Below are 66,179 nucleotides of genomic sequence, written 5' to 3'. Positions count from 1 at the left end.
GACCAAACCAAATTAATTCCTATGGAAGAGGCCTTAATTATGGTCCCAGGAAAGATTCACATGTTAGACAGAGGACTGAGTCTTTCTAAGCCTGGTTTCTAGCATCAGAAACACTATGTTAAGCTGGGGTTCTTTTTTTTAATTTAAAGACTTATTTATTTGAGAGGGTGGGGAAAGGGCAGAGGGAGAGGGAGAGACAGAGGATCTCAAGCAGTTTCCCTACTGAGCGTGGAGCCCAGTGCAGGATTCGATCTCATGACCCTGAGATCATGACCTGAGCCAAAATCAAGAGTTGGACCCAACTGACTGAGCCATCCTGGAGCTCCTGAAACTGGGATTCTGGGTGAGGGGTTTCCCTAAGCACCCCAGGAACTGCCCAAGCCTCAGAAATAAAGTGACGCCTGAGCTGTGCTTAGAACAGTGTCTAACACATAGTAGGTGCTCAGTTAGGTTGTATTGTGGTTGCTGTGGGGTCAGTGCCATCGCGCCCAGCGGGCCACTCTCGTGTTTGCTATATAACATCTGAAGCTCTTTGCAAAGGAGAGGCCCATCTCGGAAGTCTCTGCAGCGGCTATGTCATGCTGCTAGTAGGGGGATCACTAGGAGACTTGCTGCAGAGCAAACACAGAACTCAAGGCATCCTAGGGCATGTGTGTTTCAGGCTCAAGGAAAGATGCGGGGAAGGAGGGCAGGACCGAGGGCTGTGTGTCAGTGACTGGTTGGGCAGCAGGGGACCAAATCACCTCCACACCACTCCTGGGGATGTCGGCCTGGTTGCAGACAGAGCTGCCTTCCCAAGTGTTTATGGCCCAAGATGGCCTGGGAAGTCACTTTCCAGCCACCCTCCAGATCAGGAGGCAAGCGTGGCAGAGAGCCGGGGCCTTTCGCAGTGTCGTTTGTCAGATGAGCACTATTTTTAGCGGTGCCATTTACTCTGAATTGCACCAAGCACTTCATGTTCTTGAAAAATCAGCCACCACCTCAAGAACTCAGGGATTGCTGTAGCTGGAGGCATCTCAGAGCTCACGTGACGTCCTCCGCGTCCTCGTCTCGCAAAGGAGGAGACTGAGGACATGATGGGAATAGCGAATTAGCAGTAGATATGACAGCTGGCTGGGAGGCTGACTTGCCGGCCGGCTCACTTACTGATAACATTAATTACCGCGTGAAATATTGCAAACAATTTGTGTGCCTCAGGAGGGGATTAGTTAAATAAATAATGGTCCGTCCACCCCCAAGATGTGTGGGTGGAAATATTATAATGCCGGCCATTAAAAAATAAATGAGGTCGATTGACTTTTATTGATATGGAAGGATGTCCATTACATATTAATGAATGAAAGGAACAATTTGCAAAATAGCATTTGTGTGTGTGTGTGTGTGTGTGTCTAATATCTATTATTGTACAACCAAATGTTAGAGGTGAGTCTCTTCAGGTGGCAGGATTTTAGATTGTTAAATTTTCTTCTATATGTTTTAAGCAACATTTAGCCTTTTCTCTTTCAATGAGTTTGATTTTGTTATAACAAAAGTGTATTAATTTTGAAAACCATTAATGGCTCATTTAAAACAGGTTTTAAGGGGCTCCTGGGTGGCTCTGTGGGTTAAGCCTCTGTCTTCGGCTCAGGTCATGATTTCATGGTCCTGGGATCGAGCCCCGCATTGGGCTCTCTGCTCAGAGGGGAGCCTTCTTCCTCCTCTCTCTCTGCCTGCCTCTCTGCCTACTTGTGATCTTTCTCTGTCAACTAAATAAATAAAATCTTAAATAAATAAATAAACAAAACAGGTTTTAAAAACCATCAAAAATCATATTCATAGTGGAAAACTATTTTTTTTTAAAGATTATTTATTTGACAGAGAGAGAGAGATCACAAGTAGGCAGAGAGGCAGGCAGAGAGAGGCGGGAAGCAGGCTCTCCCCCCCGAGCAGAGAGCCCAATGTGGGGCTCGATCCCAAGACCCTGAGATCACGACCTGAGCCGAAGGCAGAGGCTTAACCCACTGAGCCACCCAGGTGCCCCGGAAAACTATTTTTTTTAATAGAAAGAAAAAAGAATCCCATCCAGCCACACCACCATTGTTCGTTTACTGGAATTTATAGAAGCGGTCACTTCTGAAAACCCCCTAAAATTCAACCTGATCCACATTCCAGAATTGACTGAATCATTTTCCTAGATGCCAGGCACCTATTTCTAGTTTTCCTTTGCTCCAGATGCTGAAGGACATGCTTGTGCGTACATGTTCATTCACTTTATATTCTTAGCAGTTCCTAAACTCGGGCGTCCTGATCAGAGGTGCAGGCATTGCTAGCCTCAGCAAATATTCCCCAATTGCTTTAAAAAGCAGTCTATCAATTTATGTTCCAATGTGGCAACTGTCTTTTCAAAATATTTGCTAAATGAACCCATCATCTTGAAGTTGTTGGAGGTATGTCAGGCAGAAAATTGGGAGGCTGGTGCAGAGTTCCGGGGTGCCTTGGATGTCACCTACTGTTGGCTTCATGACATCTTATATCCCATCTGGTTCAAGCCAACAGACATCCAAAGGGTGTGAAGGGAGGGTTGGTACAAAGGCATCCTGGCATATTGGATGGAAAAACCAAATATCATACCTTAGAGGTTAAAGACAATTCTCCCCAAACCCATATGGTATTGATGTGTGTGTGGTGGGCGGGAGGGTGGATTTAAGTAATTTTCATGTTCACCCAAAGGATAGACTAATGAGAAATACCAGGACATTTTCGAAGAAAATGGGAATGGTAAAAGAAAGCTTGCCTTTCCAGCTATTAAAATTCTGGCATTTTATGAAAAGAGAAGTAGAGGCTAATACAGGCTTATGTTTTTCTGATGGAAGGATGAAGAAAAGACTTTTTCTTTTTTGTTAGCATTGCACACCACTTTCTTTCATTTCATGTTTTCATTGCACTCCATTTCTTTCAATAATGGGAAAAAAACACACAAAAAGAAAGCGGAAGTAGATTTTAAAGTTCCATAAGTAAATAAGCATTGCGAGCAAAAATGTCAGCTATTCCATACCTAATCTCATACCTGCATCATAGAATGGGAATGCGAACTGGTGCAGCCATGGTAGAGAACACTAAGGAGTCCCTCAGAGAATTAACAATGGAAGTACCCCATGAGCCAGCAATCCCACTTTCGGGCATATATCCAGAGAAAATGAAAATGTTATACACTGTAGGACACGTGCACCCCTGTGTTCACTGCAGGATTATTTGCAATAGCTAAGATGTGGAAACAATCCGTGTCATCAGTGGGTAAGCAGATAAAGAAATCACACACACACACACACACACACACACACACACACACACACAGGGCCATATTTTTTTGCCATAGAAGAGAATGAAATCTGGCCATTTGCGACAACATGGATGGACCTCCTACATGGAGGGTAGCGGTGGGGTGGAACGGGAGAAGGGAATCAAAAAAGAAAAATGGTAGGTGGAGACATTCTTTTTTTTTTAATTTTTATTTTTTTATTAACATATAATGCATTATTAGCCCCAGGGGTACAGGTCTGTGAATCACCAGGATTACACACTTCATATGTCCATAACCCAACCACCCTCTCCCTACCCCCCTCCCCGCCGGCAACCCTCAGTTTGTTTTGTGAGATTAAGAGTCTCTTATGGTTTGTCTCCCTCCCGATCCCATCTTGTTTCATTTATTCCCTTTCTACCTCCCAACCTCCCCACGTTGCCTCTCAACTTCCTCATATTGGGGAGATCATATGATAATTGTCTTTCTCTGACTGACTTATTTCACTCAGCATAACACCCTCTAGGTCTGTCCACATCATTGCAAATGGCAAGATTTCATTTCTTTTGATGGCTGCATAGTATTCCATTGTATATATGTACCACCTCCTCTTTATCCATTCATCTGTTGATGGACATCTAGGTTCTTTCCATAGTTTGGCTATTGTGGACATTGTTGCTATAAACATTCGGGTGCACATGCCCCTTCGGATCACTATATTTGTATCTTTAGGATAAATACCCAGTAGTGCGATTGCTGGGTCGTAAGGTAACTCTATTTTCAACTTTTTGAGGAACCTCCATGCTGTTTTCCAGAGTGGTTGCCCCAGCTTGCAAGGTGGAGACATTCTGTACAAGTCTTATACTTTCATAGATGATGAAATTTCGATTAAAATAAGATTGCTCCCTATAGTCTCAACTTATCCATATTTTAAAATATTGCTATAGAGCTAATTATGTGTCAGATATTGTATTAGAAAGTGGTGTGCAATGCTAACAAAAAATTGTTTCTTCAGTACACTGTATTAGAGTTAATCATAGGGCACCTGGGTGGCTCAGTTGCTTAAGTGTCAGACTCTCGGTTTTGGCTTGGGTCCTGATCTCAGGGCCTGGGGATTGAGCCTGGGTCAGGCTCCACACTCAGTGGGGAATCTGCCTGAGATTCTCTGCTTCTCCCTCTGCCCCCCTCCCTGCTATCTCCCTCTCAAAATAAGTAAATAAATCTTTTTTAAAATTAAAAAAAAATTTTTTAACTTTTTAAAGATTTTATTTATTTATTTGACAGACAGAGATCACAAGTAGGCAGAGAGGAAGGCAGAGAGAGAGGGGGAAGCAGGGTCCCTGCTGAGCAGAGAGCCCGATGCAGGTCTCAGGATCATGACCTGAGCTGAAAGCAGAGGCTTTGACCCACTGAGCCACCCAGGCGCCCCAATAAATCTTTTTAAAAAGTAACATCGCACCCATGTTTTCCTACTGTTTACACTGTATACTGGTGATCCAAGAGGCTATTCATGGGGAAAGCCTTATGAAGGGCCCATAGGAACTCAATTCTGGCAGTTAACTGTCAATCTATTTCTTTTTTTTTTTTTTTTTTGTCAATCTATTTCTAAATAAAAAAGGTAATGTAAACAAAGTATACAAAAAGCATCATGAACAAAAATTTAAGCCATTAAAAAAAAACCACTTCTCTAGTAATCATGAACATGCAAGTTAAGTCAACAATGAGGGGATGGACAGGTGGCTCAGTCGTTAAGCATCTGCCTTCATCTCAGGTCATGATCCCAGGGTCTTGGGATTGAGCCCTGTGTGGGGCTCCCTGATCAGCTGAGGGCCTGGTTCTCCCTCTCCCTTTGCCTGTCCCCCCAGCCTGTGCTCTCTCTCTTGTTCACTCTCTCAAATAAATGATAAAAAAAATCTTCATCAAAAAAAAAAAAAAAAAGAAAGGAAGAAATGAAGGAAGGAAGAAAGGGTCTTGTCCAAAGTGCTCAACATTTGCATAGTAGTTTAATAAATTAAGATGCATTTGTACATGAACTACTAAGTAGACATTACAAACCTTATTTTCTAAGGAATTTTAATGACATATTACTAAATGAAAAAAAGGATGTAAAATCCTATGAATTTTTAAATTCTATGTGTTTAAAAGTACACTGTTCCTATATGTGTGAGGATGGAAAGAGCTGAACAGAAAAGGCAAATTCTGATAAAATGCACAGCAGCTTGTTGACTTTGAGGAAGACCTCTTACTTCTATTTTAAAACCAGTGTTTTGGGGTGCCTGGGTGGCTCAGTGGGTTGAGCCTCTACCTTCGGCTCAGGTCATGATCTCAGGGTCCTGGGATTGAGTCCTGCATTGGGCTCTCTGCTCGGTGGGGAGCCTGCTTCCTCCTCTTTCTCTCTGACTACCTCTCTGCCTACTTGTGATCTTTCTCTGTCAAATAAATAAATAAAATCTTCTAAAAAATGCAAAAAAAACCACAAAATTTTATTTCTGAATTTCTGCTAGAAGGAAGTAATGCTTTTGTAAATGAGGAACTATGTTAGGAAGTTAACAAAGTACAATTAGCATCATGAAACCCACACAGCAAAACATACAAGAAGGAATTCTAGCATGTTGATGATTAGGATTTTGAACCATCCTTTTATTCTCTGATATGTTTTCTGAATTTTCTACAAAATAAGTGCAGCTTTCATGGCCAGGAAGTAAACCACAGCCTAAAATGTCCAGGTGAGCCCCCAAGTTATTTTTGCATGCTCGGGGTGTTGGAAATCTCCGGATACAGTCTAAGCTTATTTTAGACCAATGTTAGTTACATTTCCAGTCTATTTTCTTCAGCCCTCTAGATGCTTTTTCACGTGAAAGGTCCCTACATCTGAAGTAACGTGTCCAATTGCTAATCTGGAAAAAAAAATTAAACCAAACGCTATTTCACGTGCATTTCTAGACTTTCTGGACACTGTTGCCCTGGAGGATAAAGAAAAACATCGAGCACGGCATTTGTAAATTTAACGTGCTGTTTAAAAATGAGTTTAGCGGGCGGAAATATAAACGTGGTACAGCCACTTTGGAAAACAGTTTGGCTGTGTCTGGTACAGTTAAATATGCATCTACCATAAAACATGATAATTCCACTTCTAAGTATTTACCTGAGAGAAACGAAAGTGTATGTCCAGACGCAGCTTATACACAAATTTTTTGCAGCAGCAATGCTCATAATAGCTCCAAACTGGAAACTTCCTAGACGCCCATCCATAAGTAGAGGGACAAACTGTGACATATTCATGTATCATCACAAAACAATAAAAAAGAACAAACAGTGATAACACAACAGCACAGTGAACCTCAGAACAGGGCACCGTGGGAAGAAGGCAGAAGCAGGAGTGTGTACTGCACATTCTATTCTTGGAGAAGTCTGGAAAAGACAAGGTCAGCTATAGTGCCAGAAAGCTGGTCTGTGGTTGCCTGGGGCTGGGATGCAGGGAGCATGTCTGGGTGGAGCAGGAGAGAACTTTCTGGGGTGATGGAGATGTTCTCTGTCTTGATTGTGGTGGTGGTGACATGGAGACATGTTTGTGAAAATTTCTTCAACTCTCTATTTAAAATGGATGCACTTTGTTGTATGTAAATTATACCTCCGCAAAAATGATTATTTTTTATTTTTTTAAAGGTTTTATTTATTTATTTGACAGAGAGAGAGATCACAAGTAGGCAGAGAGGCAGGCAAAGAGAGAAAGGGAGGCAGGCTCCCGCTGAGCAGAGAGCCTGATGCGGGACTCGATCCCAGGACCCTGAGATCATGACCCGAGCCAAAGATAGAGGCTTTAACCCACTGAGCCATCCAGGTGCCCCCAAAATGATTCTTTTAAAAAAGATTTTATTTATTTATTTGAGAGAGAGCAGGGAGGGGTAGAAGGGGAGGGAGAAAGAATGCAAAGCGGACTCCACACTGAGCTCAGAGCCTGATGCAGGGCTCGATCCCACAACCACGAGATCGTGACCCAACCTGCAACCAAGAGTCGGACACTTAACCGACTGAGCCACTCAGGCACCCCAGTTGATATTTTTCAAGTGAGTTTATTCTATGCACAGCCACTACGGAATTAAGAATTATGAATCTGGTATCGGAACATTAAACCACGCACGGAGACTTTCTGAGTGCAGGGCCTGGCGCAGGTCCTACACCCATGACAAGGACCCTGGTTCTGTTTCCTGACTTTTCAGATACTCTTGAGCATGCCTCTGTATGTGTGTGTGTGTGTGTGCGCGCGCACGCGCGCGTGTGTGTGTGATACTACTTTACATAAATGGGATCGCACTACAAATGCTGTTTTTAATTTTATTTTTTTCCTCAAAAATATGCTGAAGTCTTCTTTCTGAACCAGTAAATCTGGCTGGACGTGGTTCTCCAGAGAACACTGCATGGTGGGCCCCGTGCTTGTAAATGAGTAAGCAGTCTCCTTTTGATAGCGTTTAGGATGTTTTCTGTTTTTCGTGGTACCAGCACCCACCCTCACTGTATGGGGCTCTGTGCACAGAAATTTCTAGGCCCTTTCCCAGCAGCCCAGGCCCCTCCCCTCCAAGGCACCCTCTCTGATGTGCCTCAAGATTGTTTGCCTTTCACATTTCCCTTCCCGCTTTCTTTTTCTCTTGAGCTTTAAATAGAGGGGGTAGGTCTCTGTAATCAACTTTACCTCATAGGATTCTGACACCACAAGGTGAGGACCGCAAGGCTCGACATTGTGCAAGGGGGCCCCTCAGGGTCAAGCAGCCCGCGGCCCTGTGAGTAGGGGCCCTAGGAAGTGTACTGAGCCTTAGGATTTCCAGAATCTACCATGAGAGGATAGCCTTGTACCCCCACAGAGAAGGGACCCTGCCACATTTCAAAAGAAGGGAGGTGTCGACTTACATTTTTACCATACACAGCTTGATGCTGGCTTTCCACTCCCAGAACAGTCTCTCGGGCTGCTGGCTTCACAGTGGGCCGAGCTCACGGCTGCGTGCGGTGTGAGGGACTCCGAGCTGCCCTCTGTCAGTCAGGCAAACATTTAGTTGGGTCAGGCCACGCAGCACCATTTACAACCAGCGGGGTGGTTCGAAATGGAAGAGACTGGCGACCTCTGACTAGCTCTGTGGCCTCGGGAACGTCCCCTGGTCCCCTCAACTTCCACTTTCACTATACAATGTGACCTGGGCACTAGATGGTCTTTCATGGTCTTTAGGGTTTCTTCTAGGCCCCAGATATGAGGGTCCTGTCTCTCCTACCCTCAGACAGGAGTGGCTTTTCTAGGCTTGGAAGGACTGCGCTGTTTTCTCTCTGAAGGAGTCTACCCTGGGCTCCCCAGGGGACCAGCAAGTCATTCCTGGGCTAACAGAGGAGAGGCCGGGGAGGAGGCGGGCCCCCAGGGAGCCAGGGCGGGGAGGAGAGTCCAGTGTCAGCCGAGCTGCATTGCTGTTCTCACAGGCCACCAGCTCATCTCAAGAGGGGATGGGGGTGTTGGGAGAGGCCGCAAGGGGTGGGGGGCTGGAGCAGAGTCAGGAAGTGAAAAATGACAAAAAGCAGGTGAGAAGGGTTGGTGAATGTCAAAGCGATCAGGTCACTCAGTGTCTGCTAAGTGGCATTCATCAAAGTTAGGATTCTACCTTGAGACAGGGAGGCAGAGGCCTGGTCCTTCCTGACAATGGCATTCAAAGGAACGGCTCTCACTCAGGTCCTTGAGAGACACAACCCTGGGTGGAAGGAGATGCATGTACAGCTCAGAGGGGCAGAGAAAAGAGTTATAATTTTAAGGTTTTTTTTTTTTTTCAATAAATGCTCCATGGAAAGTGAGCTAGCCTTGGGTGTCTTCTGGAACAAATGGTAAATTCTTTTGGCCACCTGGAGCTTTGTAGACAGGAGCTCAGGGGACTGGGTCACCCCAAGGATGTGGCCATAGGCTGCTGGGAGACATGAGAGCTTAGTCAGTCCTCTCGTGCAGGGGCTTGGACTGGAAAGTTCATGCCGAGCATTTCTGCAGCTCTGAGCTCTCCTGCCTTTCTTCATCTTTACACCAGGCTGCTGGTCTTCAGATGGGAAGGGGCCCCGGGAGTCTTCAGGGACTCTATTTCCAGCAACCTCTGTCCTCCTCCCAGACCACGCCCTTTCATGCTCTCTCATAATTTTCCCTCTTCCTCTTACTGAAATCGTGCAGACCTAACCCACCCCCAAAAAACTACTGGGACACCCACAAAGGGACGATTTGAAGTGTCGGCCCTGGTGATGAGGAATTAAATGACTCCAAGAGAAGAACTCGTTTTGCAAGTGGGATGGGTTCTGGTTTTATCTTCAACAGAATCTTGAAAATTGAGAAGTAATTTGATGCTAGATTACTCTGTGGGGTTTGGCCTCTAAGTTGCACAGAGTTGGAAAAAATCAAGCAGCATCACTATTAAAAAAATCCCTTCCTGGGGCGCCTGGGTGGCTCAGTGGTTTAAAGCGTCTGCCTTCGGCTTGGGTCATGATCCCGGGGTCCTGGGATCAAGCCCCACATTGAGCCCCACATCGGGCTCTCTGCTCGGCAGGGAGCCTGCTTCCCTCTTTCTCTCTGCCTGCCCCTCTGCCTACTTGTGATCTCTCTCTCTCTGTGAAATAAAGAAAAAATCTTAAAAAAATTAAAAAAAAAAATCCTTTCCAGTGTCACTGGCCAGCCTGCGGGTCTATAAAAATGAAAAACAGGATGCTAATGCCTGTGTTGTTTTAGCAAAAAATAATACCCTTCCACGGATACAGTAACTAAATGAGGGGGAAAAGATCTTGACACCTGATTCAGAGAGCCATACATTTCCAATAAAATGTAGCCTTTGTAGCTAATAATCATTTATCAAAATTATAACACCTATGTTATTTTTATTTGTGCGCTAAGGATAATTGTAATGACAATTGTGGTCAAGGAGGGGAATTTTACCTGAGCCTTCTGACCTCTGGAAAGGGTAAAGTTCTAATATTTTAATTTATATATATTTTTGTTTCAAAACACAATAGGATGATTATTACAGACGTAAAAGCGTGAGAATATATGAGGATAACATTCTATGGAAGGAGCAGAATAAGTGTTCGAGGAGAAAAAGGAATGATGTGGAAACACTAATTGGTAAAGAAGAGCTTGCTCACGTACAATCGATTCTTGCCCAACATGGGTGTGGACTGAATGAATCCACTTACACTCCAATTTTTTCCCATCAATATATGAACAGCACTGTAAATGTATTTTCTCTTTCTTATGATTTTCTTAGTAATATTTTCTTTTTTCTAGTTTACTTTGTTGCAAGAATACAGTATATAATACATACAACATAGAAAATACGTGTTGATCTGCTGTTTATGTTATTGACAAATCTTGGGGTCAACAGGAGGCTACTGGTAGTCAAATCTTGGGGGGAGTCCAAAGTCAAAAGCAGATTTCCGACCGTGAGGGGGCAGGGAGGGGGTTTGCCACCCCTTCCCCCGTGTTATTCAAGGGTCAGTTGTATTTTTAAAACAGATGAGTTTATCATCCCAGGGTCCTGGGATCGAGCCCCACGTCGGGCTCTCTGCTCAGCAGGGAGCCTGCTTCCTCCTCTCTTTCTCTGCCTGCATCTCTGCCTACTTGTGATCTCTTCCTGTCAAATAAATAAATAAAATCTTCTTTAAAAAAAAAAAGATGATGGTTGTACACTGTCCAAGCAATTTTTTTTTTAAGATTTTATTTTTAAGCGATCTCTACACCCAGTGTGGGGCTTGAACCTGCAACCTTCAGATCAAGAATGAGCCAGCCGGACACCCCAGGGAAGGCGTCTGGGGCTTCTGGGTGGGCCTGACAAACGAACAGAAAACAAATTAGTTAGCAGGAGAAAAGCACCACATTCACCAAAGTGTTACATGCCCGGAAGCCCTTGTGAAGCCCCAAAGATGTCATGAAACCTGCTTGATTCCACAGCGGGTTGAACAAAGGGGGCAGTTGTTGGGGAGAATCTAAACCGTAGGAGAGGCTAAAGGAAGATAATTATTTTAACAAAGTCTCTTCATACAGAATTTACTCCATCTCAACTTCTGGTCCTTAATGATGAGAATGCTACTTCACTTCTGGTGTGTTAAGGAAGACATCTTCTCATATGGGGATTTCATCTCCTGCTTTTAAGAAAAAGAAAGAAGGTCAAAGCGTCTTTCCTGTATTTGCTGTTTTCCACGTATCTTTCACTCAACGTAATCCTTATGCCAGACTGTTTTTTTGACCCCTCCAACACCCCTGTTCCTGGCAGCACTAGTCATCACAACGAAATGTAGAAGCGATCCTTTGACAGACGTGAATGGGTAAGTGAGATGTGGCCTATACCTCCATGCGATTCGGCCTCAAAGGCTCAGGACAAAGGAAGGGATTTCTGACACCTGCTATGTGGACAGACCTGGAGGACGTTATGGGAAGTGAAATGAGCCAGTTGCAAGAAATTAAATCCTGCAAATTCCACTCATGTGAGGTACTTAGAGGGGTCGAAATCACTGAGACAGAGAGTCCGATGGGGACTCCCGGGGACTGGGGAATGGGAGGAGAGTGCATGTTTAGTGGGGATGGAGTTTCAGTTCTATAAGAAGAAACAGGCTATGCGGATGGACGGTGGGATTAGCTACACGTTATGAATGTATTTAATATACCGAACTGTGCCCTTAAACATGGTTAAGATGGTAAATTTTGTGTCGTATAAGTTTTACCACCAGGTAAATAAATAAATTAAATAAATAAATAAATAAAAATATTTGGAAGGAGCATAGGAGGACGGTGGATATCAAAGTTCTCTTCCACTAGGTTCATTTAAAAGGATGATGGCAATAGCATTCTTTTAAAATGTCGGTATTTAAAATAGGACACTGAGTAAGAAATGCGAATCACATCCTGCTTCATCAGACTCTTGGTGCAACATTTTAGAAAACAAGCAAAGAAGATACGAGGGCGTCTGATGTAGCTTTCCTGAAACCCTTACCTGGGAGGGAGGGCCGTAGGGGGCGGGGCGGCAAGCCAAGTCGTGCCCTTGGGCTGTCAGGCCTGGGGCTTGGTTGCTGATGGCCTGCAAGTTAAGAATGGTTTTAACATTTTTAAATAAAATAAGCACAAGGAAGAGTATTTCGCGACACATAAAAATTGTATGAAATTCAAATTTCCGTGCCCATAAATAGAGTTTGACTGGAACAGCGCCAACCTCATTCATTTCTGTCTCGTCTCTGGCTGCTTTCCCAGAACTCTGGAAGAATTGAGTGGTTGTGACACGGACCATATGGCCAGCAAAGCCTGGAGTAATCGCTCTCTGGCCCTTCACAGAAGCTGTGTGCCTACCCCAGACTAAGGAAAACCGCCTCGTGGTTCTGGCTCTGCTCCTCACCGTGGACAAACCATCCCACCTTGCTGGGACTCGGGCTTCCCATCTGAAAAAGATGTGCTGCTTGGACACAGTGGTCTTTGCGTTCTCTGCCATCTCTAAAAATAGGGCAAGTCTGGGAAAGCAGTTTGTACTCGGGTCCTAATGGTCAATACTTCCCAGGAGTACTCGCTCTTATAAAAATGACCCCTGTGGGGGTGCCCAGGTGGCTCAGTTGGTTGAGCGTCCGAGTCTTGGTTTTGGCTCAGGTCACGATCTCAGGGGTCCTGGGATGGAGCCTGTGTCGGGCTCCACGCTCAGCGCAGAGACCGCTTGTCCCTCTCCCCGTGCTCCTCCCCATCCCCCGTGCGCTCTCTCTTTCAGACAAATATAATCTTTAAAATAAATAAATAAATAAATGAAAGTAAAAATGACCTATGAAGAGGTGACATCTTCACCCAAGGGGGTGGAGGACTGACAGCAGGGTTCCGGGCACCGGCCGTGGCTTGGTGCCCACAGTTTTAGTGAGGGGGACTCTTTCCAGCGTCAGTCTCAGCGTTTGTGGTGAGCAAGGGTTTGAACAAACCGGCCAGTGACAGATATCCAGCAGCATCCCTAGAGGCCATCCCGGTTCACTGCCAGCCCACGGATTTCCCGTGGCCGCCTCAGGGAAGCCCAGGCGCAGAACGGACCTGAAATAGGTGCTGAGCTCGAGCAGGACGGGGCAGGTGCTTCTCACCCCCACCGTCTCCGTCTACGCAGAGCTCGCTTTCGTGTCGGGCTCGCAGGGAGGGCAGACAGGCCCTATGAGTTACAGGTGGACCAGGGACAGGCCCTGCTGCCTCAGGTCCCCTGGAAGGCTGCAATGTCCCACCCACTATGTAGAGGGTGGGGAGGGGGCTGTGTCCTGGGGTCTCAGAGGGAAGCACAAGAAACAGAAGGAAGGGAGAGCTGGGAGGTCAAGGTCTCCCTTGAACTTGCCCCAGCTTCCCCAGCCAGAGTATCAGCACGCTCTGTTTCCCCATGGGTCCAGTGTGGCCCACGCGGCTTTCCTGGAGGGACAGGCCTTGGGCAGTGGGGCAGGGGTGACCAACCCAGTGCCAACAGGGTCCTAGCCCAGGTGGCAAGCAGCCCTGTCCTATCTGAAAAGGTCTCTCTGGCCACCAAGCTAGCTTCAATGAGCCCATCCATAGGTCAAGTTTGGGCTCCAGGCTGCAGGATGGAGGCATTTGAGAAGACAAAGCCTAAATTCTGGACTCCGGAGCCAGGATGGGCCTCTGCTCTGGTGCTGCGCGTGTGGCCAGCAGGTCTGTCACTTGAGGTCCCCAGAGCATCAATGTCCTCCTTTCCCAGGTGGGACTTTCATCCCCCACCTCGCAGGCATCCTCACAAATGTCCCTCCTTTTTGTGACTTGGAGACGGGCAGTGTCTCCTGATGATAAGAGCAATGAAGTTGGGGCCTGTTATCTGGTGGGTGGGAGGCGCGGCCCACCGCTCCATTTCTGGATGCTTCTGGAAGGGCGGCGGGACTTACCCGGGTAACTGCTTCATTTTGCCCTTTTAGGCACTGCCTTGTGGGCCCTCCACCCACCCGAGGAAGCCTCTCAGACGGGAGATGCTTAGATCCCACTGATCGAGACCCTGGGGAGGGGGCGGCGGCTCAGATGGCTCTGATAACATTGTTGTCTCCCGCCACTGTTTTCCGGTTTTCACGTGGGCGTTCTCCCCTTACAGGAAGATTATTGATGGGTCCACCACGACTTCCCTGCTGGGGGCTGTGACCGTGGCCGTGATCGTGACTGGCATGAGACCATCCTCACAGGTACAGCCGGTCAGGGAGGTGGCAGCCCATCTGCTCTCTGCCCCACGGATCTGGGTTTGAATCCCGCTCTCTGCCCCGCCTGCGTTGTTCCATCCGCACGAAGGAGAGACAGGAGCGGTGGCTGCGGGGGCTGTCAGGATCCCTTAGACCCCTCGGGTGCCCAGGGCAGAGCACGCCTCTGAGGAAGAGCAGGTTACAACCGGAATGAAAGCAAACGGAAAGAGCGAGAGAGAACATTGGTTCTAAACCCCAGCTATGAGAGAATTATTTCTTTCTGCATTTGGAGCTTGTTCTGATCTTCACCGCCACGCCCCAAAGGCTTGTTCTCTAATTCTGTTTTATCTTTTCGTCTTGCTTAATTAAGAAGTAATACACCCAGGGACTTTGGTGTTCAGAGGCCAAGCTCACGGTTCTCGCTGGGCTCTGTGCCTGCATGGGGCTGGGTGTCTTCTAGCCACCACCGCCCGCCCCCCACCCCAGATGGGGCCTGGGCTCCTACAGCTTGGGGCTCAGTGACAGTGAAGAACGACCTTGGGGTGGGTCTGGGACCTTCAGGAAACCGGGCGTGTCCCACAAAGGCGGCATGATGGGGGGGTCGGGGGTCCAGGAGGGCAGGAGAGGAGCAAGGCTGAGCCCTTTCATTGTTTTAAATTGGGGCAGAAATGAGGGATGACAGGGACAACCATTGACAACTTAAAAAAAAACCCTTTGGGGGACACAGATGTTCAGGTTGTAGCGCTATCTATTTATAGAAACACACCTCAAAGGAACAAGCCTGCTTCTCAATGTAGAGACAATTAAGCAGAGACCTCCAATGCGGGGGGAAAGCTACGGAATGTGTTTCTCTAGGGCTCGTGTGCCCGTTTCACCTGACTCACTCCAGTCAGGACCTCTTCGTCCCCATCCCTTCTCGGCGACAGGGAGAAATCGTGACATGGGCTGGCAAGGGGGACCTCGGGGCCAGTTGGAAGGGTTTTCCCAAGAGCTTCTCAGAGCCAGGGGGGCAGACTGTTTCTATTTTGCCTTCACTGTACCAGATTACCGACCTGGTCGCTTCTTCTCTCTGCAACTGACCCCTTTCCATTCTCCATTCATTTGCTAGAATGATGCTTACAATGTATCAAAATAAGGGCACAGGCAAACCCCTGGAGGTGGATAGAGGCAGTAGGAGTTCTAATTCTCATTCATCCACTGACATGAGTGGTTCAAGTGCAGCACCAAGGAGATGTCTAGACGTGTCTACGTGTGAGGAGCCAGGTGTAAGGGTCTGAAAGGCAGTCGGACAGAAGTTGAGGACTGCTCCCCTCTCTTCCTCCTTCCATCATTCCCTCCCTCCTACTCTCCTTACCCCCCTTCTCTCCCTCGATCTCTCCCCTTTCCCTTCCTCAAACACTTACTGAGCATCTACTATATGCCAGACTGTGCTCTGGGTGCTACGGATACAGCAGTAAACACCGTAGGCAAAAATCCCCGCCGGCATGAGCTGAAGCTCCGTCCATCTCTTTCTTCCGTGGTCCTCTGCTTGTGATCTGGAAGTCTTGTGGTGCTGGGCAGGAGCCAAGATCTTCTGTTTGATGTTCAAAGAGTATTTACTGGCAACGGGAGCAACTGGAGAGTCAACACCACATTCCAATCATCTCTGCATTCCTAGAGATGAGCAGAGAAAATGGCTCATAGCAGATGCTCATAAACGTGTTCGTTACATTGTTTCTGCTTGAGGACATGCAGCTAGACATTGGTGTGTGGGGAGGGTGAGGGCAGAAAACAAACAAAAAATGCTCAGACTTTGCCTTTGAGAAACACAGTCTTAATGGTGAAAGATGAAAAATCTAAGAAGGGAAAATAACATATAGAATCAAACAAATAAGGAAATGGGTAGCAGATGGGGGAAACAGCTTCCCGCTGCTGGAGGGAGGAGAAGGTTTGAATGACCCCATGGTACTCGACTAGAGTTGGGGGCATTTGCATGAGCCCATGTTTATTTTCACATGCGGACAGGCGACTGTGTTGGAAGTGTTCACGGACTTTTTGACACACACTGGTGAGCCCACATACATGTATTTCTTGCTCTGTCAGCGGGGAGGACATAGAAAAAGACTTGCCCTATTTCCGAGGTGGAGGTTGTACACAGAGACTCTCTTCCAGAGAGTGCAGTGTAGAAAGAGGGAAAGAAGGACTGTTGGGTGGGGAGGTGTGACAGGTACTGCCGCGGCCATCTCCACATTGTCAGGGGTAAGTCATGTTCATAGACGTACCACTGATGGCTTCGGGTGAGAAGGACATGTCACCTCTGGTCTTTCTCCCGCAGACCCGTAACACCAGTGTAAGGTCAAGACGAACATCAGACAGATCATAAACGAGGGTCATTTTACAACATACTTAAACGGTACTTATCCAAACTGTCATTGTCATCAATAACAAAGTCTGAGAAACCATGATAGCCAAGAGAGATCTAAGGAGACTCAGAATGTAATGTGGCATCCTGGGTGAGACGCTGGACAGAAAAGGATATTAGGTAGAGATTAAAGAAATCCGAAGAGCATATAAACATTCGTTCCTAGTAATGTATCAACACGGACTCATTAATTGTGATCAATATGCCATTCTAACGGAAGATGTTAGTAGTGGGGGAAAATGGGATGGGGTCGCCACGGGGCTTCGACTCTAGAACTCTACTGTCTATGTAATGTTTTGTGTAAATCTAAACTACCTTATAAAGACAGAGGTCACAAGTAGGCAGAGAGGCAGACAGAGAGAGAGAGAGGAGGAAGCAGGCTCCCCGCCGAGCAGAGAGCCTGATGCGGGGCTCGATCCCAAAACCCTGGGATCATGACCTGAGCCAAAGGCAGAGGCTTTAACCCACTGAGCCACCCAGGCGCCCCTCTAAACTACTTTAAAACAAGAAAGTTACTTTTTAGAAATGAGATATGTCATCAGAATAGTGGGGGGAAAGCCTCCCTTGCCATCCGAGGAGGGAGCAGCACGGGTGTGGGGTAACGGGGGGAGTCAAACAAGACATTAAAGACTAAGTCGACTCAGCTTGCTCTGTCGTCCTGGGTGTGATGGGCTGTGGGGGTGGATCCCGCCACCTTGTTTCTCACATGCTGGTGATCTCTTTTCTTCCCCAGCTCCCAGTGGGCGCTGCTGTGTGCCCGCTGCTGTGTACCTGCTCCCTGGGCACCTGCTGGCCTCCCGGGGTCACCATCTTTGGATTCTGGGGACTTTGGGAACACCGGATTGGAAGAAGTGAGCTCTACTGGGACCCCTTTCCATCCTAGTACCGCCCCTAACGGTCTCCACCCAGCTGTGAGCTCCCCGAGGGCAGGGACCCTGTCCTCTCTCCGTGCCACAGTTGGCACTGAGGGTGCCCATTAAACAAACTGTCATGAAGTAAATGTCCCTGAGCTCACAGCCATAGGATGGGACTCTATCATCAGCTCACTTAGTGAGAAAGCATCGCCCTTGTTAGCCCTGTGCCGGCCTTTCTCTGACAGCAAGGTGAACACCTTAGGCCAGAGAGAGGACATCTGAACACCCTCCCGCCCTTGCCCATCCCCACGTGGAACCAAGAAAGGGCAGGTCTAGATTCACACTCAGCCGACTAACGGATCTATAGCAAGAGCAGCCGTTGGGCTTTGAAAGGACTTACCTTCAATTTGTAGCAAGTGATACTGGTTTTCCCCTTAGAACAACAACATCACGTTTCCTTTAAACGTGCGCCTGCTCCTCGGGTTCCCTTTACATGTGTTTTAAATTTTAAAACGATCTCAGACTTAGAGAAAAGTTGCAAGAATGAAATAAAGAATCCCCGGATACCCGTCATTTCTGGCTATCCGCCAGGGTTGCTATTTCACTACCTTATCTCCCACTCCCCCAACACAGCCCCCACCCCCACGCAGAGATCACTTTTTCCCTGAACCAATTAAATGGAAGTTGTCCCTTTACTCCTAAATCCGTTAATACTTTCATGTGCATTTCCTAAAAGCCACAATATTTTCATGCATAACTACAGCTCACATACAAAATCAGGGATTTAACACTGATACGACCCTATCTGATCAGCAGAATTCATTCGCATTTCACCATCGGCCCCGTGACGTCCTTTATAGTAAAAGGAAACCTGAGATCAGACCTCGCATTCAGTTGCCAGATCTCCTTATCTCCTTTGGTCTGAAATAATTCCTGGATCTTTGTAGTTTGGGACATTAGCATTTCTGAAAAGCACATACCAGATATTTTGTAAGATGGCTAAATATTTCCTTTACAATACTCTTAAGTTAAAAAAAATATATGAATCCATCTATAGAAAAACTACAAGCACACCTAGGATATATCATAGGTTAATTCCGGACCACTGCCATAAGGTCAATCTTGAAATAAAGAGAGTCCAATGAGCTTTTCGGTTTCCTAGTATATGTAAAAGTTACGCTTATGCTACTCTGTGGTCAATTAAGTGTGCCTCAGAATGATGTCTAAAAAAAAGTGTATATATACCTTAAAGTATCACCCCAAAATGCTGACCGTCATCTGAGCTTTCAGTGAGTCATCATTGCCGCCTGTGGAGGGTCTTGCCTCGATGTTGGTGGCCGCCGACGGGCCTGGGTGGTGGACGCTGAAAGCTGGGGTGCCTCTGGCAAGTTCTTAAAATGAGACAACAATAAAGTTTGCTGCACTGATCGACCCTTCGTCACTAGAACACCTCTGGGTTACCGTGAGCTTGTTTATTGCCAATTTCAATATTGTCGTGTCTCAGGGATCAGGGAGGCCGGAAGAAGGGGAGAGATGGGAAGTGGCTGGTTAGTGGAACAGTCAGGACACACACAACACGTATGGATAACGTTCACTGTCTTACGTGGGCATGGCTCATGGCACCCCAGAACAATTTCCAGGGTCACATCAAAGGTCACTGATCATAGGTCCCTGGAGCAATGATCCCGATAATGAAATACCGTGAGCACTACCAACACGCGATGCAGAGATACGAAGGGAGAAAACGCTGTTAGCCAAGGGAGGCTGAGGGGCTTGCTCGATGCAAGGTCGCCACGGGGCTTCGATTTGCAGGAAACGCGGTATCTGCAAAGCTCGATACAAGGAGATATGCCCAGATTCAGTAACCGAAGAGCTAATGGTCCGCTGATACAGCGAAACCATGAAGACACACGGAAAACTGAGGTTTGAGAAAAGTTGGTTTACATCAAGTTCATCCTCCCCCGGCCCCTCATCCCACTGGGTTAGACTGTGGATCAAGGGATGAGACAGAAGTTACTCTAGATTGCTGGGCAGGAATCTGCCTCGGGGGGCGGGGTGCAGGGCATGGGGGGGTGGCGCTGGGCTCCCTTCTGGGCGCTGAGGTGGGCGGATCTCAGCTGCAGGGGGCACTGGACACACAACTCATAACACTGAGAATGGAGAAGGAAGCCCAACTAGGCAGCTGGAGCACTTGAACGTGGCCGGGAGAGATGAGTTTTCTGGAACCAGGGGGAACATAGCTTAGGATTTTTACTGGGCAGCTTCAGATTCAACGCTGCTGCCTCGCCCCACACTTGGAGTGCTCCCCAGCAGCCAGGGGAGCAGGACAGCCTGGCTACCACGGTCTTGCACTAGTTGCTGGGGAGGGTGCCCTGGGGACAGGTCATATGGCCTTGCATGATCTGAGACCCCACAGGGGCTCTCTCCAGGGAAGGGTTGTTCTTGACCCAGGGGGAGTGTGGGCGTGAGCCTGGGGGATCCTATGGGTTCCCAGGAAGGGGGATGCTTGAAAGGGGCAGCAGGAAATGGAGCCAGCTGCGGGAAGTTGGGGCGCTGGTGCAGAAGGGGCTGCAGGTTTGGGGGAGAAGAGGGAGGCTGTCCTGGACAGTATCGCTGTGTCTCAGTCATGCAGGAAAGTTGGAGGGTGAGGACTCCAGCTACCTTAGTGTCTCTTCCTCAGATGACAGCAGCCCCCACTGGCCTCCATGGCAGGCCCCAGGGTCTGGGTGAGGCCCACGGGAGGGGTGGACGTGCCTCAAAGGGGAGGCTTTGGAGGGAAGAAGGACCCCTGCCCCTGTCTTCCAGAGGGCAGTGGAGTGTGGCTCACAGACCTATGGGGGAACGTGCTTGTGAGCACAGACGTGGGTTGTTTTTCTCTCACTGCTGTGAGGGACTGGAGGGGATGAGGACCAGGGGGATGAGGGGTCCAGGAGACCCTACAGGCAGAGCGGGGTGCTCAGAAGTCAGTGAAGGTCCCGGAGGACGACTCGTCCTCTGCCCTGGTGGGCAGGAGGAGCCAGAAAGGGTACCTGCCTTCAGCCAGGACAGTACTGGGGTCCCGTCAGTGGCGGGGAGGGGGGCAATCCCTCTCTAAGAGAAGTTGCTTCACCATTGTCCCTGGGCCTCTAGCCCATCCTGTCATTCTCCAGCCTTCTACTTGTCCATCTTCCTCCCTTTTCTCCTTCCTGTCTACGTGCAGGAGCCCCTACTGACTGACCCTCCTCCAGGTCCTAGCTGGGTGGCGTGAACAAGCTCCATGACTTCTCTGGGCTTCACTTTTCTTTCCTGGAAGGAGAGGGACTATCTTGTTGCCCTGAGAGCCCTGAGAGATTGAAGTGACCTTGCATGGGTCAGGGTCTCAGGGCAGTGCCCAGCTCCGGGGGTGGGGTGGTGGTGGCAGGGGTTAGAGGAGGCTTTGACCTTGCTGTCTCTCCCACTGTCTGCACAACAGCAGCTGCCTCCCGCTTACCTTCCTCCCTGTCCATCATGCACCCTCTCTCTCCTCCCTGCCTCTGTCTCCCTCGTCTTTGTCTTCCTCTGCTGCTATTTTGGTCCTTCCTTGATGATGCTGGTGAGGGGTGAGCCTCTTTTCATGTCAGGATGCCAGAGCTGCGTCAAACTGGTAAACAGCTGAAGGATGTGGTGGGAGATGAACTTTCCACTGAGGCTACTTTGAACTCATCCCTTCTTCGACGGGTCTCCCCTCTTCCTCCCCGTTTTGGAGACTCCATCCCATCTTTACAAAGCCAGAATTGGGGTCTGGGGGCATGGCCAAGTGTGGCCCATGCCGAGCGGCCATGCGGGGCTCTGGCCACCTCTGCCCACCTTGGGGACCGTCGGGAGGGTCTCAGGGAGGCATAGAAGAGGAAACTGCAGAGGGGGCGGTGGGCCAGGATGGGAACCTGAGCTGGGCTTGGCAGATGTGCCTTGGGGGCAAGGTCTCCAGTGGAAAAAGTTGGGTACCCACAGGAGATGCCCGCCCATGGCAGGGAAGCCAGAACCCATGCCCCCATAGAACCACCTTCTGCAGCCCAGGGAACAGACTGGAGATGGGCCCCTGGGAGGAGAATCGTGCCCACGCCTCCTCCTGGCCTCCACCCTTGGGCTCTTCTGGAGGTCTGGAGAATGCCATGAGTTGAGAGGTATGAAGCATGAAGGGTACGGCGCTCCTGGCTAGGTATCAGGTCAGTAACCACAGACATGAGCCTTTGGCATGGCCCTTCCTACCTCAGGAGGCCACATGGAGTGGTGGCCAGAGTCTGGCCACACCATGACCAGTTGCCAGCCTGGGCAGAAAACTCTGAACCTTCCTAAGCCTGGGGTTTCCTTAGCCATGAGATGAGATGATGCTCATGGAGCCACTGTGAGCATTGACGCATCAGTACCTGGAATATTCCCAGAACAGTGCCTGATGCATAGTAAGTACTGGGGGATGGGACCTGTGTTAATGTCACTGTCACAGCATGACTGTGGCTGGAGGTGCCATGTAAGAAAGTCGTCTCCTATGTACGTGGCCACCTGCCACCACCTTCCCCAACAGTCACCCCACCCCAGTCCTGATCATCAATGCTTGGGGACCAGCCCCAACTGGTTTCCCTCCAATGCAGCAGTGATCTTTCAAGAGAATCTGTTGCATCCAATCACTTCCCTGCCTTGGAAACTCCTCAGGACTCCCCAGCACCTGGAGGATGACGACCAAAGCCTTGGCTAAGGTTATATACCCTCGGAGATGCTCCCCAGGGTTTTTTCCCACATGTGGACTCCCTGTCCCCTCCCCCCTCCCCCCAACGAGCACCATGTTGGCCCATGTTGCCGCTGGGAACGCCCTTCACTCTCTTTCCTGTCCAGAGAACTCCTACTCATCCTCCAATGGCCGACTCATTTGTTCTCTCTTTTGTCCTGCTCTCCCCAGCAAACTCTGTCAGAGCTGGTGGCTTCCTCCTCTCTGTCCACACAACCCTCTGGAGCACTGTGTCGGAGTCGCACAAGAAGCAGAGGTTGTGAGCTTGGCTAGCATGGGGAACAAACCTTGAACGTGGCCAACATTACTTCTGGTAACCCTCAGGAGAATTTTCTGGCATGCCTTGAGAAGTGAGAAGGAGCAAGGAGCCTAGGAGTGTGGTTAGAACGCCTTTCTTTCTTTCTTTCTTTCTTTCTTTCTTTCTTTCTTTCTTTCTTTCTTTCTTTCTTTCTTCTTTCTTTCCCTCCCTCCCTCCCTCCCTCCCTCCCTTCCTTCCTTCCTTCCTTCCTTCCTTTCTTTCTTTCTTTCTTTCTTTCTTTCTTTCTTTTTCTTTCTTTCTAGTTCTTTAGTAAGCAAGGGTGAAGGGAAGCAAGAGATACTCGTATTTGCTTGTCTTTGCATCAGAGAAACCAGACTGTTTACCTGGGGAGGGGAAAGAGCAAGGGGAGAGGGCAGATAGCGGGGTGACAAGATTCTCATGCTCAGCCTTTGTGTGCTGTTTGGAGTTTTGAACCAGGCAACTGTTTACTATTTAAAAGAAAGAAGAGGAAAGGAGGAGAAAAAGAAATAGGAATGAAGGGAGGAAAGGAGCGAGGGAGGGCGGGAAAGAAAAAGCAGGCTCCCTGAGGAAGGCTCTGGTGTCTGAGCCCATCCTGCATGTCTCCAACAGAGACCTCTCTCCCTCCAGCGCTGGACCTCCCAGATGAAGGGACGGGTTCATGTTCAAGCCCACTGTGCATGAACAAGTCGAGCCGTTAGTGACTAAAGTGGCGAGATGCCCAGGCGGTCTGGGGAAAGAGAGGGCCCCCCAGCTCCCATGTCCCTCCTCCCTCCGGTGTCTGTTCACTGACGGGGGCTGTGGGCTCCACTGTTCCTTTCCTTTCTCTTTTGCTGCCGAGCACATACGGGGAAGGGTGTGTGAGTTAAATGTGCCCATGAGAGGCCCCCATTGTGCAGTGCGGTGGTTCCACACGGGGCTCTGGATTTAGGTAGAAAACCTGTGCTACCTGCCCAGCTGTGTGGCTTCTGGCTGGTCACTTAGCTTCTCTGGACCTCGTTTCCTTACTTATAGGGTAGGGAGGATAGTACCTTCTCCGAGAGCCCATATGGGGATTGTATGAAATAACGTATGCCTGGCAGGTACAAAGCTCCTCATGGCCACCATCACCGCCACCCCTGCACCCACGTACGCCACAGCTGCTGGCATCTGTGTGTCTCCCCAAGGCGAGGGCTCGGTCTCTCTCCTCTCATGCTCCAGGGCCAGCGTAGACCATGGTCCCATAGAGGGGCCCAGATCGTGAGTTAGTCTCCATCCCTGAGCCCAGAATCCCTATAGCCAGCGTGTCTGTGCTGTTGGTGGACAGACGGGCCAGTGTCTCCAGATTTCAGAGCTAGGTTTGGGCTCTAGCTGTGCTCCCATGGGCACAGGGACAGGAACAGGTTTCTGCTGGAAGCACCATGGTTAATGCTTAGACTCTGAATCCAGACAGCACGGAACAGCTGTCGCTTTTTAGCTGCGCAATTTGGGCATTTTACTTAACCTCTCTGGGCCTCTGTTTTCTTACCTACAAAATAGAGCCGGTATGAGAACGGACTGTCCTCAGCCTCTGCTCTTATCAGGCTGGACCACCCTTTACCTTGTGAACTCCCTGGTTTCTTGTGCTATCTTTACTCATGCCATCCCACTGACTCGGAATGCCCTTTCCCACTGACAGCAAACTCCTATTCATCCTTTACAACCCACCTCAAACACACTGCTCACACCCCTACCCTAGACAAAGGTCTTTCCAGATGGCCTCCCTCCAGCTGGGTCAGGGGCTCTCCTGGACCCCATTCCCTGGGCTCATTGTCTCACTGGCTTGCAGAGCCATAAATTTCCTGCAGGGCCTCCCTGCTCCGATGGAGCCCCCCGCCCCACAGCCCCATCGATGTTTCTGAAATTGATTGAGCTGCCACAGCCATTTAACATCCTGGTGTTTCCTCTCCTAGATCCTAGAGGCCTATTATAATGCCTGGTCTCATAAGAGTGGAGGTGAGCACACCGGCTTAGGTTTGGGACTTGCCTGCCCAGCTCCTGTTCCCTCCCTCCTTTGGATCAAAGCTGATGTCCTTGATCTCTGCCTGTCCACCTCCAGCAGAGGGTCTGGCTCCAGAAGCAATGGTCTGAGTCCCCTGGAGGCATAGACATGGCTGGGAAAGGCCTTGTCTGTGAGCAGCCCCCATCACCCAACGCAGGGGACTGGCTCTGGTCAGCAGCCGTCAGAAAGCCCCCCTGACTTATGTGACCCTGGTGCAGCCAGGCTCCCTGGGCAAGGAAGGACTTGTCTCAGAGTTTACCATTTTCTCTCAGAACGGTGTGTGTGGATGGAGAGGAGGCCAGGGAAGGGGAGGTGGCTTGAGAGAGAGCTCAGAAGGTGTCTCCATCTCCAGGTCTGAGCCCCGGTGGGAGGGGGAAGGGGAGGGAGGGCTGAATGGGGACTCAGTTACTAATTCTGAGTGACCTTGGACAAGTCCTTTGCCTCCCGGGCCTCTGTGTCCTCATCTGGAAAGTGAGATGCTCCCCGTGCCTCCTCAAACAGCACCAGTGCACGGACACCCCTCTGGGGATCGCTGGCTGTCTTCTCTTCTTCTCTTTCTCCCTTCATGGAGCTCTCTCGCCTCTACCGAGAGAGAACATTGATTGCTAAGCCTCTACCCCTTGCAACCAGCTGTGTGGCACCGCTGTGCCTGACTCACAGACAGACCTCACAGCAAAGGCTGAGAGATGTCGAGTGGCTTGCCAGTGGCCACACGGGGAGGAGATGGGATTTGAACCCCGGCTGTCTGACAAAAATGGCTGTGCAAACCATCCTGGGACTCTGTCCTGGCCGCCCCCGCCAGCCCAGCACTGGTTCCTCCCCTAGGAATCCCCCAGCCTGGCTGGGGAGGGTACAGAGGGCCAGAAGGGGGCCATCGCCGGCAACCACATCCTGTGACGGTTGCCCTGGGGAGTGCGAGCTTAGTCTCCACCTCTGGGACAGGTGAACGGAAAACGGGCCTTACTTAGCCCCTCAGGGCAGGATCCACAGCCGGGCCTCCTCCAGCACCTGCCTGCTCTGAGGAAACCCAACCCCCAGCCCTCACTCAGAAGGCAGAGCTGGGCATTGGCCTTTGCAGCCGGGCTGAATTCCCAGCCTCAGAGCCATGGAGGAGGACACAACCCCAACCCAGCCCTGCTGTCCATACGCCCGCCTCCTTGCCAGTTCCTTCCTCCTGGCCTGGGACCCATTCTTTGCCAGGTGGCTCTGGGCATAAAAATCCCCCGGCATGACTCTGAAACTCTTGGAGCCAGTGAGCCAGGGCCTGAGTGGGGCAGAGAAGAGGTGGGGAGCTGGCCGCTGAACGCAAAGGCCTGTGAGTCCTCCTCCACCTCCTCCACGAAGGCAGGCCTGGTGTCCTCCTGTTCCTGTGTCCGCAGCATTTTTCATGGCCCTGGGCCATGGGAGGTTTCCAGGTCCCTAACATTTCCAGCATGATGGATAGGGCTGCTCCTACAACATACACACACACATGCACAAGCACGGACACACACGCACAAACACACACACAGAGGCCTGGGCACTGTAGAAGCTCAAGGACGTGTCACTCTACGGCCCGGTTTTATTCAGCAATGACTTTAATCTCAGGACACTCAGACCAGGACACCGGCAGCCGGCTCTGAGCCCTTGGGCCTCTCTCTGGAGGCCGCCTGGACACGTCCGTGGCTCCAGGAGAGACACCGCATAGTCACGTGCTCCTCGGGGAAGGTCCCAGGAACCCAAGCAGACAGATGAGCACGGGGGCTTAGTGCAGCCTCTGGGCCCCTCCTGGCAGACGACTCTGTGCTTCTGCTCCTGCGGGGCCGGGGGCCCGACTCTGAGTCTCTGGGGCAGCTGGGCGAGGGCCATCTTTGGAAGCCACAGGAAGCTCAGAGTAAGGATCTTCTGTCCAGGCACTGTCCGTGCAGAACAGGGCTGTGCTCTGGTGGTTTCCCAGTGTCTCCAGAGGGAGTCTGGCGAGCAGCCCTGGGATGGGGCCCCTTTCTGCTCTCTCAGTACCTCCGGGCCCTGAGCTGTCTGAGACTCAGACGGCCGAGGGTCAGGACGGGCCTCAGGAATCATTCAGTTCAGCCCCTCCTCGCAGCCGCTGAGAATGGCTCAGGTTGCTCATCCAACCCTGAGACAGAGAGCTCACTACCTCTCCGAGGCAGCACCCTCCACCTTGGGGCTGTCTGGGGCCGAGGGAGGGCTGGGCCAGTAGCTTCTGTCTGATGGATGGAGACTGAGCAGTGAGGGCAGGGTGAGCACTTTCCCTAGATCTCTCCAGGGAAGGCCTGTGAACCCCTGGAGGACGATGTGGGAGGGTAGGGTGGGAGAGTAGGGGCAGGGAGAGCAGGAGTCCCACAGAAGGGAGCCCCCTGGGGCCTCGCTGGGCCCAGCCTAGGCTGCGCCGATGTCGTCGTAGTCCTCACTGTCAAGGGAGTCAGGCCTCGTGGTGGGGGACCCTGTGTGGCCGGAGGCTCGGGTCAGTGGGAGGCTGGTCACGGCCCCTTCTGTCCCATGGGACACACCCCTCCCCTGCGATGCTGTGTGCGGTGCAGTGACCAGACCCCCTTCATGTCATCTTGTTCGTTACCATCTCCCTTGCTAGAATGTCAGTCCAGAAGGCAGAGCCTCCGCCGTGCCGTTTAGGGCTGTAGTCTCCACGCTCACAGGAAACGACGGGCGACCTGACTGCTGGCACACTGCCTCCTACCACAGTCTCCCCCAAGGGGCCATCGGTTACCTCTGCTTGAATGCCTCTACTAATGGGGAGCTCACTTCCTCTCAAGGCATTCTTTGGAACGTTCTCTGTCCCATCCACATCCATTTTTCCCACCTCCTCATATTCTTGTTTTTAAAAAAATCCCTTTCCTTATCTACTTTCTTTCTTGGGCTAATGAATCCAATGGATCCAGAGTTCCCTCACACATACACCCCCTACTTCCTGTCCATTCTCCCCCTTCCAGGACCACCTCCCTCGCCGCTGGCACCTGGACACTCAAACTGCTCCGTCGAGGGGGCCTGGGGCGGCGGCTGGAAGTTCTGGTACCACTCTCCGGAGGAGGTGCTGGAGCTGTCATCGGCCGAGGGCCCTGCTGGAGACACCCAGAGCAGGTCACTCTCTGCCTGCAGACAGCCAGCTTGGGAGCTGCCAGAGCTGGGAGGCCCTGATGGCTCACAAGAGTCAAGTTCCTGACTTGACCATGACTGAGGAAATGAAAGCCCAGAGAGGGATGTAGACTTGCCCCAGGTCTCACAGCAAGGGGCCACAGAGCCCGGGGCCAGAATCCTGGACTCAGCCTGGCTCAGGGCGTCCAGCTTTATGCTTGCTCCGGCCAGGTCGGCTGTAGGACGGGAGGCTGGGGTGCGCACAGAATCCTCCTGGCCCGGCTTACCTGAAAAAGTACCTCGGGAGCCAGCTAGCTCCAGGCTGGGGGGCTGCTCCACGAGGGGGCTTCTCTCCTCAGAGAACACCTGAGGCGTCCACGGAGGGAGCCTGCTGCTGGGGCTGTTACAGTAGTCTTCCCCAGAGGAGGTGCTGGACCCACTGTTGCTCCTGGGGCGGTGCTGAGAGCCCATGGATGGGGCGTCTGCCGTGTAGTGTCCGGCGCCGACCGGTGGGATCTCGGAAGGACGCATCTCTTCCAGTCCTGGCCCAGGAAAGGGGGGATGGTGAGGAAAGCAGCAGCAATGCCTCCAGAGGGCTTTAAATTAGACTCAAGGAAGAACTAAATGCCAAGAGGAACTTCTAGAATCAGGAACGACCTGTTGGACGGAGGGGCAGGGGTTCCCACTGGCATTTGTCAGGGTGAGCTGTTATCACTGTCTCCATGCGCCCCTCCCTGGCCCCACTCACCTTCCTCCAAGGGAGGCATCCGGAACCGGTTCTGCTGGGCCTCCTCCTCCGTCACGCGGTGACGCTGAGAATCTACAAGCAGGGGGGTGGTGAGGAGGGGGGCAAGTCCACCTCTTCCTCCCAGGAGCCCGGACTTGAGACGGTGACTTGGGACAGTGCCCTCAGGCTGAACAGTGTGCGAGGACCACCCCAGGGGTGCAGAGGGGCTTAGCATTTGCCATCAGACCCCGGGCTCTTGTTCTAGTCCAGTCTCTAACCAGCCTGGGGTCAGGCAGCCACCCTGCCTTCTGCTTAAGGAAACAGGGCGAGTCCTGGCTTTGCGCCCCGGAGGTTCTGGGCAGATAGGGCCCCATCTAGGAGCCTTCCCGGAGCAGAAGCCAGAAGGTCTGGAATCCTCTCCTCCCAGGCTCTGGGGTACCCTCGCTTCAGAACAGAGAAGATGTTGTGCATTTGTTGCGTCTTAAGGACTTGAGTGTCTGGGATCTTGGAGTCTGCCCTCGGGCCTGTACCACTGAATCTGAGTCACAGGGTTGTAGGGTTTTGGACTCTTGGTCCTGCCTCTTACAGGCCTGGGCGTGGAATAGCAGGTTCTCGGGACCTGCTTCATGGCATGGCTGATGGAATTACTCATTTCCCACCCCAGAGGCCCTGGTTCAACAGGTGGGGCACAGACAACTCATTGTCCCCCATATCCATTCTCCCCTCCTGGAGCAGGAGAGCCTCTGGTACATAGCTGGGTACATAGCTGCTTTATCTGGGTACATAGCTGCTCAGGACGGGTACATAGCTGGATACATAGCTGCTCGGGACGGAGGCTTTGTCTGCTGGCCTCTGTTGCAGCTGGTGTGTTTAAGTTCTGGCCAGTGTGTATATGTGTGTGTGTGTGTGTGTGTGTGTGTGTGTGTGTGTGTCTATGAGAGGGAGTGATGTGAGTGTCTCTGGTATCCTGCCTTTTGGGGTAGGCCCTACCCCACCTTCTCTTGCCCTCTTGCCACCCAGGATGTGGGCATGGCAGTGAATCATTCTGGACCATGTGGAGGAGGGCAATATCCTAGGGACTGCACAACAGCAAGAAAGCCGGAGCCTGGGCCCCTGCTGATTGCTCAGGGCACTGCCATTTGGGGCCTTGGTCACACATAGTCAAACTCTCATCCCAACTTACATCTTGGGTCCTGGGGAGAGCTGGGAGGAATTTGACAAGCTCCCAAAGGAGTCACACCATAGGTGTGAGATTCTCTGCTCTAACCTCTGGCATCGCGTGGGCCCTGCCTTGAGTTCTGTCTGTCTTGCTCCTATCCCCGGCAGGCAGGGAGGAGAGCTGGAAAAGCCGGCTAAGAGGTTCAAGCTGGGCTCGCCATGAAGGGAGGGGAAGGGGTGAGGCCGAGGGACAGGATGGGACACAGAAGGGGTATGAGCACATGAGAAGCCATCTAAGTGTGGCTCTTTCCTGGACTTCCTGGTCCAACACAGACGCAGCCACCTGTAGGTGAGGTCAGGGGTCGGGTCTGAAGACCCCACATGGCCAAAGACAAAGGTAGAAAAAAATGAGGCTAGAGACATGGAGTTGTCTCTAGGGTCACAAAGCACTTGGAAAGCTTCAGTGCAGGACCATGTCTAGGTCACTGGGCATGCAGGGGTGATGAGGTGGGCCCCACTGAAGGCCTCCAGCCAACAGGACCCTCTCCCTGGTTGGGGCAGGTGGGCCCCCTGGGGAGCCCCGGCCCAGGCACTCACTGTAGAAGGTGGTCAAGGCCACAGGAGGCTGGGCGCTGAAGTCATAGTGCTCATAATCTGAGTCCGAGCTGGAGTCCGAGTCCTTGGGAAGTGGGGCCTGGACCTGGATGGGCAGCTGGGGAACTGGGGAGAGAGCAGAGTTGGGGGCGTGGCCAGGTGGTGGCAGAAAGGCACAGGGAAAGGCAGCAGGGAGTAGGGACCAGGGACAGAGGGGCAGGGAGAGCCCTTCTTATACAAGACCATCCAGCCTGAGTTTTCCAAGCTCCCCCAACCCATTTCAAACATGGGGAACTATTAACATCTGTTTCTTTCCCAAACACAGAGCAGTTGTCGCATGCAGGGCTCTGTTCTGACATTTAAGAAACCATCTCATTGGGATTCTCATAGTGACTCTGTGAAGTACATACATCTGTGTCCCCATTTTACAGCTGAAGGAACTCACGCACCGGGGGGCCCTGGCCTTGTCCAGAGAGGCAGGCAGTGTCGGTCCTAACCCTTAGCCTGTAATAGTCATGGAGCAGGTGCCTTGAGCCCAACCTGCGGGCAAGGTTCTGTGTTCATATTCTTCCCTTAAACACTTGGACACCATGCACGGGGGATGTTTATATTATTTGGCTGAGTTTTGTATTGGTTTTCCTGTCGTTGAATGCTTTCAAATAAGGGTGACTTCATACAGTCACAATGCAATGTGACTGAGCTCAAGTTCCTTCACAAGAATTTCAAGAACCGCAAACCCCCATGTTGTAAAAGATGGATGACCGATTCCATTTTTCTTTCATTCCGAAGATATGAAATAAAATTATGTTCCAGAAAAATCTTGATGGGGCTTTGCAGGAAGACCGATGGGGGGGGGCCACTGGAAGGGGCCATACTATCCCAAACCTACCAGGCGAGGAGTGGGGTGGAACAGTCCTCTGAGAAATGCCCTGAGCCTGTATTGTTCCAGAACTCTCCAAAGCCTAGGCTGGAATGACTACCCTGGAAGGTCCTCTGCCCCTCAGGGCCCAGATTGAGACATGACACGTTCAAGGTCCCACAGGCCCCAGTGGGCTGGCTGAGGTCTCCTCTCCAGCAGGGGCACTGTTTTGACCTAAACAGTACTGACCCTCCAGAAAGGATACCCTTCCTGTCCTCCCCAACCCTCCCCACCCCCAGGGTGGGTGACATCTTACCTTCTTCTTTGGGAATGGTGATGGGAACATCTTGATAGCTGTTGATCCCGTCTGGGGTGGTGTTGAGTAGGCACCGGTCATTCACCATTACTGGCAGGGCTGAGGGAGGGGGCCAAAGACTCTACAAGTCATTTTTTGCTCTGTCCCAGCCTTCTTGGTCCTATTCTCATTAAGACACCTTCCTCCTCAGCCCCCACCCCAAACACACACTCATGTACACACAAAGTCTGGTCGGCCCCTCCATGCACGGACCACTTCTGCTGGGCAAGTGAGAAAATCCTTCCCATCAGGAGGTGCCCCCTGGGGCTAGGGCTGGGTGGCCATTGCTGGATCACGGCCACTCCTGCTGGAGTCCCACAAGGCCCACATCCTCCTGAGAGGGCCACACCTCAGGCCTGCTTCTTTTCCTCTCTGGGTCTTTCCCGTGGCTCCCAGAACTCTGAACCTACCGTATTTTCCCTTAACTTTCAAGAATATGAAGGCTGTGAAGAGGAGTAGGCCAAGGAGGAGAATCCCCAGAATGATGCAAAGGATGAGGAGCATTAGTTCCCGTGATTTCCAGTCCTCTGTTTTCACGGTCACAGAAGATTCTAGAAGCAAGAACCCCAAGTCAGGGAGAAAGAGGAACGGACATAGACTTCTCCTTGCCCTTCTTGCCTCTCCAGCCTCTCTGCGGGCAATTTTTTTGAATTTGCCCATTTGCTTTTAGGAGCTTTGCATATAATAGGTGCTCAAGAAATGCATAGTGAATGAATAGTTGACGGAAGAAAACTTTCCCCTGGCCACCAGCCCACAGGGCTCTCTCTTTCTGCTCAACAGTTATTGAGTGCCTACTGTGTGCCCTCTAAGCCCCAGGGGTACCAATGTGACATCGGCATCACAGGCCTTGAGGGCGCTGCCTAGTGGAGGGATGGATAAGACGGCTCAATCCACTATGGTGTCACGCTTGCAGGGAGGAGGTATGGGCGGGCATGAGGACCTACAAGGGGCACCTAATTCTCTTGGGGGCAGACCAAGGCTGGCTTCCCAGAGAAGGTGACTTGTGGACATCTCTGGCAGTGAACAGGCCATCAGGAGAGCAAGATCTCCTTTCTGTGCCCTGGATGCCTCCTTCCTACAAGACCTGTATTCCCTGAGGGTAGGGATGAGGGAGGGCTGTGATTCTGGACCTCCCAGCCCTGCAGCCCTGGTGTGGCTCACTATCTTCTCTCTCGGCTGTATCCCTGCTTAAAAGAGCCCAAAGCCTGGATAGAGGCTGCAGGGAGCAGGTGCATGGAGCCCTTGTCAGAGGGTAGACAGGACCCACCTCCTGCTCAGAAAATAAGGCCTGGGCTATGTAGCCCACAGGGCTGGATGGATGGTAGTGACAACATCACAGGGGGCCAGAGGGATGTGATCGTCCTGACTCCCTCACTGGGGACAGTGTCTGCTCCTCCCCAGAAATGACTCCCTCCTTCTTCTCATTTTCTTCCCTCTTCTCCATTGGCCAAGGGGGTGACTTGGACCAGCCTGGGAATTGGACTTAGCAGCAGGAAGTGTGTGCAAGAGAGAGGCTGGGTGGTGGGGGATACAGGGAATGGGGGCCCAGAAGGACCAGGGCTGAGGGCAGGGCTGTGGGCCAAGGATTAGATAGAGTGTGGTCTGGGGAAATGGGCTCCCTGCCCTGACCTCGGTGAGAGAGAGCATGCCAGGGGGTGCTGTGGTCCTGGCTGGAGCTCCCCACAGACTGTGCCATCCCCAGCATTTTGTTCCCTCTCTGTGCCCTCATCCACAACCAAGTTCTCTGTCACTAGGTGCCCCTCCACTCCACACCCAACCCCTCGTCCACCCTCCTCTGGTGGAAGCAGGGGACGGCACAGAGCCCGTGAACCTGGGCCAGCCCCTGTGGTCATCCTGGGGTTGCCGAGGGGCTCCATGCCTGGACTCAATAATCAGGAGAATAACTAATGCTCAGACATGGCTTATTGCCCTGTTCCAAGGGCTTTAGAATAATTAATTCACTGGAGACTCAGAGCAGCGCTAGGAGAAAGCTACCATGATTATCACTCCCATTTTACAGTCACAGTATCTGAGGCTCAGGGAGGTGGAGACTTGCCCACCATCCCCAGCTAGTGGGAGGCACGGCTGGAATTTGAGCCTCAGGAGTCTTCCTGGGAGGCAACCAAGCAATCCGCAGCTGGTGGGCAGACAGCGTGGTGCACACTCCAGCCAATGCTGGCTGGCCATGCCTTCACCCCCTGAGCCTGAACCTCTTTCTCTGTGTAAGGGATCTAAGGAGACCTCCCCCATGGGGATGCCATGAGGGTTACAGGGCCAGGAAAGAGTGACGGGAGGGCTCTGGGCCAGTGCCTGGGATGTGAGAAACACACTGACTGTTACCCTTGGTGCACCTGCCACTGGCCAGGGGCAGACCAGACCAGCAGGGGCTTTCTTCAGCTCTATCCTCCCGCTGAGCAGGAGCTGACAGGAGAGTGGGCTCCTGTCCATGAAGTACCAGGATTCAGGGAGCTGGGGCTCTGACAATGCAGGAAGGTGAGGGGAGAGGAGGAAAACAGCTGTGCAGCAGGGTGGGGGCCATTGTCTGGAGGTGGGGGATGGGGAATCAACCTCTGGGCCCCTCCCAGGTGCACACACACGCTCACATGCATATGCACACTTGCACGCATGCACCCACCTCTCTGAGAAACCGAGAACAAGTGACGCTCACCTACGGTGACCGGCTCAACGCTTGTAGGGACTTCAGGAGTGGACAGGTTGAGCAGACTCCGGGAGCCTGTCAGAAAGCACAGGTCATGCCCTCAACACATATTACAGAGCACCTACTGTGCGCCAGCCCTTGTGTTAGACACCGAACAAGACAGACACGTGACCTGGAGTGATGGGCGTAGTCCCATGGGAAGCAGGGTGGTGGGGGGGCATATAGTTAAGGAAACCTGCCTTTTCTACCCCCCAACAATAAGGAAGGGCTCATGGATTAGACGCTGGGAAGTTTCTTTGGTTAGAATAAGAGGTAATAAAAAAAAGTATCTCTTCTTTCTGTAAAACTCTGCTACAGACCACAGATCCCTTTCTCTGTTAAGTCTTGGGTTCGCTCTTCCCATTGGCCTTGGGAGCTGGGAAGCCGACATGAGGATCATTACCACAATCATTTAACAGGCAAGGGATGGAGCTCACAAAGTCCCTTGGTAGATATTCCCTGATTTTCCCGCTCCCCTGCGGAGTGGCTGGGATCGGTGTCCACATACTCATGGCACGGAAGCCTCCCCCTGGGTGAGCAAGAGGCGCAGCAGGAGTTCACAGCCAGGCGCCTCAACTGCACAGGGACGTTAATGCCATGTTTCTTTGGGTCTACCACGTTCTAACGCCTCTGAAACTGGGGAGACGGCATCAACTGCTACAACCGAGGACACGCCGTGACTTTATTTTGGCAGCATTTTGGCCCTTCATGGTACATAAAATAATAACAGTGTCACATATCCATGCCCCCTTAGATCTGGTGAAATAGGGCAGGATCCAATTCATAACGTGGACATGAGGCTTCGATGAGGGAAGAGGTATCAGGTGCTCCCCAGGGCCTGCCACGTGGTCGGGGCTCCAGACTCTTGTCCCCCAATATTATTTTCCTATACCCACCTACGATCACCAGCCCAGCCCTGGGACGACAGTGGGTTTCATCTCCTGAGCCAATGCCAGTCAACAGAGACCACTGCTTAACATATGATAAAGCCTTAGTAAATATCTGGGGGCTGAGTTGAGGTTCTGTGGGCAAGAATGTCCTGCTTGATTAGCCCTGTCTGCCTACACGTGTAAGGGCTGGCAGACAATGGTCCCTCTAATGCGGGCACTGTTGTTATTCCTGACCTAGTGCAAGTTCTTAGGCTTCTGACTCAGGTGCAGATCTGGGGGAGGGGGGTGAGGTGGGGGCAGGGAGGAGGGGTACCTGAGCAGAGGACTTGGGCTGCGCTTGACTGGCTACAGAGGTTGGAGTTGTTGAACCGCCAGGAGCAGTCGGACAGGGTGGACTCCTTCCCCGTGCACGAGTAGTACATTCTGCCGGGCAGGGAGTGGGGCCGCCCGCTGGGGATTCTGACCATGGTGCCACAGCCCAAGGCCTGGCAGAGCACGTGGGCCTCCTGTGAGTACCACTCACTGTTACACACTGTGCTCCAGACCCCACGGAATTGTACCTCCACCTGCCCCTCGCAGGGGTCGCGGCCCCCAGTCAGGCGCCAGGACTGGTGCTCTGCAGGGGAGAGGTGGGCCATGGGGGCAGAGTCAGGTCGGGGTCCTTTGGGCCGAACCCCGCACCAGACCGGACTCATGAATGCAAACACCCCCAGCCGGTCAGCCTCCGGATCCTGAGTGCTTTCCCTCCTCCGTCTACCCACCCCCTCATCTGCTCCACCCGCTCTGGCCAGCATGGCAGGCCAGCTACTCAAACTGTGGGCCTCGGACCAGCAGCGTCAGCATGGCGTGGAATCTTGTGAGAAATGCAGTCTCAAGCTCTGCTCGGACCTCCTGAGTCAGAATGCATCTTTACCGAGACCCCCACTCCCCATTCCTATGCACATGAAAGAGAAGGCCTCACGGGACCAGAACTTCATGGCCTCCTCTGCACTGCCCACGGCACCCTCAGGGGCCTCCCTGCCTCCGTCTCCCCTTGTTGTTCTGAATCAGGTGACCAACTCGCGCTGGGGAAGAGTCTCCCCTCTCATGTCGTTTCCTCCAGGAGGTGGGCAGGCTTGTCACTCCAACTCTGGATCCCCTGCTACCTCTAAACTCCACCCGGCTTCCTTTCCCAGGTCGTTTATCACTCTGTCCCCGGGATTGCGCTTGCCTGGGTCTTACCCTCCCTGGGGGACTGGGGCTCACATCAGCAGGGGCCATCGCTCCCCGCACCCAGGCCTTCCGTATGGGTTGGGAGCTGTCCGAGGTTCTGACCCCCACCTCCCTCTTGCTGACCTGAGCACACCACGCCAGCGTCCTCCTTGTGGCCGCAGTACCCGTCTCCTGGAAGGCCCGGGCAGTCCCACAGGTAGGTCTCTTCCCCTGAACAGTTCACCTGGTCCCGGTGGATGGGTCCTTGGCCAGGGTCGAAGTGCAAGCCAGGCACGGCCTGAATCGCCCAGCCGCAGTTGAGCTGCCTGCACACCACGTGGGAATCCTCCAGGTCCCACGTGTCATCGCACACCGAGCCCCACTGGCCTTGCTCCAGCATCTCCACGCGGCCTGCACACCGACTGCTGCCGCCCACCAACCGCACCGCGCGGTTCTCTGCGGGAGGAGGAGAAAGGGTTTGAGGGCGGTCGAGGAAGGGAGGAAGGGAGGATGGCGGCGGCTGTGGATCCAATGAGAGGAGCTGGTAATTCAGGGGGTAGGACTGGGGAACCCTGTTAGGACTGGGGTCCTGATGGGCAGAGGTGGGGAACTCCTCAGGACTAGGGACCTGGGGGCAGGGCTGGATACCCGCGGGTGGGCGGCCGGAGCTGGTGGGAGGGGCTAGTAACCTGGTGGGCGGGGCCTGAAGAGCAGGTTGGGTCAGGAAAGTGACAATGCTAAGGGACACTGCGGAACCTGTACAGGGGAGGTAGGCGCAGAGATCGAGGTCCTATTTGAGAGAAGGCGTGGGACCAGTAAGGACCAGAGACCCAGTAAGGATTGGGGACCCAACTGGTCAAACGGAAGATCTAGTAGGGGAGTGGTCTGGGGGCTGATCAGAGGACGTGCTTGGAGTGGAGATGAGGCAATGCTGCAGTCCTCCAGCTCTGTTTGCGACTGGGGTGGGGTGGGGGGTGGGGGGACGTCTGGAGGGTAAGGCTTGGGAGCAGTGGCGAGGACTGGGGACAGGAGTGAGGGACAATGGCTGAAGGCCTGAGGATGGGGCGGGCAGGACGCAGGTGGCGGTCCACAGGTACCTGCACAGGTGACCTTGGCCGGCATCCCGCTGCTGTTGCACGCATGTTCCACCACTTTGCACAGCTTCCAGTCGGGACTTCTGCACAGGACGGCGGGCGCCAGGGCCAGCGTGGAGTTTGGGGCCGCACTGGAGTTCCCCACACCTGGCCCAGGCAGCTTCTCCAGGAACGGCAAGGTGGGCTGTGTGGTTTCCCAGGCCCCCCCGCAGCCCAGGGCGAGACACACGGCTTCAGAGGCCAGGCGGTCCCAGAGCGCCCCACACACGGGCTCCCAGGACAGCTCCAGCCAGACCTCCACGGTCCCACTGCAGTGGCTGCTCCCGTTCACCAGGCGGACCCCGAGCCGCTGTCCTGGAGGTGTAGGATGCCAACTGAGGCCTCCACCCATCGGGACAGCAGGTCTCAGGGATGGGAGTGGGCATGCCCAGCTGCCAGGGGCTCCACTGCCTTATCTTGGACAATATCCCACTGGGCTCCAGACCTCAGCCTTCCAATCTGCAACATGGGGCTGGGCTGGTTCATCCCTGAGCCCCCTTTCAGGCCTGAATCTGGTTCTCCTTAGAGTCAGGAGAAGGGGGCTAAGGGCAACTATAGTGGCACATAGCTTTGTACAGAGGAGGAGCTTAATAGATACCTGTTGAGTTAATCAAGGACCCATCCCACTCCCACCAAGAGTCCTTTAGCTTGTTCGCAACAAATCCCTTTAAAAGGCTCACTGAACCTTTTGCCCCTGCGTATGTGACCCTTGATCAGTGGCTTTTTGAAAATGGTGGCTTTAAGCTCTCAGAGTGAATGGAACAGTGGCACTTTGGGCATTGATTCAGGAAGAAGTGTTGTCTGAAGTTAGGGAGCCTCTCTGATCCCTTCAAAGTCCATCTCCCTTTCCCATCACCCGGGACACCATCTGCTTGGTCTCCAAAAGCAGGCTGCGGGCCCCCAGAAAGATTCTCTCCTCACCTGGCTCCAAGCGCTGGCTCTCTGCATGGCTGGTGCTGGGCTGATCAGATGGTGCTGGAGAAGGGTGACCTGGAAGCAACCAGCAGCAGGCATGGTGGGTGAGCAAGCTCAGGGGTAGAGGGCACAGAGGCGCCTTGAAGGTCAAGGGCCACTTTCTGGAGCAGGGGCTACATGGGGATTTTGAAACACCACGGTCCTGGGCCTCGGGCAGAGTTGCCTGCATTCAGGGTAGGGAAATTCTCAAGCTCTGTTGTTGCTGCCACATCTACTTTGTCTTTGAGTTGAACGAATGCACTCGGAGATCTGAGTGGAGGAACAACGGTGGGCTTTGGGGCCAGACCTCCTTACTGGCTGAGTGACCATGGATGGGTTACCAGCCTCTCTGGGCCAAAGTCCCAGTTTGTTGGCCACAACACCTAAGGAAGTTGTGTTTTGCTAAGAGAAGTCAATGTCTGTACTATACTTGACACACAGAAGCTCCAAAATGGGGGTTATTGTTAGGAAACAATATAGTTAGGAAAAACATTTTCATTTGGGATATCTGTTTGAGACACTCATACCAGACTTTATTTAGGGCGATTGGTGCATCCTGGGGTGGGACCGTCCCGCTGTACAGCACTTTCAGATACCAAAATACTCAAGTTGCTGAGGGCCGAACACATGCCAGTACATCTGTTTTTCGCATGTATTATTCCATTTCCCTTCAACCACACCATTAGATAGGAACATTCACTTTTTACAAACGCAAAGCGAGGCCCAAAGACAGAAGTCCATCTCCTATGCCAAGGGATGTCCCTTTGTCCCTCCAGAGCCTCTGTCCGCACGGCCATGGTGGGCTGATTTTTTTTGGACTTCAGTTTCAGTTTGGCTCAGCCAATGGGGAGCCACAGCAGACCTAGGAGGGAGGGAGGAGAGGGGAGTGGCGGTGCTCATTCCCCTGACTCCTTCTCTGTGAGGTCCCCCACTGAAGGTGGTGGCTCCTCGCCTTGACTCTCTCCTTCCGTTCTCACTGACCACTCCCTGCTCTCGCCTCCTTGGGCCCTGGGTGGCAAGAGCTCCTTGGCTTCCAGTTCCTGCGGACCTCATCCTTTGTAAATAAGCCCCTTTAAATGCTCCTATCTTGATCGCACCACCCATTTCCTCGTGGGTCCCTGACCAGTCCACGGCCTGAGGCCACCCAGCTCAGCAAGAAGCAGAACCTGGGTCTGAACTGTCTCCAGGGGATCGGCTCTACACTGGGCAGGGACCGTCCAGAGCGGAAGCACAAAGAGGAGACCGTGGCAGAGACCGTGGTGCTCCCAGAAGAGCTCCCCTGCACGTTGGGTCTCCTACTTAGGCTGGGCCATTGCTGTCTGGGAAGAAGGACGTGCGCTCCCTGCCAAGTCGATGGAGGTAAGAGGTGGTGAGTGTCCTCCATCTCTTTTTTCTCAGATGTGCCCCTATTTGAGGCCCTAACGCGACTGCAAGAAGGCGGGGGATGCTGGCTGCACTAGAATCTTGCGTAAGAAGTGAACCTGTATTCCAGTTCAGATCTGGGTGCCCCTCCAAACCCCCCAAAACTAACAAAGAACCCAAAAAAGCCTAAAACCAGAAAGTGAACCTTTGCGGGGTTAAGCCATAAAGATTTCAGCCTGTGCTTGTTACCTGAGCCCAGCCTGGCCTGGCCTGATGGAGAGAAGCTATAGGCTCTGGCGGCTGCTACTAGTCTCTGCCCCTCCCCCCACCCCGAGCGGATACTATGCACTCACACCTAGATGTGCTGGCAGGAGCGCCCACATCCCTGCCAGCTGGCGCAGCTCCCCTACAAGCATCCATTGGGGCCACTCCATCACTCAGACAGAAAGTAATCAGACCTAGAATTGCCTGTCTTCACCAACTCCCTGGTTTGCTGTCCAGCCTGACCCCCTGGAGGGGACTCAGGATTCCGAGCACAGACTCCATGGCTAATGCAATATTCAGAGCAAGAATTCAGAGGCCCACAAATTAGGATGGCAGAATCCCGGTTCCCACAGCAACGACCCCAGAGCCCCAGAGTGGTTTTCAATCCACGCACGGGGTGGGGCATGGGGGAGACTGGGGTGCTGGTCGCAGTGTGTTTGCGCATGTGTGTGTGGTTGTGGTGGGGCGTGTGAGTGCATAGCTGTGACCATTTGTGTGTGTGTGTGTGTGTGTGTGTGTGTGTGTGTGTGTGTGTGGAGGGCTCTCCGGGTCTGGGGAACCACTTTCTTATGGGTGAAAGCATACGTACCTTCTGCTAGACCACAAAACTCTAGAGAACAGGGCCCAAGGCTGAACCAGCCCTGTGTCCCCTCCCGCCACCCACCCCACATGCCCACCTCAGTGATTGTTGATTGACTGACTGATGGAGGAGCCAGCAGGAACCATCAGCTGCAAGGACAGCTGTCACCAAAGCTGTTTATGCATACTCAGGGGTTTGTTTTTCTGGGTCACAGACATTTTCCTGTCCCCATCCCAAGAAGGGATCCTGGCATTTGTGTTCTCTGAGCCCTGTGCCTATAGGAACAAAAGCAGAATTTACCTTCCCCTCCCCTTCCATCCGGGCCTCTGTTCCCCGAGGGCCCAATGTAGGATGAGCGCTCCCCCAGGAGTGTTAGTGCCTTTGCCGGCTTGCATACTTTACAGTTTTCTTTAGCTCAATTCACTTTTTGATGCACTAAACTTATTTGAAAAGGAACCTCTACCTTTTCCTGGGAATTTGCTTTACAGCATTAAGATACTTGAATATAGAAACAGTCATTGCAGGGGCATCTGGGTGGCTCAGTTGGTTAAGTGTCCGATGCTTGATTTCAGCTCAGGTCATGATCTCAGGGTCATGGGATCAAGTCCCATGTCAGGCTCCGCACTCAACCCAGAGTCTGTTTGATATTCTCTCTCCCTTCTGCCCCTCCCCCACAAATAAATTAAAAAAATATTTTTTTAAGTGTTCATTGCTTTAAAAAAGCGTCCATGGTTCTCAGATAATTAATCACTGGAAACAGACTGAGTGCTTATTCGTTGGGAAAATGGAATGAATTATGGTCCATTTACAGCATGTCAGCTTCTGTAGCCTTTATAAAGAGTGAACCGGAGTTACACCAGTTGGAGGGATTCCCATGCTATGTTGAGGAATGGAGCAAGATATGGAGAAGAAAATGTAGTCTGTTACAATTTTTCTAAAGCAATGGTCGAAAAACCCCAACCAACGGAGCCACCAGGCACCCCTAAATATTTTTCTTACCACGCAATATTCAATACTAAGTTCAATTATCCTGTGTGCGCCAGAAAATCATCTTGAGTTGTGCCCCCCATTCTGCAGAGGATAGGAAATGCAGGGGTGGGTGTCCACATGGGAGAAGAGAAAGCTTCCCCCCCAGCCCAGGGGGGCGGCAACTTTTCAGACCACAGCCCCAAGCAGAACAGAGCAGGACCTCGGACTGGGTAGCCTGGGCAAGATGCCAAGGGGACATGAAACGGAGGTGACTGAGGACGGGAAAAATGAAGTCACCTTGCCTGGAGCCTAAGAAAATAGGACACTCATCCTCTAGTGTCTCCCAGGCTCGTGGGATTCCTGGTGGCTTCGAGAGCTGGGGGACATGGAAAGGAAGGAGACATCAACACTGGAGGAGAGGCTGAGGCCCCCGATGGCTGGCGGGGAAGCTGTCAGGTCCTGTCAGGGGCTCAGCCGAACACGGCCCTGGGGCCCTGTACACCGCACCCAGCATGGCCATGCAGGGGTGTGAGAAGCACTTGCCGCCCCCGCTCCAACAGACATGCTCAGGAAAGCACAGGCACATAGTAAATGCTTGCCGTGTGGCTGATGTGGGAGAGATGCTGCTGGGTTGCATTTGGGGGGCAAGGCAGGGTGGACAGAGTGGACTTACAGCCACATGGAGGGAGGGGCCCACAGGGAGAACCAGCGTGCAGAGCGTGGCAGGCGTCCCCTGCCACAAAGCATGTTGTTTTCTTTCTAACATTCGTGTGGGGTGTCGTGAGCCCGTAAGTCAACAGCCCTAAGGACCGCGGCAACAAACAAAGCCCGTCAGAGCCAGCAGTTTCACTTCTGGAAACCTGTCCTCCAGAAATAACCGTGATGACTGCATAGAGATTAGAGTCCACATGTCAGAACTGGAACGTTCTAGATTCCTTTCTCCAGCTGGATCCCTCTCAAACCGTGTGACTCAGGCAGATCATTTAATGTCTCCTAGCGTTGGGCACTCGCGCTGCAGACTGGGAACAATAGGCCCCCCACTGCAGCTCATCATAAACATGAAATGAGATGACTCCCGGGACCTTCCTGCGGCCAAGACTTAGCGACACTGCCCAGTAGACAGTCTTCCCCTGTCATTTCTAATAGTAAAAACATTAAAAATCCCCCAAGCAGGAGACAACGGAATTATCTTAAAAGCACGTGGGGGATTGGTTAGGAAGATCCACATTTAAAATATTTGCAAAAAAGGTTCACAAAAAGGGACACCTGGGTGGCTCAGTTGGTTAAGCATCTGCCTTCGGCTCAGGTCATGATCCCAGGGTCCTAGAATCCAGTCCCGCATGGGGCTCAGCGGTGAGCCCGTTTCTCCCCCTCCTTCTGCCTCTCCCCTGCTTGTGCCTGCTTTCTCTGTCTCTCTCTCTGACAAACAAATACATAAAATCTTTAAAAACTATATTCACAAAGAGTTTTTAATGATGTGGGGAATGCCATAAATATGGTTATGCTCTCCCCTCCAGCCCCTGCCCCCGCCCAGCCGGGTTTCAAGCTTCTGAAGGTCTTCCAGGACCTAGAGGGAGCCGGAGTTCGGTCCCCCATTCTGCCCTCTCCTCGAACCCTGGGACCTCTTTCCTCTGTGGCCCCAGCCACATACAAGTAACGGTTCTTTTGGTGATGAGCTGTGGATTCCCATCTATCCCGCTGGATTCTCAGGGCCACGGGGACAGGGACTGTTTCTAGTTTCTATTTTGTTCACTCCCATATCCCTGGCACCTGGCACAGTGCCTTGCCCAGAAGAGATGCTAAAAGGATATAAATAAATGAAACCCAATCTCTACTACAGAAAAAAAAAAAAGCTTCAGAAAAATATAAACACTAGCAAGAAATATACCCATACAGTGAGCTTTGGTGTTCTCCTTTTGTTGCTCTAAATTTTTAACATCTACAATAAAATAAAAATTAAAGGTCTCCAAAGAAACAAATGGGCCTTTTTTCCTGGGGATACATGGCTATCCAGCAGCACTGATACAATGAGTTTTAAGCCAACTGTCCCCGCATTCTTCTACCCCGAGCCTGCAGAGAGGGCCTGGCGGACGGTGTGGCCATGTCAGCCAGAGCCATCCTTGCTCCTAGGGTGTGAAATGAGGAGCTCAGGTGCTCAGTGGGCCAAAGTGTTTCCTCTCCTGTAAATGTCAGCATTGCTGGGGGCAGAGTGGAGAGGTCACTGGGCTGAGCATTAAGGAAGTGGGTCTCAGCTGATTTCTATCATTAGCTTTCTGTGTGACCTTGGATTGATATTTTATACACCCCAGACCTGTTTTCTCACTTGCAAAACAACAGGCTGATAGCTTTCTGGTCTCTTCTATTCCTTCTGTCCTTCTATTATAATTAGATAAAATATATAATGGAAGAGGACATCCGTTGAGCACTCACTGTATGCCCCTATAGATGGTAGCCTTGTGCTTTATCCACTGTACTGGTTATTTGAATCCTCACAACTCCTCAGTGAAGTGGCATAGGGGAGAAAACTCCAACACAGAGAGGTTAAGTAAGTCACCCAAGGTCACCCAGCTGGTCAGTATTGGAGGCAAAACTAGAACCTGGGCAGTCTGGCTCTAGAATCCACTCTTTTAAACCACTACATTGTACAACTTCCAACATCTTATGGAGATAGATGGGAAATCTGTCCTCTACCCTCAGTCTATCAGTTCAGGGGTGGGTTGGTCATATGCAAAGAGTTTTTATTATAAATGCAGCAGAGAAATAGAAATCTGGACACGTTAGAGATTGTTTTGTCTGAAATGAAGGATTGTGTAGTGCTGGGCTGTCCAATATGGTGGAAATTTTCATTTTATTCAGTTCAATTCATTTAAATTGAATTTTAAAAACTGATGTTCAATCCAGTCATTGGAAAACGTCAATGAAATGTTCAAGCCACATAGACCTGCAAATCTACCTTTCCCATAGTAAATTTTATGAAATCTAAATACAGATTAAGTCCTGCTGATGAAACTTTAGTGTCTGGATTGAGGTGGGCTTTAAGCACCAAGCATACACCGTGTTTCGAAGACTTGGTAAGAACAAAAACCAATACCACAAAGAATGTAAAATAGCTCACTGATAGCGTTTTATATTGACAGCATGCTGGAAAGGTATTTTGGACATCTGGGTTAAATAAAATGTATCATTATGTTAACTTCGTCTGTTGGTTTTTACTTTTTAAGATGTGGCTCCAGGAAAATTTAAAATGACAAATGTGGCTCTCATCATATTTGCATCAGACAGCGTGGTGTGGGGGAGACCATGGGCCTTGACAGCTTAGCCATGAGCTGCCCGCGCCCCTTCCGCACCAGCTCTCCAACACAGGCTGGCTCTGGCCCCCTCGTAAGCCCCTGTTTCAACTTGGAGGAGAAAGGGACGATCAGAAGAGAACCAAGCACCAACAGAAGCAGGGGCATTCGGGGGAGGTGTCCTAACAGGGAGGGGGCCGGGACCGTGTGAATGTTTTTCTCTCAAGAACTTGCCTTGAGGTTGTTAATGGGGGGTGATCCATAGAACTGGAAAGAAAAAGGAACAAAGTATAATTCCATTAAAATTGGAAAGAAGTGTGGTACAGGCACACAAGTAACTTCGAACCTGATCCTGAACAGCCAGCGGGGTTCTGTCTTTGAAGGAACTTGGAGGAGTTGTGACACCCAGCAGGGCTGAGTTTACTTTGTCCCAGAGACTGAGGCTGGCTGGGAGGCTTGGCTGGACGGCATGGCCCTTGTTCACAGAGGTGACTGGTGTTGGACGGCTCTGAGGAATGGACCAGGCTGCACCTGCTGGGAACCTCCAAGCCCAGGAAGGTTGGGGTGATCTCTCTCCCCTTCGAACCTGAAGGCAAGTTAGTGACTTGGTGTTTTGGCCCTAGGTTACTTTCTTTGACAGTTTTCGTTGTTTTTATTCATTCCTTTTCTACCTAGAAAGAGCTTGGGGACACAAAGGAAACTCAATGTGCATGCTATGAACTGGACATTTGTGCCCCCCCAATCCATATATTGAAGCCCTGTTCCCTAGTGTGATGGGATTAGGGGGGGGGGGCTTTGGGAGGGAAGCAAGGTTAGATTGCAGAGAAATCCAGTCTTTTTACCTTTCTTGGGCCACCATGCCCCACAACAGAGGATGCATGCCCAGGGTGGAATTCCCATCCCCTCCCCCACCAAATCCGAGGGGAGGTCAAGGGCAACAGCAACTCATAACCTCCACTGAAAGAGAAGAAGAGCTATCATAAGAATAATGCAACATAACCAACTCTGGGGTCTGCCAGAGTTCTGGAACTCCCCCAGTCTCTCTCTTGCTCAAGAAAGCGAGGGAGTGTGAGTGACATTAGGCTGGGAGCCGAGAAATGAGTCTGTGGCTGACCTGCATTCAATGCCATGAACGCCCACGGACCATTCACCACGTGTGTGACTAGAGCAGGTGCCGGGGAGACGCGTGAGGCCGGGAAGATTCTGGGAGTGGGAGGGTCCGTGGCCTTTCCCACGTACCAGGACACCTCTCCAGAAATCCTTTTTTTCATTATCCAGAATGTAGGTTTGGGGGACAGACAGAATAGTGCCCCGAGCCCTCTCTGCTGATCACTGGCTGTCTAACCTTGGGAAGGTCCCTGAGCCCTGCCAGACTTCTGACAGGTATGGCACTGTGTATGGACAGGGGAGGGCATCTGGTCCTCGAATGCACATTCCGTCCCAGGCATAAAGATGACTCCGAGGGCCCTTCAGCCTTCTCCCCGGCAAAAGGACTATTCCAGTTCCCCCAGAGACTGCATTCTTTCCTCCTCCCTCCCCATCTTTCTTACGAAACTTTGCAGAGCTGCCCCACACTCACATCTGGCGGCCCTCTTCCCTGGCTCTATAAGCATGGTCCCCGGTCGTCCAGGAGATGAGATGTGGCCTGCGGTTGCCATGGGAACAGTAGTTCCTCCAAAAGCAAAGGCTTCTGCGGTTCTGGCCCCAAGGCTCGCTCAGGCTCCCATACCAGACTATACCTTCTCTGCAGCTTCCAGACGGTGAGACGAGACACTGCTGAGCATAGAGAATCATGGGCAACTCAATATAAATCCCGAGAGATAACAGAAATATGGGGTTCCAAGAGAGACCAGCGGGCCAGAGACACTGACTTTTCACGGGCCCCATCTGCTTGATTTCCCATAAAATTCAGACCACTGAGTGCAGGAGGTGGGAGTTGAGCCCCTCCTCTAGAACTCTGATTCAGCAGGTCTGGGGTGGGGTGCTTGAATCAAACTTGCCCGGGTTGGACACCCAGCTTCCTCCACACTATGGGGATGTCAGGCAAATCTCATTACATGCCAAGCTTGCTTCACAGGTGTGAAACCCTCCCAGGACTGAAGTCCCATGATAAGAAAGACCCAACACCCAGCCCACAGTAAGTCCCCAAGATCTTGCTGAGTCAACGTGTACAAAAGCACGTATGCGATAGACTTGGGTGCGTGCACGTACACGTAGTAGATGAATAAAGCAGATTACAAAGAAATTATACATGATGATCATATCCTTAAAAATAGAATGAATAGTAACACGGCCAATAATACCTTAAAAAGTTGAAGATGGTCATGCCTGGACCCCAAAATTACATCTTTCCATATATATCCTAGAAAAATTTCTCTGGTATATTCACATGCAGACGTATACAAGGATTTTTACTGTGGCTCTGTTTGTACTGGAAGAAAATTAGAAGTAATCTAGCAGGGGCGCCTGGGCGGCTCAGTCGGTTAAAAGTCTGTCTTCGGCTCAGTCATGATCTCAGGGTCTTGGGATCAAGCCCCGCGTGGGGGTCCCCTCCATGGTGGGGAGTCTGCTTCTCCCTCTCCTTCTGCCCGCCCCCCGCCCCAGCTCATGCACTCTCTTTCTAAAATAAATAAATTAAAAATCTTAAAAAAAGAAAGTTAATCTAACAGCCCACCAGCAGGAAATAATTAAAGATACTATATTATATTCATAGACCGGATTGTTTAATTAAAAGCATGAACTAGATCTGTAACCACTTGGATAGACCTTGGAAGCATAATGTATAGTAAATGCTCAACAAATCCTAGTTACCGTTATTTTTAATAGAAGTCTCTGTAGAGACTCACCTCCACCCACAGTTCTGGGATCATGCCATGGCCAAACCTGCTCTGGGGTCTGCTGCGGGAAGGGGGTGGCAGTGAGGGAGCCCCAGGCTGGCCTGTAGCTTGGAGCCCAGCCAGGAGGCCCAGGTGCCAAGAACTGGCTGAACCCCTATCTCTCTGGCAGCATGAAGGGTCCTCAAGGAACCCAGAGGAGAGAGAGTCTGGAAAGTGACTGCTGGGGAGGCGACCTGTGGCCCAGGCCTTAATGGTCAAGGGGTGTTTCACCGGGGCCGGGGGAGCCGACCCGACCCAGAGTGACTGATTTCCTCTGTGCCGCGTGTTTCACAGACATTGTTGTACAGAATCCTTGTGACAGCCCTGTGAGGTCCCCGCCCAAGGTTCCAAAGCTGGGACTCAACAGACCCAGAATTCAAATCCAAGTTTGCTCCCCATATTCTCTTTCCCCTACTTCGGGCAGCCTCTCTGAGAGGAGGCAGAAGGACATTCTGGGTAGGAACTCCAGCACGAGCAGAGGCCTGGAGGCGGGACAGGGACGAGTGTGCTAAGCGAGGGAGAATTCAAGAATAAAATCCCCCAGAGGTCGGCCCCCTGTGCAAGGGGCAGGGCTGGATTTCAGGGTTTCAGTGGAAGCCAAAACCCTGCTGGGCCACACAGGGTTTTCCAGGGGGCCTGTCCCCACCCACTGGCTCTCTGGAGGGACTCTGGTTCGAGTCTCTGAGAGCTGCTGGAGCAGCAGTTTCTGGGTGAATGAAGCTCAAGTGTGGGCACGGGATGAAAATCCCCCGCTCCTAGGGGCGGGGCTGGAACTTTCGGAGGTGGGCTAAAGCCCCCTAAGATAGGAGAACCTTGATGTCAGGCCCCAGAGCTACTGGGAGTCATCAGCCTCCCTCTGAGGAAGGAACCAGGGTTTCCCAAGCAGGTGACTTCAGGTTAGGACCAGAATATGATTTCAGGTCCAAGTCCAAGCCCACATTGTTACCTGCCAGACATCACGGTCGCCCCATGTCCCCCTCCACAAGTCACATGCAAGATGCTTTTTGAGGTGGCTCATAAGACCTCCCACATTTCTGCCTATCTTAACTCTTAACCAAGAACGTGCATTCATTCATTCCTTTATTCATTCTCACTCTCGGCCCGGCTCTGTGCCAAGCCTCCCACTGTGGTGGGGGACACAGATGTCCTCAAAGCTGATTATAGTAAAGTATAATGGCTATCGCAAAGGGCGTTGGGAAAAGTAGAGGTGGGAGAAAATAACTTTGAGTCCAAAGAGGGGGGCACAATTGGAACGGGTCTTAGAGGATGAGTAGGAGTTCGCAGGGATGAGAAAGTGATGGAGACAAAGAGTTATCCAAGTCTTAGACGACCTGGGAGACCTAACCGGCCTCTTTCCAGAGGTGAGTGGGTCAGGAGGAGCAGCAGCGACCCTCCTCTCTCTGCACACCACTCGTTCTCCCTGCCAGTGGCCTAGCATCACGGGGCTTCCCCATCATTCTCTGCAAAGGTACTTGAGCCCTGACTTTAATAGGGGGAAGCCTCAGCCCCCTGCCCCAGTGATGGCTAAGATCTCCAGTCAGTGCCTGTCTGCATGGTGTCATGGCTCTAGACTTCAATTGGGGATGAGTAGAGGACTGGCTGAATGTTTGATCAGTACCAAGGTATGATGGATTCTTGGAAAGTTTTGCAGAGGTTTGACGCGAGCATCCCAGGCTTGGGCCACCAGCACCCACTGCTTTGGGCTGAGGGTCTGGCTCAGCCAGCTCATCTCTCACCTACTCACTCCCAGCTGCACTCTGCCCTCCCAATCCATTCCTCTGGCTTGCAACTCTGTTTCCAAACTCCAGAGTCTTGGGGATCAGAGAAACCAAGAAGTCACCCCCATGGGGTTGGGGGGCAGCACAGCAAAACTGGAGGTGGGGGAGCTTTGGAGTCAGACTGATGTGTGTTCAAATCCCATCTCTTCCCCTTCATACCAGGATCTGGATTTCTTAACCTCTCTGAGCTCCAGTGGTCTTTCTCCACATAAATGGGGATGGTAATATCACCTTCATGGCGCAGTCAAGAGATTAGCAGAGAAAGGGGGCACAGTTTGCAAGCACAATCCCTTACTGCCATTCAAAAGCCCCAGAGATCCTCAAAGTAAAAGTGTTTTCATAACTCTGGTGGCGGCGACATGGGATTCGAGGTGCCCATAGTCTTTGTTTACTCCACGTGGTATGGAAAATCATATGTTTTGCTGCAGAAATATTAACGTATTTGGTTCCAGTGGCTGACCAGACTCTGGCCGTGACATTACAAAGTACCGTGTCCCCTCTCTGAAATCCAAACATTGTAGATTCTGCGTTGTACCTGGCTGCGTGGATTCCAGAGAGAGAGAGTTGGAGGACCTGATGTGGTTTTCTGTTTCACAGTTACTGAAAGAGTAACTGTGCGGGTCAGTCCTCCAAATTGAAGGCCAGGAAAGTTGCCCTAACTTCCCCTCCCTCTTCTCCTCTCCTTACCTTTCCTAATGGAAACCCTCCTCCAAAAAGAAGCTTGAGTATAAATCAATAAGGAAAAGGCAAGCAATAGAAAAATGGGCAAACAGCCAGAAGAGGCATTTCAGGGAAGGGAAACACACAAGACCCATAAACTTGTGGAAGGTATCCAGCCTCACAGTCATCAGCCAAATGCAAAGTAAGGCCACAGGGAGATATGATCTTACACCCACTAGATTGTCTATAATTAAGAAGTGGGGTAACACTGAGTGTTAAGAATGGAGGTCAGCAGGGACTCTGAACATTGCTGGAGGAAGCAGAATTGGGACAACCAGTTTAGAAAACACTGCCATAGTCGTGGCCCAGAAATCCCACCCTTGAGGTGCGTGCGCGCACACAGACACACACACACACATGCACACATACACTGCTGGGCTGAATTGTGGAGTGAGTTGTGTCTCACAAAAAAGATACGTGGGAGTCCTGACCTCAATACCTAAGAATGTGACTTTATTTAGAGAGAGGGCTTTCGCAGAGGTAATCAAGTTAAACTAAGGTCATTAAGGTGGGCTCCAATCCGACAGGACTGGGGTCCTCATGAAAAGGGGAAATGTGGGTACAGGTGTGTGCACACAGGAAGAATGCCGGGTGAAGAAGAAGGCAGAGATCAGAATGGAGCTTCTGCAAGCCAAGGGATGCAAGGAACACCAGCAAATCACCAGAAGCAAGCAGAGAGGCCAGGAACAGACACTCCCTCACTGTCCTGAGAAGGAACCAACCCAGCGGATGCCCTGATCTCGAACTCTCAGCCTCCAGAATTGAGACAATACCTTTCTGTTGCTCCCACACCGATCCGTGGTACTGAGTTATGGTGGCTCTAGAAAACTGAGTCACCCACACTTGTGACAAAGGTTGCCTGCAAGAGGCAGGCGTTGGGGAGACCCCGTGAGAGCGTCTAGAGAATTCTGGGAGGGAGAAGAGGGGAACTCACAAGACATAAGCATGAACCCCTCCTTCTCCTCAGACGGCCGGACTCTGACCTCCCAAATGCCACCTGGGACCACTTTCGTAGCTTATGCTGGTGTGGCTGGACCTGAGACCGGACAGGTGGCTGGAAGGGGCCTGTGAGGCTCTTCGGGGAGGATGTAAAGTCCACCCAGAGTGTAAGAACAGAGGCGCTGGCATTCTGGTGGACCCGTTCTCCCTCAAGAGGCTTCAGGAACTTGCCCGGGGCCACAGAGGAGGTGCTGGCTCCTGGGATCAGACACTCGCCTGCCAGACCCCAGCGTCCACGTTCTCACCGCCACCCTGACGGACACGGTTCGAGGCCAGCACCATGCCTGTCCGCACACCCCGCCCCCCCCAGGCTGACGGGACTGAACGCCCCCATTGCTCGGGGGACTTGCAAACTCCCGCCATCCAGAATGAGAGGCCGAGCTGTGCGAGATCTCTTTACAAGTGGTTGTGGGAACGTTTTTACAATCAGGATGACGGGGGTGCCTGGGTGGCTCAGTGGGTTAAAGCCTCTGCAAGTGTTTTCGGCTCAGGTCATGATCCCAGGGTCCTCGGATTGAGGCCCGCATCGGGCTCTCTGCTCGGCTGGGAGCATGCTTTCCTTCCTCTCTCTCTGCCTGCCTCTCTGCCTACTTGTGATCTCTGGCAAATAAATAAATAAATAATCTTAAAAAAAAAAAATCTGGATGACGGGTGTGTATGGCGGGTGTGAATTTTCAGCTGGAATCGGGTGGGAGCCACAAGGGAAGATGGGGGAATTGAGACCAGCCTTTATTAGGACCTTAGGGACATCCCTGCCCCTTTCGGGGGCCTCAGTTTCTCCAGGCTAAAATGGGCCAGCTGCGGGCTGACTGCTGGAGTGTGAGGAAGCTCTCTGGCCTCTTCCTGCTCCTGGTTTGGGGGTCTTCCATGGACTGCCCTTCCCTCTGTCACAGCACTGCCCCTTCTGTCCCCACTGCCCCTGCCCTGACCCGACCCTGCCACCAGCGCCTTGTTTCCCAAACTAGACAACTTAAGTGGGTCAACAAATAGCACTGAATCCCACGGCAAGCGGCTTCATCCTTTTGCAGCTCTCCAGGGCTTGAGGTATCAAGTCAGGGCTGGTGTGGCTCAGCTTTGAACACCCAACACCCTGTGCAAGGGGAGAGTGGCCCAGGCTTGGGGAGCAGGCTCTTCGACACCACCATGTTTATATAGACATATTCTATTTACTGAAGTAATATTTGTTGGAGCCGAACAATGGTGATAGAAGGTTTCTAGGCTTAAATAAACTGACTTACGCTGAAATATGGAGTTGATCATAGACAAAGGTCGTTCAATAATTGTATATGCATAAAGGCGAATCAGATCACGTCCTTCGATACCTAAAACTCTCCAATGATTTCCCATTTCCCGCGGGTTCATTCCAAGCCCCTATGTGCTCTGTGTTTGCCGACACCAGCAGCCTGTCCACCTCCATCCCCTCTGCTCTCCCTCCCTCTCTGCAATCTCGTCCCGCACGCCCATCAACCAACCATTCCACTTCAGGCCTCCATGCCTGTGCTCTCTCCACCTGGAAGGTCCTTCTGCTGGATCTCTCCATCTCTCGGGATTCCAGACTAATCTCATTACTCACATCTCTGCTCAAATGCCTCCCAGAAGCCTTATGGGGACCCCCATCCCACTCACTCTCGGTCTGCCTTGCTTTGTTTTATTTCCCTTGCTGCATCTCTCTCTCTGATATGATACTGGTTTTTTTTTAAGATTTTATTTACTTATTTGACAGAGAGAGAGAGAGAGATCTCAAGTAGGCAGAAAGGCAGGCAGAGAGAGGGGGGAAGCCGGCTCCCCGCTGAGCAGAGAGCCCGATGGGGGGCTCAATTCCAGGACCCTGGGATCATAACCTGAGCTGAAGGCAGAGGCTTTAACCCACTGAGCCACCCAGGTGCCCCGATATGATACTGGTTTAAAACATGCTTGCTCATTTCTCTATTTTCCCCACTAGAATAGAAGTTCCTTGAAGTCTGAGGCTTTGTCCTGTATCTTTAGTGGCTGAAAATGCTGCCCCACATGGAGCTGGAGCTCAACAAATCAATGGCAGGAATTGTAGGTGGGGAGCGAAGTGGCCCTGGGAGCAGAGAGGAGTGAATCAAGCTCCAATGTCTGAGGCTGGGCGAGATGGCAGCCGCTAGAGGCTCGACCCGAGGGGCCTCATCAGCTCCAGCCTTCCAAGCACTGAGCCAGTTGGCTCCTACTCCTGAATCAGCAAAGCAAGCCAAGTCCACGACTAAACTTGTATTAGGAGTGATGGAGATCTAACATCACCATCCAGAAATGGTGATGATAATAACCAGCTCAGGCCAGAATCACCCATCATGTTACAACTAGTGGGTAAAAGTCTGCAGGGGGGCTAAAATTTTTACATAGTCTCAAAGAATGTGCCCACAAGATATATGTGTTACGAAGGAGAAAAGAGTCGCTTGACCTAGCAGACATCTCCTTAGCCAAGCACTCAAAATTAGAACACCAAGATGGGACAAGCTGATTTGGCGTGCCTCTTGATACAGTGCACTGAGAAGAACGCTGAGCATGTCTGTGCTGTTCCTGCCACAGGAGGCATGACTAATCATGAGGAACCATCAAACCAAATATGACTAGGGATATTACACAGATTAACTGGACTATTGGGGCGCGTGGGTGGCTCAGTCGTTAAACTTCTGCCTTTGGTTCAGATCATGATCCCAGGGTCCTGGGATCCAGCCCTGTGTTTGGCTCCCTGCTCAGCAGGGAGTCTGCTTCTCCCTCTGCTTCCCCACCCCCTGCCCCCGCATGTATACTCTCTCTCAAATAAATGGATAAAATCTTAAAAAAAAAAAAAAAAAGGAGTAACTGGTCTATACTCTTTAAAAGGATCGATGTCATGAAAGAGAAAGAAAATCTGAGAAAATGGTCTAGGTTAAAGGAAAATAGAGAAAGACAAGAATAAAGCATGGTACACCAACTAGAATTTTCTTTTGCCTCGATGGTCATTATTGGGACAATTGGAAAAATCTGAAAAAGGTCTGTGGATTATCTATTAATGTTGTATTGATGTCAACTACTCTGTTTTGACATGTGTATTGCAGTTAGATGAGAGACTGTCCTTTTTTTTAAAAAAAAGACAGATGGAAGTACTTAGGAGAAAGGGGCCTTATGTCTACAACCTACTCCCAAAGAATTCAGGCCAAGAGTAAGAGACAGACAGACCCAAAAAACGGGTAGGCTGAGAAAATGTAAAGCAATTGTGGTAAAATGTTAACAGTTGGGGAATCTGAGTGACGAGCATATGGAACTTGCAACTTCTCAGCTGGTCTGAAATTATTTTGAAATAAAATGTTGGGGAGAAAAAAAAAAACAGAGAAAAAGAAGACAGAGGCTGAGGACGGGTTGCCATTGAGGTGTGCAGGAAGAGTGGGTGTAGGAAGCCAGCTCCTTGCCTCACCAAGCTGACATCTCAGAGCCCAGGTCATTTGCGCTCACCTCAGACCATAGTGGACCACAGCCTGAGACAGCGAGAGCACAGGAACCCCCTCCCCAACAAAACCGCCCCTGCCCACCAGGCTGCCCACCCTAGCTCTGGCTCTGTGACCTTGGGTGTGTCATCCCCACTCCCCCTCGCAACCCTGAACTCTGCACCTCGGTTTTCTCCTCTGACAAAGAGGAGTGGATGACTGGCAGCCCTCTGGGGTTTCTTCCAACCCAGATACTGTCATGATATTTCTAGCATCCTGTCTGGAGAGTGTGGCACATTTCTCCAAGGAGTTTAATTCGTTTGGAGAGTGCCTTTACTTTAGTTCAGCCGATGGAAGGAGGGGAAAGTGAATCTCGGGGTGCAGAGTGGGGGATGGACTTCATTCCCGTCCGGGTCATGGTTTCCCACCTCTGCCCCCGGCCCAGCCCAGCTCCCGTGCACTCCTCCCAGGCAAGGTAAGCATGCTACCAAAATTCATACTAAAGCGTGGATAAAATCCTTCCCCTAAGCTCCATTTAGAAAGAGGCAGTGGGGTGGTGGGAGGGTGGGCCGTGACCAGAACGTGACTCTGGTCCCACTTCTGACATGGCTGGAGCTCTCTGAGCACCAGTTAGTGCTTCTATAAAATGTGCTTCTATGAAGGCCAAAGCTGTGCTGGGCTTTGTGCAGAGCTGTGAGGACAGAGTGACTTCTCTGTGTCCTCCCTCGCTCAGGGCTCCGCAGGTGACTTCCAAATTAAAGGTGGGGTGCTCAGGTGAGATCCCCAAGACATGTGTAAGCTCCTTGCCCACACAGCCTGTGGCCCCCAGCATAGGCACCCTGGGCATCTGCCAGGACTGCTGGGAGAGCCCAGACCAGCTTGGCTATGATGGAGTGGTTGGGGGAAGCCTGGAACACAGGGTGGACCTCCTAATGTGCCCAACCACCTCCTAACACAGGTGGAGGCCAGGGAAAAGCCAGGGGGTCACTTTCCTATAATGGGATCCCAGTCTGTGTCTCCCCAGGGCTCTCACAGCCCCTCCATGCTGCCTCCCTCCTAAGGCTGGCCTCTCAGAGGCTCCCTTGGCGGCCATTTTCTGGCAGAAGGCATTCAGGCCACAGAAATCTACAAAATGGTGGGCGGAAACTGGGGCTTCCCTCTCGTCTTTCTCTGTTGTCCCCGTGAGCTCTTACCGTGGCCCCAGGCCCAGCAGCAGTTATGGCGTGGGGCTTTTCAATACCCCCAAGGAGCCCCAGATTTCCCCCCAATTACCTCATGGCCTCATCTCAGATCTGGGTTCTGGAGGTTTCCATCAACCCTGTTTTACAGCTGGGGAAACTGAGGCTCAGAGAGGATATTCATCCAGGAAGTGATTTCTGACTCAAGAGTAGTTTCAAGGTTTTTTGTTCGTTTGTTTGTTTTTATCCCGGTTCCATGACAGCCCAGCGCGCAGTGGGTGAGATGAAAGCCTCCAGAGAATGCAGAGAACTTTCCTGAGAAATCTTAAGGTGGATGGGGTCCGTGGTCCAAATCCTGCCTATTTTCCAGGGCTGGGAAAGAACATGGATTAGGAGTCATAAGGTCCGGTTAACCATCTACCGGCTGGGCATCTATTAGCTGTGTGATCTAGGAAAAGTCACTTCACCTCTCTGGGCCTCCGTGACTCCCTCAGTAAAATAGAGGTAACAACTCACATGTCACAGGGCTGCACGAAGAGATACTTATGAATTTACAGAGTGTGGCCCAGGAGGCCGTTACCCCTATGATCGCCGAGCAAAAGCCTGAAATGTAGGGTTTATGTGTGTAATTTCTGTGCGCCAGTCACTGTGCTTGGCATTCTCATGAGTATTAGCTCTTCGAAGCTTCCTCACACAGCAGAGCGGATGAGTCAGGAGGAAGAAAACAGGCCCTACGGGACCAGCGGGGCGGGCTGGTCAACCCCTCCCTGCAGCCAGCCCTGTTACGCTTTTGCCTTGCCTGTTGGACCTCCAGGCTTCTACTCAAATCAGCCCTTCTGCCTGGAATGCTTTTCTCCCCTCTTGAACTTGACTCACAAGAAGCTGCAAAACAGCACAGAGAAGGCCCATGTATCTATTGGCCGGCCTCGCCTGATAGTGACATATTAGGTAACTAACTAGAGTAAATGACCAAAACCAGGAAGTTCGTGTTGATGAAATACAGCTAACTAACCGATATACATTCACTCAGACCCCAGCAGTTTCTGCGTGCTCTCATTTCTAACTGTCTTTGTGCCGTCCTTCTCCATCTGTCTAGCCCCCTGAGACATCTGTGTTCCCTGTATGGGAAGTCACCCTCTGTCTCCAGGAGGCCTGAGCTATCCTTCCTCGGACTCCCAGGTCCTGAAGGCAGGGTAGCCCCGTGATGGAGAATGCGGGTTTTGGAGACCTATGGACCTGGATTTAAACTCCACATCAGCCACCATCCTGGGACAAAATACAATAAATTTCTGAGCCTTGGTTGACCCACCTGTAAAATGGGGTGATTGCCCCAATGTCAGGGCAGGACGGGCTCAGCTTAGCTGCTGCTCAGAGAATGGAGAGTGCCCTGCAGTGGGTGGTGCTTATAGCTGTCATTGGATTGTACCTGTCGCCGCACCTATCCCAGGCTGACCTTGGGTGTTTTATCGTCTTCCTCACGATACTTCAAGTGTTCAAGGGCAAACCTTCATATCTCATATCTTACTGTCGAATGGGGCCTGGCATACAGCAGGTGCTCAATAAATGGACCTAGATGGAGCTTCCTGCCAGGCAGGCTTTCCAGGGGCTCATGGCTCCTCTCTAGCTATGGTCTCATTCATTTCTGGCCTAGGTAGGCAGGGTAGGTGCCCAGCAGACCCTGTGAGGGCTGGGCCTTGGTAAGAACAGCCCCATTTGACCCCATTTGTCCCCAAGAAGCCTTCCAGGGGGCCTCAGAGGCCCCTCCGGCTGCAAGCGGGGGGCCGTAGTAGCTGGGGGAGATGCCTCATATTCGCATGGAGCCCCAAGGGCAGCCAGCCCCGAGAAAAGCCAGGCCACTCCTTATTAGGAAAGACTCAGAGCTGCTAGTCGGGACATGTAAGCTGAAGTCCAGATACTAGCTATAGACTTTTGGGCCAGTCTCTCAGCCCTGAGAGCCCCTCCTTTCCTCATCTATACATGGGGTTGTGATGTGGGTAAATGAGCTTGCCCTGCAAACTGCGTGTTAACCACTAAATCCTGTATTCACATACGCAAGAGCCTTTTCCTTGCTCTGTAGCATTTATAAGCTAACATTTTAAAGCCCTGCTATGTTCGGGCACTTTCCGACACATTATCTAAATTAACTTTCATACCATGGTGAGGAGCAGAGGGAGAGGGAGAAGCAGACTCCCCACTGAGCAGGGAGCCCCACGCGGGGCTTGATCCCAGGACCCTGAGATCATGACCCAAGCTGAAGGCGGATTTTAACTAATTGAGCCCCCAGATGCCCCGAGGTGGGTGTTTTTATCTGGCAGACAGAAGCTAAAAATCACCCCTGGGTCACACAGAGCTGAGAACTCAAATCTGATGGATTCCAGGGTCCCTGACTCCATGTGGCAAATGCAGGCTGGGGTTACCATGTTGTGCCAAAACGGGCTGGTTCGTTCGTTCGTTCCTTCCTTCCTTTTAAAAAGCTTTTATTTATTTGAGAGAAGAGAATGAGCAGAGGGGAGTTGCAGAGGGAGAGAGAGGGAGACGTAGACTCCCCGAGGAGCAGGAAGACGTGTGGCTCAATCTTAAGACCCAGAGATCATGACCTGAGCAGGAGGCAGATGCTTAACCAACTGAGCCACCCAGACAGCCCCACGGACTGGTTTCTAACAGCCGGATCTCCACTGCCCTGCCCATAAATGGTAAAAGCCTTGAGGAACAGACACAGAGTACAAGGATTTTTCGGCCGGGTCTTTAGTGTTCAATGAAGAAAGTAGAGCCAGAGAAAGGAATGAGCCTGCCCAAGATTACCCAGCAATCGAGAGCGAGAGTGAGTTCTAAGAATCCACCCCGACCTCACCTGTCCTCCAGGTTCCTTCTGCCCATGCTGCAAGGGCTCAGTTCCCAGAGCTGAATTGGGGGACGTGGTCTGGGCACCCTCCCTGACCTCCCCACCTTGATTCCTCAAGGCTCACCAGGAATCCAGGGGCTGCCTAGGGGGACTGGGGACAGCCTGATATGGGGCCCCCGTGTCCAGGGTGTTGTCCCCTAGGAAGGTGAACAGAAGGCTTCCCTGGGCTGTGTCCAGTAAGGGGAACAGACTGTCTAGCCCCATTGTCCTTTCTCTGGATCCGTGTTTCCAAGGTGTGAGGCACACGCACAAAAGTTTGAGAAATGGTTTAGGTGGTCGCTGACCTGGTCTTATGTTAGCAACATGAAGGAAGTTATGCCCTGTATTTCCTTTTCAGCCGTTCTGAGTATTTGGAGGAGAAGATCTCCCAGGGCACTTGTCCGTAATGCCTGACATCTAGAAACCCTCCCATTTGAGCAAAGGGAAAGCAGCCACATGTCTGAATTTAGTGACATTGTTTTGTTTCCATGACATTTATTTTCACCATTACTACCGTGAAGGTGATGTACAATGGCTTTATCTTTAAGGGAGCAACATGAAGTTTTCTCCAAAAATGAGCGTATTTACACTTTAAAAAACAATTAAAAGTATTAAGTAAATTGTCAGATGGCAGATTTCGAAAATACTGGGAAGGGGCAGGAACGAGGGCCCCTAGGAAGTGCTGCCCTTAGTAGCTCTGATTGCCCTGGCCCCGGAGGGTCGGGGTTGGTAGGTGGGAGATAGTGCTGAGGGTGGGATGGAGGGTCTGGGGAACACAATGAGCAGAGAGGAGGTGGGCCTGGGGATTCCAGACCCAGTGCAGGGCTGAGCATGACATGGGTGGTGGTTGATGGTTTCATGGCTGTCGAGGAAGCCTGGTCTTTGCTTCCAAGCCCCTGCCCTAGAGCCTCAGTTAGCTGAATCCCTCCCTGTCTCCAAGAAGATGGCTGATGCTTCAGGCTTGGAATCCAACAGCTGGGGGCCCAATTTAATTCCTGAGCTTTCCTATCAGAAAGTGAGGCTGGTTCAGAGTGGGCCTCGATCAATACAAAGGAAATGAGGGAGTCTGTGGACTGTGTTTCTTACTCGCTCTAGATCCCTCTGTAATAACCCACAGTACCCCAGGAGCTGCCTTGTCCCACATCACCATGGTGGTGACTGCCAAGCGAATGCCCCTGCCAGTCATTGACTCTGGACCAGAGATCCAGACTGAGCAGGAAGAAATATACAAACGCCGGTCATACATTATTTACACATCTGTCAGTTGCAGTCTTGCCAGCAGGGAAAGAAGTGAAAGGATGGAAGAAGAGAATCATAAACACATTTGTTTCATTTAACCCAATCAAGTGGTCAAGCCCCTTGAGTTGGACATGGGAGACATTGAGAATTAGGTCTGTAGAACTTGGGTCCAGAGGTCATGGGTTGAGGGACCAGCCCGAGCCGAGGGCAGAGGCTATCCAGAAGCACCGTGTACACCGGTCAACTGCACATGGGAATTATTTCTTACATTAGGGCAAAACAATAAAAAAGTTGACCTCACGGCAGTCCACAGTGATAGAGACACTCCCATCGGCTGGCAATCAGCCAAGTTAACGGCTATGAGACAAACCTTTTCTCCACGGTAAGTGGCTTTGAAGCCTAAGAAGATTTGATTTTAAAAATAAAGGTCGTGGAAGTACATGAAAACCCCTAGTAATTACACATTCATGCTCAGTGTCAGATCAATTGCGTGGAGCCCTGGATCAGTGATGTTTACCAGCACTTGACTGCTGGCATTTCTCATGTGTGTGACCGAGTAATTGACCTCAGTTGAAATTTCAATTTAAAAATTTAAGAAAATTTGGCAATGTCTGTAAACATTAGAACACTTAAGAGAACTTAATATTCACTCTGTTTAAACATCGGTTTTTTAGATCGGAAAGTATTCCCTGAAATCCTTAGAAAAGGCTTATTTCTTGGAGGTATTTGCAGCATTTATAGGAGAATCAGATTCATTAAATTTGCAAATGCAGCTCAGACGATCTAAGGCAGTGCTCTCCAGTAGAAACATAACCACAAGCCACATGGTTTATTTACAATTTTCTAGTGGCCATGTTTTTTACAAGTCAAAAAGGAAAAGGCAAACTGAATTTTAATAATAAAATGTGTTTAACGCAACCTATGCAAAATATCGTTTCAACACGTAATGCATAAATAAGTTATTAATGACACACTTGATGTTTTTTTTTTGGACACAGCTTCAAAATCTGCTCTGTATGTCCCCTTCTCAACCCTTGTTCACTCGGACTACTGTGTTTCAAATGCGTAATCTGTTGGTCGCTGTATGGGATATCACAGATCTAAGGGCACTTAATTAACTGCCTTTGTGAGCGGTATTTATTATTTAAGGACATTTATTCTGTTTGAACTGATCTGCTGAAATATTAATCAAAGGCTCCCTGAGAGTCACTGTTAAAAATTACCGGACTTATAAATAAAAATGAGTTTTGGATCATGAATTTACAAGTGAAGGAAAAAGCCAGATTTTTAAAAATTTGATTGTTCAAGAAACTTCTAAAGTAGTCACAAATGGCCTTCCTAGTGCCCAACAGCGGCCCCCAAGGACCTCACCGACCATGGTTCAGATGGAATTAGAGTCACCGACCTCAGCATGGCCCTCAGAGGAAAGGTCTGGTTATTTGTTACTATTTCACACACAGAATGTCAGATCTGATGAGCCCTTAGCGGTTTTCTTCCCCAAGCAACCCATTTCACTGGTACAAAAACCAGATCAGAGAAGAACGCGTGGTGAATTAGAGGCCGGGCCCAGGCAATGTCCGGGTCTCCTGACCCCACCCTGTCCTCCCCAACCAAGGGCTTCAAGTTCGTTCTCTATGCCCCTTTTCCCCAGTTGGCTGATCAGGAAACAGATGCACAAACCTGGAGGGTAGGGAGACAAACTGGTCCTGGACCCAGGCCTCCAGGGAGCACCAGCAGAATGAGACAATGTGGTCCCCCCAACCCCGCATCATTCATCAGTCAGCACACACCCGAGCCTGAGGAGAGAACAGCCCAGAATCCAGGCCAGCCTGGCCCAAGAAATAGCTGTTGTGAGGCCCTGGATGGAGCCTGGCACTGGGACTGCAAAGGAGAGCAGGCGAGGAGAGGCCATGACCAGGTCTGCCAGGGCCCGGAGGTCCAGGATAACCCTCCCAGGACCCACAGCTCTTGGGGTGGAGGCCCTGGGACTCCTTCTTGAGCCTCATTCTCCCAGCTCCCTTTCCTCCCTCTTCTCTGTTGTTTCTCTTTCCTTTTTTTTTCTCTCCTGGGAAGTCCTTGCTTCCTTTAGGCAACCTGATCTGCCCAACACACTGATTTCACCAGGGGGAACCCCACAAGCAGATCTGGGGTCCACCTTGCCCGCCGAGGGCTGGGTTCCGCTGGTGTTGGGGGCCTGTTGGACCTGGGTGGAGGGGAAGGACCGCCCGGGCAGGCGGGAGGAGCGGCCTCCCGACAGCGGCCCACCCTGGCCTTCCCTGCCCCATTCCCCGGGCTCTGGAGCACAGGGTCCTGCCTTCCCAGCCCTTCCTGCCAGGCTGTAGTTCCCAGAAGGAGAGACACACCACCGGGGACCCTTCAGAGGCTTTAAAGAAGCAGCATTTAGTGCAATGAAATCTCATGGTAGGGAGGCTCCTCCCTGCTCCAAATGCTATCAGTCCCCCTGGAAAGTAAAGTAGAAAATGACAGTTTGGGGACAGGGTATCTCTATCACTGTCCCCCATGTCCCCTTCAAGAGGGAGCTCAGGTGTAGGCTTCAGGCTTCAGGGTCTTTGCATCCTTTTAACTTTTTGCTAGCACGTAATAGAAATTGGTTTCCATCCCCATTTATTTTTACGTTTACCTTCACCTCTTACTTATGACATATGATGTCAGTTTTCCACTTACAATAGTGACATAAAGTTTCCTCTCAACACTTGTTAGTAACAAGGAAGGCCATTGACTATAAACGTAGTTTCAGAAACATGAAGTAAATATCCGTACAGAGAGTGGGGTGGGCCAGGCAGGAGTGTGAGGAAGGGACGAAAAGGAGTGGGGGTTAGGGACCGTGGCTCCAGGAGACCCTTCATCTCACCCTTCTGAGCTCTGCGGGGGCCCTGGGTTCCCGCCTGCTGTCAGGCACCACTCAAGGCCAGTTCCCCGGGGCTCTGGCAGCAGACCCCTCGGTCCCAGACTTCATTCTGAGCCAAGGCTGGTGGCTGGGGCTCATAGAAAAGGACAGAGGGTGGCAGTGATGGAGGTGGGGAAGGAGGGACGCCCCTCTGACCATCTGTCTGTCTTAGCTCGGGGCAGAAGGTGGTTGAGTTCCAGGTGCTCTTGGCAGAGCCAAAGCCAAGCCACCCCACATGGAGCCGAAGGCTCACATGTTCCCACTCCCACAGTGAAATGGCTTTCCCTGAATCAGTGTGGGGTCAGGAGCTCATGCCTCTAGATAGAGGTGGAGAGAAGAGCTGCCCGCACCCTAAAAAACTCCCCAGTTCTCCCCATTCTCCTAGTCGACTTGGGTGCCCCACCCGACGGGGACTCTCTGGGTCTCCTCCTGAAAGCAAAGTGAAAACACTTGTTATCTCCACTGCCAGGTGGGCCCAGACTCCTGGGTCCAGAATTCTATTTCCATGCATTCCCTCTGTCCCCAAAATGCAAGGTTCTAACAGAGGCAGGATGGGCCCCTGCTCAGTTCCTGCCAGACTGGACCCCAGAGAGGCCAACAGCCTCCAATGAGCACAGCCAGCCCCTGAACTTTCTGGCCACCTGATTGTCCCAGCCCAGATTGCAAAGGGCTTTGGCACCCAGAAGGAGCTCAGGATGGGGGAGTAAGAGCTATCCTGTTCATTTTTGCCCTAAACTACCCCTACTCTGGCTGCACTGGAGCCATCAGCCGTCCTTAATGTCCGTTGGCTTCCCTGAGTTCTGTTTCTGGACAGTTCTACTGTGAATGGTAGAAGCCTAGTGAGTCGAGGGCCTCAGCTTCGGGGTTGAGAATACAATCACCAGTGGTCCTACTTCTCTGCAAGGCAGTCTGCTCCCTACTGAGAGCTGCCAAGAAATAGGGCTGGGGGAGTTCCCAAATCTATGGTGGGAGGCGTCTCCCTCCTCAGACCCTGGGGCCCTCTCTGGAGACACCACTTCTGCTGCCCACACCATCTCATGCCTGGGAGTCTTCTAGCACTGTCCAGGCACAGCCCTGGCCCCTCTGGGGGTTTCCTGGACCCTCTCCAGATCCCAGTCGCCATTGCCAGAACTGGGGCCTCCCTGGGACAGTCTTGGCTAGAAGGCTAAAAATGTGAGTGAGAAAATGACTAGCAAGGGGGCCAAGAGGCCAGGACCCAGATCCTCCAGCACGGGTGGCAGGGGTAGGAAAAGGGGCCCTACCTGAGAGGGCTGCTGTCAGCAATCCGACGATCACAAAGAACCACATGTCTGGTGCCATCTCTGACTGCTATGCGTGCCTGCCCACAGGAAGGGCCATCCTGGGGTCCGGAGGGGGATGTGGCTGCTATGAACTCCTCGTACCCTCTCGGACCTTTGCTGCTCCTGTTTATAACTTTCTGTCTTCAAGACAGAGAGCACTCCTTTGCACGCATGTGACCAAACCCAGCCTGTGAGTGTCTCTCACGCCTCTGCGCTCTACTTGTGGTTTTGGTCTCCAGGAAGCCAGGCTGGTATCACAGGGGGTGAGAGGGAGAGCCCAGCTGCCTCTGCTGTGAGCCCACCCAGCCTGGCTGAGCCCAGGAGTCACAGAGTAGAACACACATACACATACACATACACACACACATTTCTTCCTAGTGTCTCCTAAGGAAAAAGGAAGTGAGAGCATGCTTCCTTTCTGGAGACCTGATTCATAGTAGATGCTCAATCAATACATGTGGGAAGAGGGGACACATGACCCAAGGCCTCTTCCCATCCCCGGAAATCCAGCTCTTCTGGGATAAAACCCCAAGACTTAACTTTCGTCCTTGGGTGTGTTAATGGCTGGGCAGGAGGGTGTGGTCTTGTACTTTTGAGAAGAGAAAGCCTCAGATTCCCTTTAGAGGATTGTAAGTGGAGAAGACCTGAGAGATGGTTGGTCCCCCTCTCCTTACAGGCTGGAGGTGTCCCCTGAGAAGACACAGGAGACTATAGGACCCCCCATTGGTGAGCATTGGGCTGGGTGTTCATTCCTCAGGCATGGGGGCTGGTCCAGGAAGGACGAGCAGTGTTTCAACAGACAGAGGTGGTGGAAGGCCTCTGGAAGGGCCAGAAGGAACGGCAGGAGCAAAAGGCCAGGCTGCTGGGGAAACGTTGAGTTGTTCAGTTGGTCTGCTGTGGATGCTGTGTGGGTTTTTATTTTTTAAAGGTTTTATTTGTTATTTTAAAGAGGGGGAAAGAGCATGAGTGGGAGGAGAGGCAGAAGGAGAGGGAGAAAATCCCAAGCAGACTCTGCACTGAGCATGCAGCCCGAGTCAGAGCTCGATCTTACATCCCTGAGATCATGACCTGAGCCCAAAACCAAGAGTTGGACACTCAACAGGCTGAGCCACCCAGGTGCCCCTAGTATGTTTAATTTACCACTGTGCTCCCTGTGCGGCACATCGTAGATGCTGCATGAATGTTGCTGAGTGAATGAAGGGACAGATAACTTAGTTTGGTTGTATAAGCAGGACCCTCAAAGAAATTGAGTCCAGAGGAGACTGGTTCCATCCTGGCCCTTCCCTATGGGACCTCATCTCAGCTTTACCTGTCCTGGCCTGACACTTGCTTCCTCCCCGTTTGACTTCATTTCCCCATCTGTGGAATGGGGAGGATTTCTCCACTGGGTCCCAGTCCAAGGGGCCATCTGATGTTGCAGGTTTGGGAGCCACAGAGAGTTAAGCCCCTCTGCCTTAAACCGGGCCCAGACCTGTGGGGTGAACCTGACTCCGGCACCAGTGGAGGCTGCCCTCTTGTGGAAGGTCACTGGTAGCACAAGCCGCCGATGGGGACCTCCATCCCCTGGGTTCACCTCCATTCAGCTGATGCTTAGGGGAGACTTTGGTGTGGGGAACTCTGGCATGGGGTGTGTGGAAGGTGAAAACAGGAGACCGTATCCCTGCCCTCGAGGAGCATGGCGTTCACAAACCCAGGTGACCAAACCACAGGTCGGTGTAAGAGAACACAGCTAAATGGGCTGGAGAGGATAGCTAGGCTTCCATTTCTGACAATATGATAAGCAGCATATACTGAAAGTTCTCCTGATACAAAACACACAAAAAAGAGTGGGGAGGGGGACAAAAATATTTGTAAAAATTTTTAGAAATGCAAGGTTGAGGTGGCAAGAAAGTAATGATAATTATCAGAGCCTAAAATAACAGGAAAGCACAAATCCAAAGAGATCATTGAGAGCAGAAGCAGAGGTTGCTCTGAGGTGTCTGCTGATCGCAGGTGGCCAAGGTTTTCAGTGT

General features: G+C 51.5%; 1 protein-coding gene across 1 annotated transcript; it reads right to left on the bottom strand.

Annotated features, from left to right (window-relative positions):
* Positions 1 to 26,869: 26,869 nt before the first annotated feature.
* CD6 (CD6 molecule) lies at positions 26,870 to 64,375 on the bottom strand. The gene is made up of 13 exons (XM_032879146.1): positions 64,129 to 64,375; positions 38,365 to 38,433; positions 37,408 to 37,758; positions 36,455 to 36,766; positions 35,433 to 35,735; positions 34,200 to 34,265; positions 31,942 to 32,082; positions 31,493 to 31,591; positions 30,321 to 30,443; positions 28,587 to 28,658; positions 28,126 to 28,380; positions 27,721 to 27,822; positions 26,870 to 27,192 (listed from the first exon to the last, which is right to left on the bottom strand). The coding sequence occupies exons 1-13, from the start codon at positions 64,184 to 64,186 to the stop codon at positions 27,128 to 27,130; spliced, it is 2,016 nt and encodes a 671-aa protein (XP_032735037.1). The 5' UTR covers positions 64,187 to 64,375; the 3' UTR covers positions 26,870 to 27,127.
* Positions 64,376 to 66,179: the final 1,804 nt, after the last annotated feature.

This window comes from Lontra canadensis, unplaced genomic scaffold (genome assembly GCF_010015895.1).
Source record: "Lontra canadensis isolate GAN:19392208 unplaced genomic scaffold, GSC_riverotter_1.0 scaffold66, whole genome shotgun sequence".
NCBI classification, from domain to species: Eukaryota; Metazoa; Chordata; class Mammalia; order Carnivora; family Mustelidae; genus Lontra; species Lontra canadensis.
Note: the sequence above shows the minus strand (reverse complement) of the source record. Positions and strands in the feature narration are given on the sequence as shown.

Coding starts and splice junctions, on each gene's coding strand:
- CD6 (XM_032879146.1), bottom strand. CDS start 64,186: ATGGCACCAGACATGTGGTTCTTTGTGATCGTCGGATTGCTGACAGCA. Junction 36,767..37,407: donor GGCCAAGGTCACCTGTGCAG/GTACCTGTGGAC, acceptor CTCCTCCCGCAG/AGAACCGCGCGGTGCGGTTG. Junction 28,659..30,320: donor GGCCTTGACCACCTTCTACA/GTGAGTGCCTGG, acceptor CCCTGCTTGTAG/ATTCTCAGCGTCACCGCGTG.